General features: G+C 53.6%; 3 protein-coding genes, 1 non-coding gene and 1 pseudogene across 4 annotated transcripts; 3 read left to right on the forward strand and 2 right to left on the reverse strand.

Annotated features, from left to right (window-relative positions):
- The first annotated feature begins 8,609 nt into the window (after window positions 1-8,609).
- LOC148051791 (olfactory receptor 10AG1-like) lies at window positions 8,610-9,548 on the forward strand. Its single transcript, XM_087735279.1, has one exon. The coding sequence runs from the start codon at window positions 8,610-8,612 to the stop codon at window positions 9,546-9,548; it is 939 nt and encodes a 312-aa protein (XP_087591405.1).
- Window positions 9,549-22,112: 12,564 nt separating this feature from the next.
- LOC148051792 (olfactory receptor 5F1-like) lies at window positions 22,113-23,078 on the reverse strand. Its single transcript, XM_087735287.1, has one exon. It carries the CDS (start codon window positions 23,076-23,078, stop codon window positions 22,113-22,115), a length of 966 nt encoding a protein of 321 aa, XP_087591413.1.
- Window positions 23,079-25,699: 2,621 nt separating this feature from the next.
- On the forward strand, window positions 25,700-27,064 carry LOC148051793 (olfactory receptor 6B1-like; annotated as a pseudogene).
- A 3,065-nt stretch (window positions 27,065-30,129) lies between these two features.
- TRNAA-CGC (transfer RNA alanine (anticodon CGC)) lies at window positions 30,130-30,201 on the forward strand. The gene has a single exon. It is a non-coding gene; the product is annotated as a tRNA-Ala (tRNA).
- A 4,207-nt stretch (window positions 30,202-34,408) lies between these two features.
- LOC148051795 (scavenger receptor cysteine-rich type 1 protein M130-like) lies at window positions 34,409-51,436 on the reverse strand. Its single transcript, XM_087735266.1, has 19 exons — window positions 51,321-51,436; window positions 50,029-50,343; window positions 48,268-48,576; window positions 47,282-47,605; window positions 45,522-45,830; window positions 44,534-44,857; window positions 42,774-43,082; window positions 41,786-42,109; window positions 39,815-40,123; window positions 39,273-39,587; window positions 38,366-38,692; window positions 37,965-38,279; window positions 37,305-37,619; window positions 36,771-36,833; window positions 36,368-36,682; window positions 35,912-35,947; window positions 35,486-35,623; window positions 34,651-34,746; window positions 34,409-34,593 (listed from the first exon to the last, which is right to left on the reverse strand). Exons 1-19 carry the CDS (start codon window positions 51,412-51,414, stop codon window positions 34,409-34,411), a joined length of 4,722 nt encoding a protein of 1,573 aa, XP_087591392.1. The 5' UTR covers window positions 51,415-51,436.
- Window positions 51,437-69,520: the final 18,084 nt, after the last annotated feature.

Below are 69,520 nucleotides of genomic sequence, written 5' to 3' on the forward strand. Positions count from 1 at the left end.
AGCAGAGGCCCAGCCCAAGGCAGCACTTTCTCTGCCCCTCTGGGCTCCCTCCAGGTGTCCCTGGGGCTGCAGGGGAACCTGCTGGGAAACAGGCTGAAAGCATCACTCATGTTCCCTCCCTCAGCTGGGGAGTGATGCTGCTTTCCAACAGTGTCATTTCTCCCATCTGAAGAAGAGTTAGGTCCAAGAATCACCTTATCATTGTCCCATCTTTAGGCAGGACACCCAGGCAAGGACAGGGAATGACCTCATTTACCATTGCTGAGGGAAGGGATTCAGCCTCCATTCATGTCTGTAGTCCTCAGCTTCCCCCATGCACAGCAGAAACCCACAGGAGGTGGATTCCTCTTGCCTCAGTTCAGGTGCGCACACAGTAGGCACCTGCATGTGAGCTCCTTGGCTCAGCTCCCCTGCTCATGAATGGAGATGGAGGCCAGGACTGAGGTGTTCAGATGCAAAGACCTGGTGACCCCTGAAGTTCCAGAGGTGCTCCAAGGTACATGGAGCCAGCTGCAAGCCCTCGTGGAGCAATGCTGAGAGACAGGGCAGCATGTGGGGACATCTTCTTGGAGGCTGGTGGGGAATCTTTGGCCAAATGAAATTACATCAGATGCCCCCTTTTAGGATGATGGAACCCGTCTCTATTTGTTACATTCTGGGCAGCCTATGCAGGGATTCTTCTGCTGAAATGGAGTCGTGTACCATAGGCAGAGCTAAGTTTCCCTCTGTCTTTTCATCAGCCACGTTTACTAGATCTCCATTGACTCTAATGATGGTGGTGTCAAGAACATTCTCACATTGCCTGATCAAATTCAGGGCAGTTATTCCGTGTAATGCCAATTCCAGGCCCATAATGTCATGTGAGGTGCCAAGGCTCTGACACGCAGCCACAGGCATTTGGCAGGGACAGCGATGGTCCTGTACAGGAAAACCATCCCCATTCAGAGTGAGCATGTGTCAGACACCTGGCAGCATCGCAGGCAGATTCGGTGCCTTGGGGCAAGGAACTCATTGGCAGCTCTGCAGCAGGGCAAGGCCTGTCCCTTCTCTATCCAGTGGATGTAGGGCAGTCCATGACTAGGAGAAACATCACTTTGAGGGTCTCCGTGCATGTGCCTACCCTTTCAAACTTCTTTTTTTACTCTCCATCAACCTTTACTCACCTCCCAGGAAAACACAGTCAAGGAACAGACAAACCATTTTCACAGCCGGCCTGTCAGTAGCACCTTGTCATTCCTGGAGACCAGCTTCACCTCCACCAAAGGTCCTAAGGAGCAGCACAGACACCACTGACAAATAACCCACTTCCTGCCAGGGCTGCCCTTCCCAGCCCTGGTTCTCTCTGTCCTTGCAGTCTGCTCACTCTCTTAGCATTCAATTTCAGCTTTATGTTTCCATCTGCCAACCCCTCTGGCATGTCTCTGCTCTGAAGCCAAGCCTTTGCCCACATGGGGTCCTGGACACTTGGTGCCAGGTTTCCCTAAGACAAGTCAGAGCTTTGCCTGGTGCTACAGCCGAGTGCTACAGCCCAAACGGGCACCGATGCCCTCAGCCAGGGGCATAGGCAGGACGAGCTGGAGCCTGTGCTTTTTGACATCGATGGACTAACTGCCAAGGCATGGTGGGACAAGTCACGCAGCTTGGGGTGCTGCGATGGATGGGTACAGACTTTTCAGGACAGACAGCCTGGAAGGGTCAAGAGCTGGGTTTTCTCAAAGTGAAGAAGCTGCTTGGATGTCTGGAGCTCCTTACTGGGGCAAGTGAAAAGCTGGCTGAGCCCTGGTGAGTGAGGGTCAGAGGAGGCGCCAGTGAAGTTGTGACATCGTGGTGGGAGACAAGGAACCCTCAGTCAGGGTGAGAAAGTGGGCATAGTCATAGACTCATAGAATCATAGAAACATTTAGATTGGAAAAAGCCTGTAAGATCATTGAGTCTGACCATAAACCTAACACTGCCAAGTCCACCGCTAAACCATGTCCCTAAGCACCGCACGTCTTTTAAATATCTCCATGGATTAGGACTCAGCAGCTTCCCTGGACAGCCTGTTCCAATGCCTGACAACTCTTTTGGTGCAGAAATTTTACCTAATATGCGATCTAAATCTCCCCTGGTGCAACTTGAGGCCACTTCTTCTTGTCCTGTCGCTTGTTACTTGGGAGAATAGACTGATAGGCACCGCAAGGAAGTCTCTGGATGTAGAAGCCTGGGTCTCACTGGGGTCTTTAATGACGCTGGCATTTCCTGGAAGAGGAACACAGCAGCATGCAAACAGCCCATGCAGTTTCTGGAGTGTCTTGGGAGAACTTCTTAGCACAGCTGCTAACTCACTTGAAACTTGAAAGTCAATTCAAGACCATCGTAATAAGCTGTTACTACTTCAGGGACAGCTAAGGAAGGAGCAAAGCTAATATGGGACCACTGCTAAAGAGTAGGTAGAGACAGATCTGAGAAATTTTGTGTGTTCTTTGTCTCCATTATCACCAGCAAGATCTCCCAGGCCTTTGTGCCTCAAGGCAGGACTCTAGAGGAAAACAGCCAAGAGTGGAGAGGAATCAAATCAGGGGCTACTGGAGCAAACTCAGATGTTACCCATGAAAAGGGACTGGACGTATAAACCTGTATTTACAGAGAGGGAGAGAAAGCGTCACCAGCTTGCTGGTCCATGTCCATGGCCCATGAAACAAGAATGAGAATTTACAGACCAGTGTCAAAGTTGTGAAAATGAAGACTTCTTACACACTCATTACACCGCAGTCTTTCCTGCATATGTTTCAACTTCTGCCTAACATCTCCCTTCAGATCTGATGCAGTTGCCCACACAGAGGTGTCCACTGCCTCCAAGATCCCCAGGGGTAGCTGCGGCCCCCACCTGGGACTGGGCAATGTGACCCAGAGCTGACGGGAGCCTTTCTGGAGCAGGAGCTGGTGGACAGGCAGGGTGGGCCAGAGCATCTCAGTGAGACAACTGATTTCTCTCCCTTGAGTAGAAAGGGAAGCCTGGAGAATTGCACGCAAGCTGTCCAGCGCTGGAGGAGAATGAGAAATTAGTGGGTCTAGATGCTGCAGAGTCTACTTGAAGATGCTCCTGTGACCCAGATATGTTTCAGTTAGAGCAGATTTGACTATTCAAAAGAGAGCTTTTCATTCACTTTGTGTCTTTGCTTCCCTCTGTGAATCGATGGAGCCTGGGACTTCAGTGTGTGGCTCACTGTGAGCGAATATGGACAAACAAAGTGCAGGGCAAGGAATGCTTTGGGGGGTTTTTAGGATCTGTGCTTGACACAAAAATGTGTTTTCTGTTGACCTAAGGCCAGCCACTGCCAAAAGAGGCCTTCAGAGGAGGTAATGTGGACTTAAAGGATGGAGTAATTACATCAGTGGACTAGGGAAATGCTACGGATGTCATCTGTCTGGCCTTCTGTAAGGCCTTTGACATGGGCCCCAACAATATCCTTCTCTCTAAATTGGAAGGCTATGGATTTGATGGGTGGACTGTTCGGCGGATAAGGAATTGGCTGGATGGTCACACCCAGAGGGTAGTGGTCAATGGCTCGATGTCCAGATGGAGAACAGTGATGAGTGGTGTCCTGCAGGGGTCCGTTCTGGGGCCAGTGCTGTTCAATATCTTTATCAATGACATAGACAGCAAGATCGAGTGCACCCTCAGCAAGTTTGCAGATGACACCAAGCTGAGCAGTGCAGTCGACACGCCTGAGGGACAGGACGCCATCCAGAGGGACCTGGACAAGCTTGAGAAGTGGGCCTGTGTGAACTTCATGAGGTTCAACAAGGACAAGTGCAAGGTTCTGCACCTGGGTCGGGGCAATCCCTGGTCTCAGCACAGGCTGGAGGATGAAGGGATTGAGAGCAGCCCTGCCGAGAAGGACTTGGGGGTACCGATAGACAAAAAGCTGGACGTGAGCCGGCAATGTGCTCTCACAGCCCAGAAAGCCAACCGTCTCCTGGGCTGCATCAAAAGAACCGCGGCGAGCAGGGTGAGGGAGGTGATTCTGCCCCTCTACTCTGCTCTGGGGAGACCCCACCGGAGTACTGCGTCCAGCTCTGGGGTCCTCAGCACAGGAAGGACATGGACCTGTTGGAGCGGGTCCAGAGGAGGGCCACAAAAAAGATCAGAGGGATGGAACACCTCTGCTATGAGGAAAGGCTGAAAGAGCTGGGGTTGTTCAGCCTGGAGAAGAGAAGGCTGCGGGGAGACCTTATTGCGGCCTTTCAGTACTTAAAGGGGGCTTATAAGAAAGGTGGGGACAGACTTTTTAGCAGGGCCAATAGCGATAGGACAAGGGGTGACGGTTTTAAACTAAAGGAGGGTAGATTCAGACTAGATCTAAGGAAGACCTTTTTTACAGTGAGGGTGGTGAAACACTGGAAGGGGTTGCCCAGAGAGGTGGTAGATGCGTCATCCTTGGAAACATTCAAGACCGGGCTCCATGGGCCTCTGAGCAACCTGATCTAGTTGTAGATGTCCCTGCCAATTGCAAGGGGGATGGACTAGATGACCTTTAAAGGTCCCTTCCATCCCAAAGCATTCTAGGATTCTATGATTCTTCATAGCAGCCGTATGGGGCCATGCTTTGGATTTGTGACCAAAACAATGTTGATCACACAGGGATGTTTTAGCTGTTGCTGAACAGTGCCTGCACAATGTCAAGGCCTTTTCTGCTTCTCACCCCACCGCACCAGCGAGTAGGCTGGGGGTGCACAAGAAGTTGGGAGGGGACAGAGCTGGGACAGCTGACCCCAACTGACCAAAGGGATATCCCATACCATGTGATGTCATGTTCAGCAAAAAAAAGCTGGGGGAAGGAAGGAGGAAGGGGGAACATTCATGGTAACTTGGGAAGACAAATGCTTCCTAACCTAGCCCTGAACTAGCCCTTTTACCTTAAACCTTACTCTAACCATTACCTGAAACTAGCTCTACCACTACTCCAATCATAAACCTCAACTCTAACTCTAACCCTTACCTAACCCTAAACGAACATCAGCCACAGCCTGAAGTCTAACTCTAAACCAGGTGTAACCATAACTCTTACCCTAACCCTAACTCTAATTCTAACTCAAACCTGAACCCAACCCCTGACTAACCTAACAGGTATCCTAAAGCATCTTGCAAAGCCAACAGCACCTGTGTAACGACATCTGTAATATCGTCTCAGGCAATGATTACTATGGTATCAGCATTAGAAAAAAAAGATAATTTGGGTAGATGGGATGGACAGACGAGCATCCTGGTATCATCCTGTCAGTGCTGGTTCAAGGCCTGGCAGCATGCAGCAGCTGCCCTCTGCTTCCTCATGAACTGGAGGCTGTAGGCACCATGGCTGTAGGCACCACTGTGTGTCACCCAAATCAGACTCAGGTCAGATGAACCATTTTGTATTTCTCATATACCATGTCCATTGTTTCTCTGTTGAGCTCTAATCAGAGCTTAGTTACGTAGAGAACCAGGCTTTGGGTGGGATATTTCTTGTGCAATGACCTCCTGGAGTAGCTCTGCTGACCCCAGTCTCTCTCCAGATTTACAATCCTACAGCTCTGACAGGAGGAAAGCACCCTGCAGTGCCTGGATTTGTCCAAGCCACAGCACTTCATAGCCTTCCTGACCATTGGGTCCTTTAGTCCTGGTGGGAGATGATCCTCTTGTCTTCATCCTGACCTTGTTGGGTATCCCGAAAGGACAGACTGGAGGCTGTTAAGTCCCATGTCGGGTTTCAGAGCAAGCAATCAGGGACTACATTTACCTCACACAATGGCGGGAGATCCTTTCCTCTGGTGGGGTTATTTGTGCTATTGGCTATAAAGCCACCAAGCCTACCTAGGTCAGACTCAGTCAACCATTCTTGAGGCATTGGGGCCAAATTATTCTGTACAGATACAGAGATCTGCAGTGTAGTGCCATGACACAGTCCTTTTTTCCTTCCTAAGCAGATGTCCCAAACCCAAGCTTCCTCTCCAAGCTCTTTCTGGATGTGAACCAGCATGCAGACACCACAAGCAGTCAGAGTTCAACCTCTCAGGGCCACCTCTGTCTTGAGGATAACATGGACCACAGGCACGGGTTGGGACCCAGAAAGGTGGAGGTACAGAGAAGCCTTTTCTGCTGCTGCACAGTGAAGTTAAGCACAGACCGAAAAGGCTTATGTTCTGCTTCCCTGCTTGCCTTTTTTGTTTGGTTTGTTTTTCCTTCCAGAAGTTTGGCACTTGTCCTTTGAGCAGCTAAACCTCATGTCTCAGTTTTTCTAAAGACCGATAGTTATGCTGGAAGTTGCTTGTCAGGCTGGCGCCTGTGATTCTGACAGTCTTTCTAAAACAGTTCCTGGTGCCGTGGGTGTCCAGGGAGGAGCAGTGGCAGCACCAGCATCCCCACCTTCTCTCCTGAGGCTGCTTACTAACTGTCTTATAACCAGGTGAGAGTGACAGAGATGTGTCCGGAGAGCCATAGCCAGGTGGTTTTGAGGGGAATGATGGAGAGAAAAAGAGGTCACCACTGCCTCCTGCAGCACCGTGGACTGAGGAGGGTGTTCCTGCCCCTTGGCTCCTGGCAACGGTAAATCCCTTTTGGCATGCCCTGAAATGCTGAGATAGTGTGGCAGCACAGACACCGCCAGAAGCAGCTGCAGGCATCTGCCCAGCTTGGCTGGGCTCACTGGGATGGGCTTTTTCAGCTTTGAAAAGTGCCGCCCGTGAGATAGTCACCATCTAAGAAGTACTCTGGCAGTTTCCCATGAGCAAAGCTAGCCTGAACCGTGCTGCACCCATGATCTTGGGAAGCACTGAGACATCGGAGAGTTAAAAAGAACAGGCTGTATGTTTGAGGACATTTTGAAACAAGCAGGAGATGCTGGTATGTGGGTAATCTGCATGTAAATGGTTGCTTTGAGTGAAAGCCTTAATTTAAAATAAATGTGGGTATCTTGCAGGTTTTTTCAGAGAAGTATTTTATTTTTCTGTACATTTGTATGAAAAAGTAGGTAGATTGGAAAAACAATCATGGTGACTCTTCACTCATGCAAACCCTAATTTTATCTTGGGAATTTTGAATGGCACCTCTCTGAGATGGAAAAAAACTCACAGGAAAAAGGCAGGAATAGCTTGGGAAAAAGATCACACTGTCAGGACCATGTGTTTTTGTGAATTCGGATTTTTCTCTTGAGAAAACCGCCCTGTGTTTTTCACTTGGCTAGTCTGAATGTTTTTATCACATGTTTTCTGACCGGCTGTTCTCATCTTTAGTACATCTGAGTTGAAGAAGACTCCACAAAGGGAGACAGCGATAGCTGGAGAGACATGGCCAGCATCCTCAGTCCTCTGCCTGGAAGAGGGTATTCTTTTCCCATGTCAAACTGAGATTATAAAACATTGTTCAGCTGAGCCTCTTCTGCAGAAGAAGCAACCTGCTCTTGCAGCGCTGCTTACTTGTAGCTCCCATCTCTCAAGTGTGCCCAGCTTTATGCTCTGGGAAGGTGGGAAATGCAAAGGGAAGGCTCAGTTCCCCAGGCAGCAAGGGCATCGCTCTGCTTCTGTGAGGGCTTGCAGGGGAGTGGGAAGCATTGCAGGGTTGGGGCCAGAGCGAATGGGCCCTCGGCTGGATTTGTAAGCTGTCAGAAATCCAAGCGACAGAGCAGCAAGTTTAGGAATGCTGAATTATTCAGGACTCATTCAGAAGTTATAAAAGCCTGACCTGCTCCAGAAAATTGGGTATCGCAAGGAGGTCAGTGAATTTTAATCATTTTCTTCTCTGTATAACTGAAAAGTTCATCAAGCAGTTTGATTGCTTGCATAAAAATGTCTTTTAGCACCCTGAAAACTTGAGATTTATGCATAAACTGCGGCTTATCCGTCTTGTTCAAATGTCCCCTGGATGCATCAGTGTCACAAGAGTCATTGGCAGATAGAAGCGTGTTGTACTTCTGATGGGATTCACCCTTCACCATGTAAAAAGTAATGATTCAGGTCTAAAATAGTCTCCCAGATGTTTGTGGGCGGACACCGCATCAGGGGATGAGCTCTTACATGTGAGGAGAGCTGGGATGAATCTCTCTCGTCGAGATCTAAGAATCAAGGCAGGCCTTGCCTCGCTTTCTTTTGATTGCCTCTCCTTGCCTGGTCTTACCTTGCTTTGTCTTCCCCTTTTCATCCCTTTCCTCCTTTTCACCCTATTTCTTCTTCATGTTCTTACATTCAACGCAGCTCTTACAAGATCTGGACAAGGAACGTAAGCAAGACTGTTCTGAAAGGGGTGAGTATTTATCCTTTTTCTTCCTTTTTTTCTCATCTCTCACCAGGTATTCTGTTTAAGAAATTCAACTCTGAAAAAGAAAGTGAAGTTTCTTTTACCTATATTAAAAAAACCAGTCATTTAGGCTCAAGGACTCTGTTCTTTCCTCTTTTTAACCCTCCCCCTGCAACAAGCAAACCATGTTAGATTTCCAAACATGCAGGCAGATCTTGGTCCAGCTCATCTAATCCTGCAATCACGTGTACGCTGATGTTCCTAGTCTTTCTCTAGGCTTGAAGTGTGTGGGATGGTGGACAGGCCATTAGCATCCTCTAAGAGCCTGTTGTTTGGATTGCTCTGTCTAGGGAAAATGCCCCAAAGAAAAGGTTTGGAGAATCACACCGTTGGATCCGGATTCGTTCTTCTGGGATTTTCTGACCCCTCCGGCCTGCAGGGCCTATGCTTCACAGTATTCCTGGTCATATACCTCATGATCCTCACAGGGAACAGCCTGATTGCACTCATCACGGTGGTGGACTCAAGCCTTCACAGCCCCATGTATTTCTTCCTGAGGAACTTGTCCATCCTGGAGATCTGCTACACATCAGTCACTCTGCCAAAAATGCTGGTGGGTTTCCTGAGGGCGGATGGTAGGATCTCCTTCCTGGGCTGTGCTGCCCAGCTGTATTGCCTGGTTTTGCTGGGCAGCATTGAATGCCTTCTTCTGGCTGCCATGGCCTATGACCGCTGCATAGCCATATGTGACCCCCTGCACTACACCCTCGTCATGAGCAGGGGTCTCTGCATCAGGCTGGTGGTGGGGTCGTGGGTGGCTGTCGTACCAGTGCAAGTAGGACAGACCTACCAGGTGTTCACTTTGCCCTTCTGTGCATCCCATGACCTCCATCACTTTTTCTGTGATGTCCCCCCTCTGCTGGAACTGGCCTGTGCAGACACGTTCTGGAACCAAGTGATGCTGTACACCATCATCCTGCTCTTCGCAATCCTTCCCTTCTCCTTAATAGTTACTTCTTACGTTCAGATTATTAGGGCAATTCTGAAAATGCCTTCAGGTCTGGGCAGACACAAAGCCTATTCCACCTGCTCATCACACCTCGGGGTGGTGACGCTCTTCTATGGCTCGGCCACAGTTGTCTACTTAAAGCAACGGTCAAGGGATTCGGTAGACACCGACAAATACCTTGCCCTGTTTTACACAGTTGTGACCCCCATGTTTAACCCTGTCATCTATAGCCTGAGGAATAAGGAAGTGAGAATTGCCTTGAGGAGACTCCTATGGACAAAGTGATGCTACCGAGGATGTAAAATAGTCCCAAGCAGTACCAAAAGTCCCGCTGGGTTATGTGGTTGCCTGAACAAAGCATCCCATATTTGCTCAGACAAAACCATGTCTCCAGCCTGGCTTTCATCCTCCTCAAGAAGGGGAGAGGTCTCCTGAGGCATTCCTGTTACGCCATGCCCCACCATGATATCTTTGTACTCTAGAGCACCTTCAGTGCCCCTCAAGAGCGTGATGCCAATAGCTACTTCAAGCTGTGTCTGACCAACGTAACGTTCAAGGGAAAGAGTCCAAGCATGGTCAGTAGTCAGCAGGGCCCAGAGGGTGACACAACCGATGAAGAGATGACTACCCTCAGGCTTGAGAAATCACTTGCTAGATGCCACGGACTATCTACAGTGGCCCCGTGTGGGATCAGCTTCAAAAAGTTAAAAGACATGAAGGTCATCTTCCCCTGCTATGATGTCTTGCAGTGAGTTGTGTAATGCTTGACTAACTTGACATAAAGAACAAAAAGAAAAAAAAAATCACCAGGGGGCCAGTCCAGCACTGGAACAGGGGCCCAGAGACCTCTGGAGTTTCTGTTTGTCGTGGTTTAACCCCAGCCAGCAACTAAGCACCACACAGTCGCTCACTCACTACCCCCCAGTGGGATGGGAGAGAGAATCAGAAGGGTAAAAGTAGAGAAAATCATAGGTTGAGATACAGGCAGTTTAATAGGTAAAGCAAAAACAATGTGTGCAAGCAAAGCAAAGCAAGGAATTCATTCCCTCCTTCCCATCGGCAGGCAGGTGTTCAGCCATCTCCAGGAAAGCAGGGCTCCATCATGCATAACGGTGACTTGGGAAGACAAACGCCATCGCTCCAAACATCCCCCTGTTCCTTTTCTGCATGCAGCTTTTTAAAATCATGAGCACAATTGGGAAGAGCTGAAACTGTGGGGGATAAATGTGTTTCCTGAGACAGTATTTGATACGCAGACAATCCAAAAAGGTTGTGAAGGTGAATGGGCAGAAGAAACAGGAAAACTGCCCATCCCATGGAGCTCTGCAGAAAGAGGATGCAGCTGTAGCCAGCAGGAGGTGATACCAGGGGGATTAGCACGTAGAAAAGGCTTTTGTGGGGAAGGCTTTGCAAAGGAATACCCTGACTTCACCCAGATGAAAAATAGAGACTGGGCAGTGTATTGAAGTGATCGTGAGAAGCGTCCTGGGGTAAAAGACCTTTGATGACAGAAGGTTGGAGACATTTGGGTCGCAGAGATTTGAGGTAGTCCTTTGACGATCTGAGTAGGTTGAGCTTTGGAAATGAGAAAAATAAAGCAGCTCTCAAGGCTGTCTAAGGAATAAGCGGTACTATCACTATAATAACAGGTACAGCACAGTGCTGTCAGGGAGTTCCTTCTTATTCGTCATTATGATTAATTGAAGCACTTTAATTTCATTCCCAACATTCATTTTTACTTGAGAAAATAGCCATAAGTGCTCAGTAGTTAGCTTCTGGCATGAAGTTCTTAGAACAGTGCTTTTTCTCTCACTGCTAGCTCTTCGTTATCACTTAAATATTACTTTTAAATATTACACTTCTTAGACAGTATTGCCCTTAAATTACCCCTGCTTCCTATCTTTTCTCCCTGTTTTGTGGAGGAGAGGGTGGAAGAGGGCAGCTGCTTCTTTTTTAGCCAAAGGCAGCCAAGGGACAGATGCCAGGTTAGTGCAAAGGCACAAAGGAAGCCAACATTTTCACGTGCTGGAGACTGACACAACACCGTTACCTGTATTTCTGGTCTCTGAAGTCCTAACTGGGCAGCAGAGAACCTGGAAGCTCTGGGCTCCCTTCATCTGCCCTGCATTTCAGCATGAAAAATGAACCTAACCTGGTCAAAACTATTCTTTTGATTCTCTCCACAGCCTAAAGCACCGCATTTGCCAGGAGACTGGCCAGGACACCAAAGGAGGACTCACGCCTCTCTGCACACAAAGCTTAGGTGTCCCTGGGAATCTCAGGAGGCATGGCATACCCATTCCTGGGTTCTAGGAGCTGGTCAAATGCCTCGTCTCCATTTCCGTAATGGTGGCAGACTTTGTACAGGGGTGCTGACATTTATAGAGCAACCTGCCCAGACCTCAGAGCTGGCCCTGCTTGGAGCCAAAGGTAGAACTAGAGACCTCCTGAGTACAAGACCATTCCACCCTGAATTGTCCTATGACAATTGCAGATGACACCAACTTGGGTAGAAGTGTTGATCTCCTGGAGGGCAGGAAGGCCCTACAGAGGGACCTGGACAGGCTGGATCGATGGGCCGAGGCCAACTGTATGAGACTGAACAAGGCTCAGGGCCTGGTCCTGCACTTGGGTCACAACAACCCCATTGTCCCGATCCAATGTCGGGGCAGGTTCCGATACGATCCCAAGGACGAGATTAAGACGCTGGAATCGGTCAGATGTCATACAACCTTTCACTTTTATTTGAGGGGAGAAGAGAATGGAGGGAGGAGTGGAGGGCAAAGGAGGAGAGGAAAAGAATAGGGGAGAGAGAAAGAGAAGGAGGAGTTTATCACCACCACTTCGAGTCCGATCATCTTCCGCTGGGTCTTCGGTGGCCTCAGGCTTCGTCGGGGACCAAAGGCGGGGGCGGTGGTCCTTGAGGGTGCAGGAACAGAAGGAATGGCCTCGTGCGCTGTTGCCGCCCCCGCCGAGGGGCACGTGTGCTCCTTATATAAGGGCTCTCACGCATGCGCAGATCACAAATGCGTACGTGCGGTTTGCCACAGACGTGCTGCCCGCGCCTCTGCTCTTTTCGCGCCTTTAGTCCCTGCCTCGGCTCTTTTCGTGCCTTTAGTCCCTGCGCAGGTGCACGAGGTTGTTTTTCTCAAAACTGTGGAGAAGAGGGTTTTCTCGAAGCGCAACGCTGGATGGCGCTACAGCGGCAATGTCGAGACAAAACTGCATTTGGTACTGGTTCTCTACACCACCCCGTGACTCAACATTGCAGCTTGGTGGCATTAGGGAGAGGGAGAAAAAGAAAACAAGGGAGAAAGAAAGAAAACGCAGAGTCGAGAGAGTTGGGGATAAGGGTGGAGGAAAATTGTGGGAAGGAAAAAGGGAATAACATTGTTCCGGGTGAAGGAATGTCTTAACACAGATTAACTGAGGTATTGCTCAATGCAAGCTCGTTCTCGAACAACTTTAACAATTCTTCAACTTTGAAGGGTAAACATTGGAAATGGGGTTAACAATAACTGGTAATATGCAATTTCTTCCTTTAGAAGGAATTGGGGACAGGTTTAAATGATGAGGTTGGTTGTGGCTGATGGATGGTACAGATTTTTGTTACACCATCAGGTGGAACGTTAGGAACAAATTGCATATTTGACACAACGTGTTGAATTAATTGAATAAAACAGGGAATTATACAGGGTAGGAACAGTAAGGTGGCAGTTGCACATAGCAAATACAGTATTAGTTGTTTGACCCATGGTGCCCCTGGTAACCAGGACCACAAATCGCCGTTCCAACCGCTCCAGTTTTGACTTGGGCTATTTTGGATCAATTGGAGAACTACTCCCACGTCATCATTTCTAGACAGCAGTTAGCGATATTTAATTTTCCATACACCTCTCCTTCCTCTGCCAACAATCTAAAACCATACAGTGTTGAAGGATTACCGCACGCACCCGTTGAGACCGTCGAGTTAATAGGTCTATGGCGTCAGTGGTTTTGTTGGTGATAATTTCTAGGGCTGCTTGTAGTCTGATTATTCGATTTAGATTATAGATTGGTTCTCTTGCCCCTGCAATGGGCTCGTTAGGATTCCAGGTTGCTGGCCCATAATGTTCAATTATTTGCTCGGGGAGCCATTTGTCATTTCCTCGTTTTTGTGTCCCACCTAAATTTACCTTGGTAGATCGCGTCTTACGGGCAATACTTCTGTCCCCGAGGTTACCATACACCTTTACGCCTAGTTGGGGTCCACCAGTTTCCGGCAAGAGGAAATATAGGGCCCTTATGATCCCTATATAACAAACTCCCGACCACCCCACGGGTAAGAATTTATATGCCATATTCCCACAGATTCAATAATGCTCTTTTTTGGCTTTATTTCCTTGAGCAAATGGCCCATCTTTCCCCGGTGGAAACTGAAAATAAGTTGTGTCTTTGTCACCCAGAGGGCTGAAAAAGGTGGTTGCCCCATCCCTTATTCGGCCGGTACAATACCAAGCCCCATGAGTAATGAACATTCAATATTTACTTTTTGCAAAGAAAACTAAACAATTGCATTTTCTAAGCAAGTACATTTCATGTTACTTGGCTGTTAAGTTTTCCCATATACAGGAGTATTTAGTGATGAAAATAGAGGAAGATCAAAAAAGTAAGAATGACATACATAGTAAATCGTAGGTTGAAATCCTTGAAATGTCTAACATAAACAGGTATCATTGGAAAGTTATTGGGCATTTTTTCTTAAATAAGCACACACACATATATATGCTTAAACATGCACCAGACAATTGGATGTCTTTGTACTATTGCATAAAGACTGTAGTGCATTGAAACATCTAATATTTAGCCTGTTTGCCATAAATATTAAATCTTGAATTATTCATAGAGCTGCAATGAAGTACAAACATGTATGCACACATACGTACCACCAATTATAAAAACTGATATACACAGTGGAATATTCTAATGGGTTGGTGCCCCTGAGTTAAAATGATCCAAAGTAGCAGGTGCATCATGGTCACATCACCACCCTTAAAAAACAGAAATAGGAACAAAACTCGCTCCTGGGGTTAGAAGGAGGGAATAATCCATTTGGTATGGATTTTGTGGCTTCTCCCACAGGTATCTTTCGCTTTCCATGTATATTTGTTTAGGGGGGTATCTAACATGAGAGGCACAGCTCCCACGGTGGGAAGCTTGACCAGAACCGGCTGGCCGGGGGAGTAAGATGATGCACTGGGGGAATTAGAGTCTTGAGACACGGGTACCATGGTTGAGGCTTGTGGACAAAATGCTAGAGTTTTCAGGCACCCGTTTGTACCCCAGCGATTACTGACATTGGCCACTGCCTCCCCCACCCGCTCAGCCCATCCCGGTTGGTGGGGTTTAGTAGGTCTCCTTTATTATTGCAGGTGAGTTGTCTGATAAACATCCCCCCTCCGCCTCCCTCCTCACCCTGAGGGGGCGGAGGTTTTAGTTTCCCGCCACTCTTTTCATCCTTCTTAAACCCTTCCTCCCTGTCCAATGCTGGCACAGAAGGCGGGTTCAGTTTGGGAGGGGTCCTTGCCCGGACCACCTCCGCACCAGGAGCTTTAACTTTTTGGTGGGGAGCCCATCCATTAGGTCTCGGGGCACACCTTTTTGCAGTCCCATTTGCCACAGTCCTTGTCGGATCGAGTGTTTCTCCCGTTTTGTTAGGTCGGGGCTTCCCCCTGAAAAAGCCAGCGATTTATTTGCTGGCTTTGCTTGCCCACATGGCCCTGGTTTCTAACTTTTGGTGAGTTCTGCCTACTGGCCCATATTTCCTCCCGTAGTTTATTAGTTCCTGAGCTATCTCGCCCCAGGTCCACACCTTGCTCCCCCACTGCCGCTGTTCGGGGGTTACCATTCCCTCCAGGGCAGCTGCGATTCACTCCTCGCGAGGCACATTTTGAATTCTCCCCTGTAATTGGATCCCAATAGGTTTTAACGAGTTGGGGAGTCCTCTTATTAGCGGCATCAGCCACTCAGGGTCTACCGGTAGCAACATTGGAGAGCTTAGATTTGGTTTAAGTTCCCGGTCATATATCATTTGCAGGCATGCCGCCTTCTGTACGTTTTCAAATAGTTGATCGACTGAACCAGTTATAGCTCGGGGATCCCCCCTCTCTAATGGGTTCAGCCCCCCCGCCCAATATGCGGCCCTCTGGGTCAGAGACCATGGGGCTCGGCGATCGCCCGTTGTGAGGAAGACGCCTGGGCCCCAATACCCCTCTGCTTCCTTTTCCGATAGCATGATCCCGTCCCCCCCCGACAGGGATACCCTCCACACATATTCGGTTTCAGACTCCCTTGCTGTTGTAGCAAAATCCTTTCGGAGTTTATCAATTTGGTGGTGGTGAAAGGGATTTCTTTGGTTACAACTTGGGGACGGTTGTCGCTATCGTCCTCGTATATGTACTCTGTCTTACCAGTGGGCACATATGGGGGGGGGGTATCCACAGTATCTCTTAATCGCTTTAAATCTTTCTGGGGATAGATTTGGCGTACCCCTTTCTCCTCCAGCATTACCTCTGCCTCAGCAGGGGTGTCTGCCTCCCTCAGGAGCTGAACCCTCAGCTCCTCCTTCAAAATCATATTTTGGCACTTCTCCTCCTCTAGTGCCCGTTTGGTCTCTAGTAATTGCTCTCGCAGCGGTGCTATCGCCGCTTGTAACGAAGCAGCCACAGCCTCCGATGGGCAGGGCGCTTGTTTCTTGTCCTCCACCGCCGCCAGACACGCTCCTAACACAGCACAAACAATGGCTTTCCCTTTCCCCTTCTTCACTCTAGCTTCTTTATGCAAGACCGCTATTCGGTCCATAACACTTGGCAGTTGGAACCAGTGGTCCCGTGCCCAATCTCGTCCCAGGGGTGAGGGGCGAGAGCGGTATGTTTCTAAAAACTCATATAATTTCTCCGTCTCTTCACAAGAATCGCCTGCCTTTTGGGCGGCCATGTCCTACAAAGGGGAGTTCGTCCCGGGAGGGTCAAACCTTAGAAAAAACAAGTTTCCCCTATGCACTCCCAGGAGGCCAAAACACAAACTAATGCCAAAAAGTTCCTACAAAGGGGGGGGGGTGTCATCCCGAGAGGGTCATGCTTCAGTATCCAAGTTCCCCCTATATGCTCTCAGGAGGCCAAACCGTACACTACTACTAGACAGAGAAGAGCCTACAAAGGGGATACCGTCCTGAGGGGATCACACCGTAAAATTCAAGCTTCCCCTATACTCCCTCAGGGGACCAATCCGCACACTACTACAAGACAAAGACAAGCCTACAAAGGGGATATCATCCTGAGGGGGTCACACCCTAAAATTCAAGTTTCCCCTATAGTGCCTCAGGAGCTCAAATCACAAACTACTACAGGACAGAGGAGAGCCTACAAAGGGGATATCATCCTGAGGGGGTCACACCATAAAATTCAAGATTCCCTTATACTCCCTCAGGAGCTCAAATCACAAACTAGTACGCGCGTTTCAGTGCAAAGTCTCAACACCCACTCCTTCCTTGTGCTTCGTTCATCTCCGGCTGCTTCCCTCTCAGGAGAGCAGAACCGCGGATCGGAACTCCGCACTCGCTTTGTACTGGTTTGTACGTCTCGTTCACACACAATCGCGCAGCACACAAATAAGGTTGTATGACACTCTCATCTCAAGGGATCCTGTCCGTGATGCCAATTAAATGTCCCAATCCAATGTCGGGGGAGGTTTTGATATGATCCCAAGGACGAGATTAAGACGCTGGAATCGGTCAGATGTCATACAACCTTTTACTTTTATTTGAGGGGAGAAGAGAATGGAGGGAGGAGGGAGGGCAAGGGAGGAGAGGAAAAGAATAGGGGAGAGAGAGAGAGAGAAAGAGAAGGAGGAGTTTATCACCACCACTTCGAGTCCGATCATCTTCCGCTGGGCCTTCGGTGGCCTCAGGCTTCGTCGGGGACTGAAGTGGGGGGAGGTGTGGTCCTTGAGGGTGCAGGAACGGAAGGAATGGTCTCGTGCGCTGCCGACGCCCCCACCGAGGGTCACGTGTGCCCCTTATATAGGGGCTCTCATTCATGCGCGGATCACAAATGTGTACGTGCGGTTTGCCACGGACATGCTGCCCCCGCTTCTCCTCTTTTCGCACCTTTAGTCCTTGCCTTGGCTCTTTTTGCGCCTTTAGTCCCTGTGCAGGCGCACAAGGTTGTTTTTCTCAAAACTGTGGAGAAGAGGGTTTTCTCGAAGCGCGACGCTGGATGGCGCTACAGCGGCAATGTCGAGACAAAACCACATTTGGTACCAGTTGTCTACAGAAACGTGTCACAGGACATATGGGAGACCTTCTGCAGCATGAGCTGGTAGGCAGGCAGGGTATCTCGGGGTGGTGGAAGACATCACCTGCCTTCAAGGCTGCTGGGTAGGCTATGAAGAGGCCTGTCCAGCATAGCAGCACACTGTGTCCCCTTGGATGCTGGCTGTGAGGTCATTTCTGACCAGGCAGCTGTGGGGAGAGAGATACTCTGAGGTCTTCAAAGCCATCACAATGCTCCCCCCAACAAGGTGAAAGATGTGGGGAGGTCAGGGGCAGCTGGGACAAGATTTGGTGGAGGGAAGAGAGGTTTGGCCAACAGAGACAAAAGATTTTAAAGAGGAAAGATGTGTTTGGGTAATTTTGATGCCACCGTGATACTAAGAAAACATTCATGTTCGGCATCTACCCTATTTCTAACCAGTAAGCTTAAGCCCTAACCCTACCCCTAAATGGCACCCTTCGCCCTGACAGGAATCCACTACACTAATCCCTAACCTCAAACCTTACCCCTAAACCAAAGCCCCAAACCATAAGTGCTTTCTCTCATCCTATTACTCACCCTAATTCCTAGCCTTTATCCTGAACAGCCCTCAGTGGGGCCAATCAATGAATGCTTCAAGGTTTTGCTTCTGCCTTTGACTTCTTGAGAGGTTTGTTCAGTCTCCTCTCAGGATCTGAGGTTCACGGGCACAGGGCCAAATACAGCATGGGGCTCATTAAAACACAGAAAGCCCTAACAAGCTATTTCTCTTCCTATGATTTTCTTCAACTCTTCCAAACTTGTTCAGCTAATTGTAGAGTCATTTCATAGTGTAGTTAAGGAGGAAGATTTCCAAGTGCACCTAATAAAAATCCTTTTCTTAAAGGTTATATTTTATTCATTTCAGTTGAGAGCAGAGATGATAGCAGCATTCTCCAATTGGTATTGATGCCGAGGGTGTCCTCAGGCAGTCTGGACAGCTAGGAAAAGCAGTCCCTTGAGGTCTGGCACTGTAGTGACAACCTTGCCCCTTGCTTCCTCCCTTCCTCAACCTCACCGTTTCTCTCATTGGCCACCTGGGATTTACATCAGTTTCCTGACATCAGACTTCCCTGACCTCTGGGAGCTGAATGTTACAGCTCCATTGCACCATCTCCCACCTCATCTCCTTAGACAACTGCCTGCACACAGGCACAGAAGGATTTTTCCTGTTGGCAAGCAAAGAAAATGAAGCATGATAAAGTTTCATAAACAATAAAATACGCTCCTCGAGCATATGCTGCTTACAAGCTACCTGTAATGAGGTTGCCTTTCTACAAGGGATAATCTTATGAGAAATATTTTAGATACATAGCTACAGAAAGGTAGAGATAAACATAATTAAAGAATTGGCTAAACAGACACTTGTCCTACTGAAGGACAGGCAAGCTTTTAGTCCCTGAAGCTCAAAGCAGCAGCATAGGTGAGAAGTATCTGAATGAACAAAGAGTAAGGGCAGGAGAAAACTGGAGAAGAATGGAAAGGCCCTTTGTCTACACAGTCTACTGGTAAGATGACTTTAGAAATGGTTATTGTATCAGGACAGGTGAAAATACATGAACGATTAGAGAAATTAAATACAGCATATAACAGGCAGAATAGTGGTAATGAAGTTACAGGGGAAGATGGATATTTCTGTGGAATATCCCTTTTGAAAGGTCATGCGATTGGTAGAGGTCTCTTGTGAGTGAGGACAAAGCAATGTTGCGCCCATCACTGAAAGAAGGCAAAAGGACAACCCAGGGAACCACAGGCTGTACAAGCTCACTTTGGTGAGGAGTAAGCCATCAATATCTCTTGGGTGGTATTTCTGGGATCTTTAAAGAGAAGAATGTGTCCAAAAGCAGTCAGCATGGGCTTTCAAAGGGTAAAGCATGCCTCACCAGCCTGACTGCCTTCATGATGAAGTAACTGCATTTGTGCATGAGGGGACAATAGTGGATGTTGGTCACCTCAACTTCAGCAAGATTTGTGACGTGTTCTCCCTCACTATTCTTGTAGCCAAGTTAGGACATTACATTCTGGAAGGGTAGACAAACAGATGGGTGAAACACCAGTTGGATGATCAGGCTGAGAGAGCAGTGGTGAAGGGGTCATACCCTACCTAAAGGCCAGTGGGACATACTGGGGCAGCACAGGGAACGTTCCTGGGCCCTGTGCAATCGAAAGGCTGTATCCATGACCCAGAAGAGGCAACTCTCACCATGTTTAGCAAGAACAAATGCTGGATTCTGCACCTAGGATGAAATAATGCCGGGCACAAGGAAAGACCGGGAGAGGAGTGGCTGGAGAGCAGCCCTGCAGAGAGGGATCTGGGGGTGCTGGCTGGCAGGGGGCTCAACAGGAGTCAGCAGTGTGCCCTGGCAGCCAAGAGGGCAAACCGCACCCTGGGGTGCAGTATAACGAGGGGCTCAAAAGAGGGGATGTTGTGGTTTAACCCCAGTCAGCAACTAAGCACCACACAGCCACTCGCTCACCCTCCCCCCACAGTGGGATGGGGGAGAGAATCAGAAAAAAAAAAGTAAAACCTCTGGGTTGAGGTAAAGACAGTTTAAAGATGACCGCAGAGGAAGGAGAAATAATAAATAAATAAATAAATAAATAAAAATAATAATAATAATAATAATAATAATAATAATAATAATAGAATATACCAAACAAGTGATGCACAATCACCACCTGCTGACCGATGCCCAGAGTGTCCCCAAGCAGCAGTCACTGTCTCCCAGCCGACTTCCTCCATCTTATATACTGGGCATGACTTCATATGGTATGGAATAGCCCTTTGGCCAGTCTGGGTCAGCTGTCCTGGATGTGCTCCCTCCCAGCTTCTTGTGCACCTGGCAGAGCATGGTAAGCTGAAAAGTCCTTGACTAGTATAACCACTACTCAGCAACAACTAAAACATCAGTCTGTTATCAACATTATTGTCATCCTAATTCCAAACCACAGCACTCTACCAAGTACTAGGAAGAAAATTAATTCTATCCCAGCTGTAAACCAGGACAGGGGATTATCCCGCTGTATTTAGCACTGGTGCAGACTCACTTGGAGTACTGTCTGCAGTTCTGGGCCCCACAACTGAAGAAGGGTGTAAGGTACTTGAATGTGTCCAGAGGAGGGCAACAAAGCTGGTGAAAGGGCTGGAAGAAATGTCGTCTGAGGAGCAGCTGAGGAAACTGGGTTTGTCGAGTTTGGACAAAAGGAGGCAGAGGGATGACCTCATTGCCCTCTACAGCTTCCTGAGGAGGGGAAGTGGAGAGGGAGGTGTTGAACTCTTCTCTCTTGGATCCAGCGACAGGAAGCGGGGAAATGGTTCAAAGCTGCACCAGGGGAGGTTTAAACTGGACATTAGGAAGCATTTCTTTACCAAGAGGGTGGTCAAACACTGGAACTGGCTTCCTAGAGAGGTGGTCGATGCCCCATGCGTGTCAGTGTTTAAGAGGCATTTGGACAATGCCCTTTATAACATGATTTATCTTTTGGTCAGACCTGAAGTGGCCAGGTATTTGGACAAGATGATCATTGTAGGTCCCTTCCAACTGAACTATTCTGTTCTATTCTGTTCGATTCTATTCTATTCTGTTCTCCTCTGTTCTGTTCTGTTCTATATATATACCTTTTACAGGGTGGATCCCTCCAGCAGCTGGGCTCAGACGCTCAGTCTCCTCAGTAGCTGCCCTGGCTACCAGCCTCCCCAGTTGCATGCTCCTGGACATATGAGCCCCTGAGGCTGCAACCCCATTCCAGATGCTGCTACAGACCACCCCAGTCACACACACACACACACACACACACACACACACACACACACACAAACTTTTAAGTCCAGCCACTCCGGTCTCTCAGTTGCTGGCACAATGACATATGGGCTGTCTGACCCCCTGGTCCTTCTCCAGTTGCTGCACTCATCCCCCGTGCTCACATGGTGATGCAGAAGAGAGACAGACTGCACTGGTCAGGGTCCTCCCCTAAACTTCCCGTAACAAGTGCTGTGCAATCCAAAAATGCTCCTCCCCTGCATCCCATAATGTGTCCTACGCCCCTAGGCAACAATTCCCTTAGTCCAAATGGTGATCCAGAGAGCTGCTCGCAGTGACTCCTCTTGGTGGGTTTCACACCTGGACAATGGGGCTGACAGCTCTCCCAGGGCAACCCTGGAAGGAGCTGGGACAAGATGTTCCTTCCTCAGGAGCCTGTCATCTGGGTTCCCACCTGCCACGGTGCCTCTGTGCTCTTCTCGCTTTGTGGAGATGGGCTCTTGATGAGCTGGTGGCTCTCCTGTGATGGCTCTGGGAGCAGCTGGGGCAGGGTGTTAACTGAGTTACTCCTCCTGCCATCGATAGTGCCGTCTTTGTGTGTGCAGATGAGCTTCTTCTCACTTAACCTAACGCAACCCAAGAAGAACATGCATCTCCTGAGGCATCTGTATTTGCAGGTTACATACCTATGCACTGGTATTATTTAGCATATTTAACATAGCAGCTCATTGGAATTGCTGTCCAGAAATGCATCAGGATTAGGGGAAAAGCTGTGTTGTTGCACGGGCAATGGCTTCGTTCAGGGCCAGTAGCACAGTCTTGTTTCTAAGACTGTAGATGAATGGATTTAAGAGTGGGTACAGGACAGTGTTCAGCAAAGCTACAGTTCTGTTTGTCTCCAAGGAAACATCTCTGGAAGGATGCACATAGAGAGCAATGCAGCTCCCATATGCAATGGCCAAGGTGGTGAGGTGGGAAGAACATGTAGTAAAAGCTTTTTTCCTCCCAGCAGCTGCTGGCAGGTGCAGAATACAGAAAAGGATGCCCATGTAAAATGCCAGAATTAAACATAAGGAACCCAGTATGATAAACGATAATAAAACAGAGTCTGTTTTCCAAAGCAGGCTGGGGTCAGAGCAGGACAATTTGATTAAGGGGGAGTGGATCTTGTTTGAGCCACAGAAAGTCAGCTTGTAGAGGAGGACCAGACAGTAACTGAAGGCTGTCATGCCTATGACCCAAGCAGCAACAACCAGGTGGATGCAGAGCTGAGGCTTCATGATGGCAGCATAGTGCAAAGGCTGGCAGATGGCAACGTAGCAGTCAAAGGACATGACAACAAGTAGAACCAACTCTGTACAGCCCAGGGCAAAATGGAAACAGGACTGGGCAAAGCAGCTGCTTAGTGAGATCGTTCTCCTACCAGAACTCAGGATCACAAACAATTTGATGCTTGTGGAGGATGTGAACCAGATTTCCAGGAAGGCCAGATTGCTGATGAAAAAGTACATGGGGGTTTGCAGGCGGTGATCTACACCCAGGAGGAAAATGATGGTTGTGTTCCCCATCACTGTTGTCAGGTATATGAGCAGAAGGAGCAGAGAGAGAAATAGCTGTAGTCTTTGATCAAGCCCTGAGAAACCCTCTAGGATGAACTCAGTAACTGCAGTTTCATTTTCTGCTCCCATGCTGAATTTCAGTTCATCCTGCCGAGACAGGAACATGACCAAAACCGAGTGTCATTATTTCACACTCTGGATGACAGGAATCCTGCCTTCTCTGCTTCTTTCCTTTCTTGCAGTCTCCCTCCTAGAGAGCACAGAGAGAGAGAGTCCTTCAAGCCTTTCTTACCCCCTGATTTTTCTGGTTTACATTTCAGTTTGAGTCCTCAGAGAATTTGTTGTCGTCTTTCTACCTTTGTCTAACACTTGCAAAGGATTCTTTCTCCAGAACAGAAGATTTTAAAGAGGCTGCAAGCTATTTCACCCCATTCCTGGCAAATTCCACATTCGCTCAGACCTATTGCAAACATCTGTCACACCTATGTGCCAAACTCATCTCTTCTATTGCACAAATGCTAAACCATCAAATGAAATGAAATCAAACCAAATCAAATGTGTATGTTGAAAGCTATTCTTTCTACTTTTCAGAGGTACTTGCCTTTTTGCACTAGGAATCCCTGACAGTCTCTTCTTTTCAAAATAAGTAATATCCAGCATCTCTTTTGTAATCCCCTGCTTCCTTCCACACCTCCTTGCTCTCTGTTTCTTCAGGACAGGTAGAGGGGGTGGAATAGGGACCAAGTATAACTCATCTTCTTTCATACTCTAAATAATGACTGAAATGGATGATGACTCCACACAGTCTGTCACACAATCTCATCTGACTTCCGTCTGCACTGAAGCACGGTTGTTTCCAAAGAGTTGCTCATTGCTATTGCCATCAAATGTCCTGACCTAAACGCAGAGCAAGAGAAGAGTGTCTGGAAGAGATTTGTAAACTTTCTTTTGCATGCCAGTTATAGGTTGGGAGGAACCAGCCTCTAGCGTTTTCTCTTGTTTCCATTGACTCTAGAGGGAGCCTGGGGAAAACCAGTTCTCACAGGCACCTGCAGCCAAGTAGATGAAACTCACTATTCAAGTCTCAAATCACTGATTTATTAAGGTTTTTTGTTTGTTTGTTTGGTTTTTTTTAATATCAAAATAGACATCTAAGAGAAGGAAGCACAAGAAAAATATATGCAATGAAGACTGATGTTTTTCCCTTCATCTTTATATTTGTTTTTAGACAAGGAAAGGAACAGAGAAGATGACTCCAAAAGTAGGATGATTCCAAGTGCAAGGGGAGGAGAGGGAGGGGAGGAGATGGTGGGTTTGAAGCAGTGAAACAGATCTTCTCCACAGGCTGTGTTGTCCCCTTAGGCTCTGTCCCAGGGCAGAATGGGTAGCACTTCCACAAGGAGTAAAATGGGAAGATCAGTACAGGGCAGTGTACTGATCATACTGATGCATGTTTGCACTGACATTTTAGCTTGGGACTCAGGCTAGTCTTAGATCCCAAATGTCCGGCTTGTTCTTGGCCTCTAGTCTGGCATAGGGGAAGCTCTGCACTGGGTTCCTTTGGGAAATTTTCTGAGATTAAACCACTGGCTGTACTTGAGCAAAAGCTCAAGCTCAGTCACCTACAGCAGTATGAGTGCAGTGAATCAGTGAATCCGAGGGGACAGTCCCAGCGTCCATTTTCTGGGTCAGTTCAAACACTCAAAGGGGTTCTGTCTTTGTCCTGGTTTCAGCTGGGATAGAGTTAATTTTCGTCTTGGTAGCTGGTATGGGCCTGTGTTTTGGGTTTAGGATGAGAACAATGTGGATGATGCACTGATGCTTTGGCTCTTGCTAAGTAGTGCTAAGCTGTTGCTAAAGAGGTGCTAAGTGGCGCTCACACTGGTCAAGGATTTTTCAGCTTCCCCTGCTCTGCCGGGTGCACAAGAAGCTGCGAGGGGGCACAGCCAGGGAGGTTGACCCAAACTGGCCACAGGGCTATTCCATACCATATGATGTCATGCTCAGTATATAAGCTGGGGGGAAGAAGGAAGGGGGGGACATTGGGTGTGATGGCGTTTGTCTTCGCAAGTAACCGTTACACGTGATGGAGCCCTGCTTTCCTGGAGATGGCTGAACACCTGCCTGCCGATGGGAAGTAGTGAATGAATTCCTTGTTTGGCTTTGTTTGTGTGCACGGTTTTTGCTTTGCCTATTTAACTGTTCTAATTTATTTTACTTCAATTATTAAACTGTTCTTATCTCAACCCACGAGTTTTCTCCCTTTTTCCCTTCTGATTCTCTCCCCCATCCCACTGGTGGGGAGTGAGCGAGCGGCTGCGTGGTGCTTAGTTGCTGGCTGGGGTTAAACCACGACAGTCTTCTTACTCTCTTGGGTGACACCTCAATTCTCTAAAATTGTTCTTCTCTGAATGTACTCTCTTAGGGGAACCTGCAAATTTTCAGACAGCTTACAACAAAGCAGCCTCTCTTCAGGCCCCGCATCGTCAAGCATGCAGCCAGCATATGCCAGAGAGACTGAAGAAATATAGAGTATGCAGGTGAAGGATATCCAGGTGAAGAAGGCCTTAGTGCAGCTTTGCACAGAGGTTATCCTCAGGACATTGCATATAATGTAGGCATAAACCGCAGCAGTCAGTGTGAAGGAGCTCAGCAACACAGCGGAGAAGAGCGTAACGCTCATGTTTCATAGCAGCTGGTGCCCATGCGGGGGCTCTCAGCAAAGGGATGATGCCGCAGAAGAAGCAGTCTCTACAGTGGGCACAGAGGATCTAATGGCATACAGGATGGTGGGGCTGAGCATGGAGAGAGATGCCGTTCCCCAGCAGCTAAAGATGAGCATGGAGCACAGCCAGGAGTTGGTAAGGACGGAGTCGTGTGAGGGGCTGCAAATGGCCCTGCAGCAATCGAAACACATCTCAACACATAGGTTAAACTCAGCTGTGCTGACGGAGAAGAAGGGACTTGTAAGCAGCCACAGAGATATCTTAATCTCCAGCATGAGACTGACAAACATGTTAGGGGGAATGACCAGAGTGAACCAAATATCCAAGAAGGACAAGGTTCTGTGGAAGGGATGCCTGCAGGTGTGGCACTAGTGGTGGAGCCAAAGGATGGCAATGGTGACTGCATTCCCCATGACAGCAAGCAGAGAAATCACCAGCAGCAGTGTGAAAAGGAGGGCGTTCAACTCATAAAGGACTGAATAGGCCTTCAGGAAAAATATTCTTGCTCTGGTATGGTTGTGAGGATCCATGTTGGTACCCGGTCAGTTGAAGGTGTGGCAAGGGTAATCAATATCGTGCTTGGTGAAATTCCTCTTGTTACCTTTGTCAACCTTCCTTTCCCTTTTCTTAGGTTTCCTTGTCCTTCTTTCGTGGACCTCAGATCAGATGCTTAATTCCTCCAATGTGGAAATCTGCTCTACCTCCACTACCCTGCCCAGGCTGCTGGCCAGCTTCCTAACCAGGGACAGAACTGTTTCTGCTCAAGGCTGCATGACACAATTCTTTTTCTTTGCCTGTTGTGCAGGTACCGAGAGTCATCTGCTGGCCACCATGTCCTAGGATCGGTACTTGGCCATATGTCACCCCCTGCTCTATGCCAGCCTCATGAAGCAGAAGCTCTGTCTCCAGCTGGCGGCTGGGTCTTGGCTAGCAGGATTACTAATGTCTACCATAGTCACTGGGCTACTTTCCAACTTACACTTCTGTGGTCCCAATGCAATTGATCACTTCTTCTGAGATTTTGCCCCATTGCTGGAGCTCGCCTGCAGTGACATCATGGTGCTTAGACTGGTTACTTTCATCATCTGCTTTCTGGATGTGGTCTTCCCATTTATGTTCACCTTGGTATCCTATATCTGCATCATAGCTGCGATCCTGAGGATCCCAGCCACCACGAGGAGGCAGAAGGCCTTCTCCACCTGCTCCTCTCACCTCAGCGTGGTCACTGTTTTCTATGGTACCCTCATCATTGTCTATATGATACCCAGAATAGCCTCACTGAGGCAGCTCAGTACAGTGCTATCCTTTTTCTACACCACACCCATGGCCAATCCACTCATCTACAGCCTGCAGAACAGGCAAGTCAAGGGGGCTCTTGGAAATGCCCTCAGAAAAACTGTGGCCTGCATCAAGAGCTCCTACTAGTTGTGACCCACCAGGAATAAACAGGTTGTGGTTGTGTCAAGTGTGGACAACTCAGAAGTGCATATTTTGTGTAGCAGGTATATCTTTAGAAGTGCAGAATCTTGGGACTGTTTGGGGAATGAGAAGTGGGAAAAGAGAATTTGTGTCTTAAGGAAATACAGGTCTGGTCCTGAAGAGTGTAAAAAACTTCCCTGGCTTTCTTCTTGCTTTAAAGTAACCACAATTGTGATCCTGCAAGTGGGAGCTGTTGAAATGCCACACCTGCCCAGGAGTGGCAGAAAACTTACTCTAAACATGTTGTTTTCTCTTCCGTTACCCAGCCAAGCTGAGGGGTGGGGGTCCTGCGTGTCTGGGATTCCTCAGGACATCTTCATATTGACAGTGAGAAGGGGGAAGGTGAATCAAGCCCTTCCACTGGACATGTCTAAATCTGAGTAGATGAATCCCATCCCTCCTGTTCTCTGGGCTCTCTAGCAGAGGAGAACTGTGAAAGCTAGTGTCGTGGTTTAACCCCAGCCAGCAACTAAGCACCACGCAGCCGCTCGCTCACTCCCCACCAGTGGGACGGGGGAGAGAATTAGAAGGGTAAAACGGAGAAAACTCATGGGTTGAGATAAGAACAGTTTAATAATTGAAGTATAATAAATTAGAACAGTTAAATAAGCAAAGCAAAAACCGTGCACGCAAACAAAGCAAAACAAAGAATTCATTCACTACTTCCCATCGGCAGGCAGATGTTCAGCCATCCCCAGGAAAGCAGGGCTCCATCACGCGTAACGGTTACTTGCAAAGACAAACGCCATCACACCCAATGTCCCCCCCTTCCTTCTTCCTCCCCCAGCTTATATACTGAGCATGACGTCATATGGTATGGAATAGCCCTGGGGCCAGTCTGGGTCAGCACACCCACCCCCCCCCCCCCCCGACTGTGCCCCCTCCCAGCTTCTTGTGCCCCTGGCAGAGCAGGGGAAGCTGAAAAGTCTTTGACCAGTGTGAGCGCCACTTAGCACCTCTTTAGCAACAGCTTAGCACTACTTAGCAAGAGCCAAAGCATCAGTGCATCATCGACATTGTTCTCATCCTAAACCCAAAACACAGCCCCATACTGGCTACCAAGACGAAAATTAACTCTATCCCAGCTGAAACCAGGACAGCTAGTCTGATAGGGCCAACTCCTCTGGAAAAAAAAAAAAAAAAAGTAGATCCTTCTTCAGAAGAAAGGTACACACAAGCTGGGTCTCAGCTTCCCAAACTTTTAACACAGAAATCATTACTTCCCACTTCTTTCCTTCTCCTAATCTGACCCCCCTCCAGCCCCCCTCTCCCAATGTAATTACTTACTTGTTTCCCACTGGCTGACTTAGATATTGCAAATGGAGTCCTTCTGTTTTCTTCTTTCTTGCAAAAGAGAGCGAGGGCATGCTCATGGGGCATGACTGAGAACATCCACCCCCAGCAGCGGGCTTTCCCCATTACCTAGGCTGAGGCATGCTCACAAGATGGAAATGTCTCCATCATCCCTGATTTGTGCAAGGGCCTTCAGCCCTGACATACTCCCACAACACACTTATTCCTTCTCCACCCACAGACGTAAATCCCTTCCCACTTCCAGGCTCAAATCATGGTTGCAAGAATTTGATGCACTTCAGAAGAGGCCTTGAGCTTCTTGGATCTTCTTGGTGCTTATGGCAATGTTCCTGGCTCCCTCCAGATTTGACGGGCTTCCTGTCTATAACAAGGGCTTTCTGACAAGCTTTTACAAAATGTTTGTTTTTCTGTCATTCCTGTATGTGGAAAGAGTAGACAGAATAAAGAAAGAAAAATCCACCAAAACAGATGCTGAGTGAAGTGCCAGTAAGAACCAGGTGAGGCACCCCCATGGCTGTGGCATCCTGGCAAGAAGTCTGTCCTGAGAAGGGGATCCAGCCTCTGCCACTCTGGAGTGGGCAATCAGCAGTGCCCGTGCCACCTGGCAGAGACTGTCTGTCCAAGCACAGTTACTGTCTTGTCAGCTTTGAGTGCAAGCTTGAAACTGCTTGGCTGCAGGGGTAGTGCCTGCGGGATTATCACTGCTCCAAAAGAGCAGTCCTTCCAGGTCTTTCTTGAGCAAGAACGGGAGAGTCATTGCTGAGGATGGGCTTTGTGGCCGTGTGTGCAAAGCAGAATAGATGAATTCTATTCATCCCAGCAGCCCACCCCCTTAACTCCATTCAACCACTCCGGAAGGTCACAGTGACTGTGCTCTGGTTTTGATTCCCCTAAACCCTCTCTGCCAGGCAGGGGCTCAGCAGGGAAAAATCTATGGCACTGGGCAACACAATTGCCCCAGCTGTACCACCCTGAGGACACCACCCCTGCGTGTGATCAAACCATCAACCTTTCGGTTAACAACTGAACACACTCACCCACCCTGCCACAGGGACCCCAGCCAGGGCTGTCCCCGGGCACGGCTTTGCTGTCAGGACAGTCCTCAGTGCTGAAGGAATGGGAACGTCCCTGAGCCCAACCCCCAGCCCCAGCCCCATGGAGATGGAAGCCTGCTGTTCACCTCGCCTGCAGGGCTGCTGGGGAACAGAGGGGTGCAGGGGGAGGCCCGGTGCCTGGAGGAGGGGGTATAAGATTTCTGCCTCCATGTGCCCTCCATGGCATGCCCTGGGATGCCATCGGAGCCTGGGGGCACATCAGTCCAGGGAGGGCATTTCCCTCACCCTGTTGCACTGCTGCTGCTGCAGAGTTGGGGACAGATGTGGCACAGTCGGCTGTTGCCCTGGGTGGCAGAGGAGGCTCAGGGGAAGGGATTTTCTCCTCTCCGTTGACCCATCCCAGAGTGGGCCAGAGTGTGGGAGCAGCACCTGCAGCCAGAGCCTCCTTCTGCCCCATTGCCCTGCAGAGACCTTGAAGGGGCAGCGCTCTGCAGTGCAGCCCTGTGCCAGGGTCAGGCCTCAACTCCCCCTGTGTCAGAATGATTCAAGTGCCATTTAGTGCAGAGGGTTCGTGGGCACCCAGGGGAATACAGAACTTGTCATAGGCACATCACAGGAGGAGAGTGCCTCTCCTACCATTAAGGGGATGTAGCTCAGTGGCAGAGCACCTGCTTCGCAGGTGGGAGGTCCTGGGTTCAATCCCCAGCATCTCCAGGGCTACTTTTGCTCTCACTCCCCAGCCTCAGGCAGGCGCGGGCTGGAGCTCGGGCACTGGTCCTCTCCAGGCTCTGTGGGCCTGCCCTGCCCACCCAGGGCTTGCCTGTGAGGTGAGGAGGGCTGTGTGTGCTGCCTCTGCTGAGCCCCCTCTTGGAGAAGAAGCAGACAGCTGTGCTGGACCTGGGCTCAGGTCACTGCCCTGCACCACAGACCCACCCCACCACCCAGGGACAATGCTCGGCAGCAGAGTGTAGGGAGACCTCAGGGAGGGGAGAGGTGTCAGCAGCACACTAGGAATCATTTCTGGCTGCACTGAGAGATGTGGTGTGAGGATGCTGGTCCAGCCCAGGCGCCCTTTGGGACCAGGGCCACACTGCCCTGGTGGCTTTCCAGGGATAAGGGTCTGAGATTGTCCTCTCTCCAGGTGGAGATCCCATACCACATGGGAAGCACTCCTCTGTGCCTGCAGGGAGGGCTGTCTGAGTTGGATGAGCCTGGGCAGGGCTGTGGGACTCCCAGCTGGAGGAATGACATTTCTTATCCTGACCCTGTCTCCAGGTCCTTCTCCTTCCACCATCACCACTGGCTTAAGCAGAGCCTCAGCTCAGGGCACCTGCAACTGCTGAGGTCAGGCACAGCCCTGCAGAGGTGGGGCTGGTGGGGCCGGTGCCAACCTCTTGTTCCTGGGGTGTTTGGTGTCTCTGTCGATGCTGCGCTGGTGGGATCAGGGAGGCACAGGCCTGTGCACAGCCATGCACAGGCGGGAAGGGCCAGATGATGCCTTGGCTGGTCCCCCAGCTAAAACACCCGCAACCAAGAGTGTGACACGGCCTTTCACTGCAGGGTGCCCAGCCCCCGGGAACAGTGAGCCCAAACTAAGAGAAATAAGGCTGCTCTCCCAGGGGCTTTCCACAGCCATGCTCTGCCCAGCGTGGGGCAGCAGTGCTGAGAGTTGGGGGTCTCACTGTGACCCCCCTCAGGTAGGTCCTCGGGAGCTGCAGGAGCAAGCACAGACCTGGGGCACAGTGACAATCCTGCTTTGCTGCAGAGACCACACCCAGCCCACAGGGCCAGACTGTTCAGGTCCCAAAAATGCCATGAAATGGGCTCTTCCTGCTCAGGCCTGCTGCTCCCTCAAGCACACCAGGCCTGTAGCGTACCTCCCTGAGGAAGAGGAGGCAAACCTCTGCCAGATGCCAGAGTAAGGGAGAAACATAATACATGCGGGAGGGCAGAGCAGGTGGGGAGGTGGCATGGGACAGGCACTGGGCTCTCTCGCTGGTGCCCACTTGGGGAACCTTGAGTCTGCAGGCTAGTGTCCATACTGCCCACAGGACCCACCATCCTGTGTTCAAAAGATAACACTCCCCTCTTCTTCTTTACTTCACTTTTATACCTTATTTCTCTGAGATGCAGGGCTGGAGCTTATCCCAGTGGGAGTCTTCCAGGGGATGGAGGCTGTGTTTGCAATGCCCATGTTATATCACCCATCACCGTGGGAGTCTCACCCTGGGAACACTGCTCTCCCGTGGGGGCTGCCAGCAGGAAGGCTCCAGGGTATGGAGCAGAAGGATGTGTGAGCCTGGGCTTCCTCCAGATCCCCCAGGGTCCCCCCAGGGGTGGAGGAGCTCCCAGCAGGGAATGGGTCAATGTGGAAGTGGGAGAGGGTGTTGGCGACAGCTGCCTCCTGTCCTCTTCTCCTCTAGGGCGAGATCCTGCTGTTGGCAGCAGTACTGAGCTGCAGCAACTCCCCACAGGGAGCCAACACACCTTCCAGCCTGCAGCAGAGGAGCCTTTTCAGGGAAGAGCTGGAGGGGTGTGGACACCCACCAGTGGGAGCAGGGAGGGCAGTTTGGGCTCCAGGTCCTGACAAGTGCCAAACTCTTCTCCCCGCCTGGCTCCTGTGGGTTTTTCTGCCCATGGGCACTGGGGCTGGCGAAAGCCCCAGCCAAGGGAGAGGGACTGAGGCTCCGCTCCCAGCAGCACCTGTTTTAGGGGAGGGACACAAAATCTCCTCTGCCATGGAAACGTGCCCACATGAGCATCCTCCTGGATGGGCCCTTCTCCAGACCAGGGGCTAGGCCACAGCTTTTGGCTGCAGCACACGTCTCATGGGGATCCCTTCTCCATCCCCAGCCCTCCAACAGAGCTGAGGGAAAGGTGCCCCCATCCCCCCTGTACCTGCACACAAGTACTGCCCCGACACAAACCCAAACTGACACCCCTGGCGAGGCAGCAGGAGGGCAGGGGTGGGGGCTGGAGGGGAGCAGGAGGAGGGGGTCCCAGGGCTGCTGTGGGGCCTTACAGCCCCTGCTCAGGAAGAAGGCAGCTCTGTGGCTGTGACAAGAGTGTTCGGGGGTCTGTGAGGGCCCAAGGCTCCAGGAACAGCCCATGGAGACGGGTCCTGGCAGAGCATGAGGAGAGGGAATTCCAGCCCCGTGTGTCCCAGAAAGTGGCTCTGCACCCTGTACTGGGGCAGTGTGAGCAGAGCTGCCTCCTAACCATTGTGGGAGGTAATCCAGGGGCCATGATCCCCGCAGGGGCTGGCTGGGGTGTTCAGGGCACTGCGGCCACCTTAGGGCTCACTTCTGTCGGGCCACAGCCCAGGGCTTACCCTGACATGGCAGCTCTGTCATGGCCTCTGCACTGTGGGACCAGCGTGGCCCAGGCAGGGCCTGGGGGAAAGAGCAGCTGGAAACCCCAGGGTGAGGAAATGGGTGCTCCCTCTGGGGTGCATCACGACAATTATCAGAGAGCCATTTTGAGTAGAAACTGCCTGTGGCCAGCAGGATGGAAAAGGCTCTGTCAGCAGGATTAGTCCCCAGGCACCAGGGGCTCTCGCAGCCCCACAGCCTGACCCCGAGCCTGCTGTCCCTGAGACGCGCCCCTTCCCCACCACTGTGTCTTTGTTCTCTGCTCCCCTGATCAGCCTCAGGGAGATGACCTGACACCTGGGCAGGCAAGCAGCAGCTCTGGGTCAAAGCCCTCAGAGACTTTTAATAAGAGCCAATATGGATGCACAGTGTAAAAATGGGAATAAAAATAGAGGAAACTCCCAGCCATTTCTGCTGCCCGTGGTAAAGGGAGACGGTTCTCTGGTGCTCACAGCTCTCCCAGCTGCACAGACCTCTCCTCCCTCCTGCCTGCACCCAGCTGCACAGCAGGGATGGGCTCTCCTGGCCTGGGACTCAGGGACTGTTGTGAACCAAGCTCTGCTGTCACAGCCTTTGTGTCCTCATGGGGATGTGCCAGAGACACCTCTTCAGCATCATCATAGCCCATGCTCCCCAGGGACACGGACGAGGTGTCTCCTTCAGCTCCAGGGACCCCAGCACTTCTCCGGGAGAGCAGCCTGCCCCCTGGAAGCAGCAAGGCAGGACATTGCAGTTCACCCCACGGGGTCTGGACATCACCTTCCTCCCCACTCCTTACCACATTCAGCTCCTTCTCCCACCCCCAGTCCCTCCAAGGACAACTCCTGGGTCAGGTTCCCCTTTCCCAGGAGCTTTGGGTGTCAGTACGGTAGTGACTTGCGTGGCACCAGGGATGGTACCCCAGGAACCGGCAGCACTATCTTTCCCTCTCACCTCCAGGTGCATCCCTGGGCCCCGCTCCCTCCGCTGGTGCCCTGGGCATTTCCCAAACTCCCTGCCTGGGGGCAGCATCATCCTCAGGGTCAGAAACCTCCCTGGCATCATCATAGCCATCCACTGGGTCACCTCCAGGCAGGACAAGAACATCTGAAAGGAGAGGGCAGCTGGTGACAGCGAGGAGATACACCCTCCAGAGCAGAGGATGCACAGGGACAGAGGGCTGAGACACTGGTGTTGGCAGCACCGCAGGAGGCCCCCATGTCCTTCCCACCTCTGATGGTGACACCTCTGTCCATCACATGGCTGCAGGGAGATCAATGTCTTCCCGCCTCTGTTACCTGGTGCTGATCCCAGACCATCCTCCTCCTCGCTGTCCCCAGGATAGGGCTGCAGCTGGGTCAGGGACTCCTCGGAATAGGACCCTGGTGAGATGCACAGTGGGTGTTATGGAGCGAGCCCCATGGACTTGTCTCATAGTCAACGCTGCTGGGGAAGGGGGACCCACAGAGCTGGGGCTGCATGGGGAGGAGGGCTGGGAATTTACCCTGCTCCCCCAGGACAAACACCATCTCAAAGGTGCTCCCAGAGCTGCCCTAGCGCAGCCCCTTCCCTCACTCCTCGGGTGTCACATGGGGTGCAGGGGCAGGAAGAGAGGGGCTGTCCAGCTGGGATGGGCAAAGCTGGTTGGGAGGAAGCTCCTCTCCCGGGCCCAGGACCTGGATGCTCTCCCCACAGACCACACGGCCCCAGCACTGCAGGGACCATGGGCTGGGAGGCTTCAGGGGATCAGCCCTGTCTTGGGGCCAGGGGAAAGGGTCCTGCAGATGGGCCTGCAGGGAGGACCCACACCCACCTGAGCGACCAAACCTTGCCTGCTTCTCCCACACTGGGCTGTAACCAATCTCCTCATACACAGCCTCGGGGAAGAGCTCCTGAGCCCTCCTGGAGCCTGGGGACAGAGGCAGGGCTGGCACAGGGACAGGCAGAGAGAGAGGCAACGGGATCCCACTGTGCTCCCCCAAACCTGTTCCTTTGGCCAGCCCAGGACTGGTCCGACAGCACAGCCCCACTGCGCTGTCCAGGCACAGCTGCCACATCCCCAGAGAGGGCAACATTGCTCTGGAGATTATCTGGGGCAGCGTCACCCTCGCATCATCCTTTCGGAGACAGCGCTCATACCCCTCTGGCCCCGGGCCATTCACTGCCTTGTCTGACCTTGGAGCAGCTCCCACGTTTACTCGCCACCTGGAGCTGCCCCTTATCTGCCCCATGGGTCTATAGCAGAGCCCCTTCCCTGCTGGGGGATGGGTGAGGATGGGCAGGGCTGGGCAGAAGGACAGCTTGGGGGTCTGACAGCATGGAGATGGACTCTACTGCCCCATGCTCCTCCGGTCATCTCCCTTGCCCCAGAGCCCCCTCCAGCCCTACCCAGAGCACTGCCAGCCTTGGCCATCTCCACTCTGCCATTTCTCTCCTCGCCCCATCACTAGCTCCCCCCGCCTCTGGGCTCTCTCCATCCCTTGCTGCTGGTGACCCATGGCCAGGCAGTCAATGGGGTGGTGCATAGGACAGGTGGCAGCACACAGTCTCATCCCCCCAGCTCTGCCTGTACCCCTCAATGACACCCCGCAGCACCCCACAGCCCTTCCAGGAGGCATGGTCCCGGGGACTGCTATGGAAGGACCCACCTCTGCGCCCAGCCCTGGCGCTTAGCACTTGTCCAGCCAGGAGGGCCAGGAGCAGGCAGAGAAGGGCCCCCAGGATGATGCAGATGATGACGGGCACTGAGACTCTCCCGCTGCTGGTCAAACGACCCCGGGTAGGATCTGCATGGGCAAAAACATAGAAGGGGCAACACCAGGCCTGGGAGAGTTGAGGGCAGCACCAGTCCTGACCCCCATCACTCAAGGCAGCAGAGGGTGGAGGACCCCAGAGGTGAGTAATGGGGAAGCTTCCACCCTGCTGAGGAAATTACAGCCCTCCCCAACTCTCCCACCACCACCCCAGTGTCTCCTCCTGGGAGCTTCACACCCCAGCAAGGAGCCCCTTCCATCCAGCTGTGGGTCACAGCCTGCTGCTGGGGATACCCAGCCTCGGGCCGGAGGACAAGTTACCTGCTCGGGGTGGGGATGCTGCTGTCCTGGCTGGAGCTGCAGAGGAGGAAAAGGAGAGCGGGGCTGAGAGGACGGGTGTGTGGGTACTGGGGAGCCTCCTTCCCAACACGCCCTGTGTGTGTCTGGAGATGTCCCTGACACATCCCACCCAAATTGCCCCTCCAGTAGTGCTAGAAAGGGAGGCCGGGACAGGGCCCACAGCCTCTGCTTTGGGTGGCAGGCAGGATGGCACAGGCAGCCCAGGGGACAGCCCTGGGGCTGCAGGGCCCCACAGGTGGTGGCCTGAGGACACGCAGCTCCACTGAGGCTGCTCCCCACCTGGCACCAGGCTCCTGCACTCTGCAGGAATGGTCTCGCTCTTGGGAGGTCAGGGGCCATGCCAGGACCAAGTGGGTGAACAGCCTTCTCTAGCTCCCTGCCAACACCTGAACAAGAGGTCCCAGTCCTGCCGCTCACCTGAGCAGCGCACAGCAGCGTCTTCCTTATGCCGGCAAGCACCGCCATCCCCGGGCAAGGCCCAGCAGTGCTGCAGGGACAGCTCCGTCCCCCGGCACTCCACCTGCTCCAGCCAGATGGGGCCTTGCCCCATCCCAAATGCGGCCTCATTCAGGGCAGACACCGCAGGGCCACAGCCCAGCTGCCTGCACACCACCTCAGCATCTTGGATGTCCCAGGAGTCATCGCACACCGTCCCCCAAGAGCCACGGTGCCAGACCTCCACTCTGCCCGAGCACCCGTCCTCGCCTCCCACGGCACGAATCTTCTCCCTGTCTGGAGAAGGCAAAGACCTCCCGTGGCACCCAGACAGCAGGCAGAGCCCTGCCAGACAAGAAGGGTACACAGAGGAGCAGCTCAATACCTGTGCAGCTCGTGGAGTTGGGGCATGGGGCCAACGGGGCCAGGGACATTTCTGGGTGTCGCCCTGAAGAAAGAAACCCTGTAGTGAAGGGGCTGGTTCAGGGGATCGTGCAGAACACAGCAAGGCTGAGCTCTACTTGTGCCTCCCTGTACCATCTTGGTCATGGCAGCATCTGAACCCCAGTCATTCAGGGGACACGCGCAGGTCTAGGGGGACCCTGACTGCTCAGCCCCTAAAGGTCCCTGGTTCGCAGAGCAGCGGTAGTGTGTCTATGGAGGGGAGACTCTTCTGAACCCTGTCTGGTCTCTTCTGAGACCTCACCTGGACATGGCTCTGCCTCTTCCAGGTGCTAGTGGCAACCTGGGTGGCAACTGCTGCTGGACGTGTGTGGCTGTGGTCACATTTGTGCCACCGGCAAGAGTAGGGTCTGACACGGGAAGGAAAAGCCCCTCCAAGCTCTTTCTCTGCCTTTGGCTGTGCCCAGCGGGGAGCAGGAGCTGGGGTGACACTGGTGCCCGAGTGGCTCAGAGTTACCGTTGCAGGTGATGTGGATCTCGTCTTGCAGGTCTTCACATGACTGTGCATCCCAGGGAGTGGAGGGACACTGCCAGAAGGAGCTGGTTTTCTCCCCACACTGCACGTTATCCAGCCACGCAGGGCCAGACAGCCTGCCATAGGGCAGCTGTGTTTCCAGGGATCCTCCATCCCCGCAGCCTAGCTCCTTGCATGCCAGCGACACCGTGTCGAGAGTCATCGAGTTGGAGCAAATGCTCCCCCATGTCCCGTTGTAGAAAACCTGCAGGCGCCCGGAGCAGCCATCGCTGTTCTCCAGCCTCAGGGCCACGAACTCTGGAAGGAAAGGCACCAAGGGGGAACAGGCTGGTCTGGGGCTGTGGGAGAGGGGACGCCTCTGCACTCGCCAGGCCCTCAGCCAGGCAGGGGCATGGCCAGCACATCCCTCTTGCACCCAGGAGCAGAGAAAAGTCCCTGATGCACTGACACCCCTGCCCTTCCCGATAACACTTGGGAACTGCTGAGCTCCCCAGGGACCCCCAGTGGGACTGAGGGTGCCCGTGCACGGGTGCCTGCAGCATGGGCTCAGGCAGGAGTTCAGAGGCAGCCAGGGACAGCCTTTGCCGTGCCAGGCTCTCCCCGCGTCCTGGCCTCCCCACGAACCAGGGTCCCACCACAGACCTGAGCAGACGATTCCTGCGTCCTCTTTGTGCCCGCAGTCGTGCTGCCCCCAGGGCCTGGCAGGGCAGTCCCAGAGGGCAGCTTCATACCCGGAGCAGTTCATGCCATCCAGCCAGATCTGTCCGGAGCCTTCCCCGAACCAAGCGGAGCCAGTCGCCTCCACTGCCCCTCCACAGCCCAGCTGGTGGCAAACGACAGCAGCATCAGACAGGTCCCAGCCATCGTCGCAGACAGTCCCCCAGCTGCCCTGGTAGTAGATCTCCACTCTCCCGGCGCAGCGTCCAGACCCATTCACCAGCCGGACCTGCCGGCTCCCTGCAGTGGGGAGAAACCCCAGTTGCTGTCAGGGGCTGGCTGCCCACCCACCTCATCATCTGGGGGGCCTGTGCAGTGCCGCTCACCCCAGCAAATGACTCCCACGTCCTCCGCAACCCCTGCCGCCAGTGCACTCTTGGGCAGGGAGGTGTTGCATTGGGTCAGGTTGGTCTCATGCCCTGCGCACCGGACCCCTCGCAGCCCTACGGGGCCCGTCCCTCGCTCAGGTTTTGGGGGGTTGTAGGCTTTCTCTGCCTGTCCGCACTGCAGCTGCCGGCACACCACGTTGGCCTCCTGCATGTCCCACTGGTCATCCAGGACTCTGCCCCACGTCCCACGCTGGAAGATCTCCACTCGCCCGTCGCACCGGCTCCCTCCACCCACCAGCCGCAGGGACGCAAAGCTGGCCGAGCCTGGGGAGAGCAGAGATGCCACAGCCATTGGCGGCACAAGGGAGCATGGCACCCTTCAGGGAGGACGGCAAGGGGGAGTTTTCAAAAAAAACAGGGCAAGATTGAGCCTTGTGCTGACAAGAAGCAAGGGCAGAGCCCAGGCCCGCTCTGCAGCTCACACCCAGGTCTGCTGCTGCTGGGGGCACCCAGGCAGCTCCAGCATGGGTGGTGGGAGGAAGCTCTGCAGGGCTCTCTGTGGGGATGGGATGTGGTTGTCTGCAGCTAGAGGGATGGAGCAGAGCCCTGCAGCCCTGTCCTGGGCTCATCCCACAGCAGAAAAACACAGGAGCCCAGGCCTGCCAGTGGCACCAGGGCCTAAGCCGCTGCCCTGGGGGCAGATGGCTGCCTCCATTCAGTCCCCTGCTCTCCCACAGCAGAGCAGTCACTCTGAGCAGGCAAAGCCCTCCAGAAGGCTCCTGGGGAAGCAAGGGTTTCTCCAGGGAGAAATTCAGCCTGGTACTGCCATGGGACCCCTGCTTTGGGTGGCCATGTCGCACACAAAGGGCAAATGGACTTAATGCAGCACTTTCCCAGCACTCACCTGAGCAAATGACAGCGGCGTTGCTCCCATGGGGGCACGGTGAGGCCCCCAGGGTGATCACTGGGCACTGTCCCAGGTGGGCTTCAGTCCCGTCACAGTGGAATGAGTCTCTCCAGACAGGGCCAGTCTCTCTCCCAAAATGTTCTCCTCCAGGAATGGACTCGGCAAACCCGCAGTTGAGTTGACGACAGAGAACGTGGGCATCCGAGAGATCCCAGCGGGAGGCACAGAGGGTCCCCCAGGTCCCCAGCACCTGGGCCTCCACCCTCCCTGCACACGCCGTGCTGCCGTTCACCAGCCTGAACCCTGTGTACTCTGGGGACAGAGAAGGAGGACTGAGGGTGGATTGGTGCTCCTGTACCCTCAGTAGCTGGCGCAGAGGCCAGGGGGACAGCATGCCTTTCTTCTCCTTCTGCACTATTTTCATGCTGCAGACAACCCATCACCCCTCCTGTCCTCACACCCAGCCCATCATGGTCCTTGCTCTGTTCCCCAACCCCTGGCACAGCTCAGGTGTTCAACACCCCACCCTGAGTCCTTACGTGTGCAGGTGACAATAGTGCTGTTCGCATAGGTGCAAGGCTGGTCCCTCGCAGACCCCCTGGGGCAGGAGGTGAGGAGGGATTCATTCCCCACACACTGCAGCTCTCCATCCCACATGGGACCCATCCCTTCTCCAAAGTGAGCTGCCCCAGCCACAGGCAGGGCCACACCGCACTGCAACTCCCTGCAGACCACGTCAGCAGCTTTGGGACCAAAGCTGGAATCACAGACAGTTTTCCACTGGTGCCCATCATGGATCTCCACACGTCCTGAGCAGTGGCTCTTCCCTTCCACCAGCCGGACAAATCCTGGAAAAAAAAGAAAACAACTGAGAGCTCTCTGGCAGTTCCCACATCACCTCCAAGCAGGCTGTGACCAAATGGCCCATTGCACATCCCAGGGGAAGCTGTTGGGAGAGTGTTGGAGACACAAACACATCCAGGCCCCCCTGCACCTCTTCTCTACACCATCACAGCACTCAAGGGTATGTGTCTATCCCAGACCCACAGCAGACCCTGACAACCACATTGCCACCTTTGGGACCAAAGCGTGAGTCACATGCAATTTTCCAAGGGTCACGGTCACAGCTCACTATATGTCCTTAGCAGGGGCTATTCCCTCTGACCAGCCAGCAAGATCGCAGAGCAACCAAAGACCCCTGAAAGTTCCCACAGCCCTCTGACAATCCCCTGACCATGTCCCACCTGATCTCCAAGGTGGCCAAAGGCAAAAAGCCCCACGACCACCCCAGCTGCTCTCAGGGGATGCTGATGGCACAAACAAAGCAGGACCCACCTGCCGCTCCTCAGAAATAAGCCCAGCACATGTGAGCTTGCTTCTGTCCCAAACCCACTGCCACAGGCACTGCTCAGACAATCTGCTGCTGCCCCACAGACCTTGGGCTGCCTGGCACTGGTCCCTGGGCACTGCAGCACTCAGAGCACTTGGGGTCCAGGGAAATGAGCCCAGACACTCTTGGCTGCTGCAGCTCTCTCTGCCCCACTGAGCTCAGGGCCAGGCATGAGGAACCTCTTGGTGCCACCAGAAACAGGCCATGCTCCCAGGGGGGTCTTGGGCAGTTGGGGCACTGCTGGGAGATGGGACATGTCACAGGGCACAAGCATAGTGAGGCTGTACCTGTGGTTGGCATCTGTGGCAGCCCTCTGCTACGGCACCTGCCCAGGCAAAAGGTCCTCAGTCCTGGCCAGAGCGCACTGCTGGATGCTCATGTCCCTGGCCAACAGCCGGGCAGAGGGCAGGAGAGTGGACAGAAGAGCAGCCCTGGGCTTACACAAGCTCCCAGTGCAAGGGCAGGCACAGAGGAGAGCCAGTCAATGCTGGCAAATCCAGAAGTGCAAGGCGGCCAGGGGCTGGGACAGACATAAGAGGCTGGGCAGCAGGTCAGCGCTCCTGGATGGGACCGTGTCCCCACGGGCAGGCTCTCATGGGGTGACCCTGGGAGATGAATGAGGTGCCACATGACACCTTGCTCCACAGACCAGGCCAAGCGCTCCTCCTCTCCGAGCAACCCCTTTGCTTCAGCCAAGGCACTTGTGCCTGCCAGGGAGCACAACCCCAAAGCAGCTACCATCCCATGCCCTTCCCTGGTGCTGTGGGTGGCCATGTGAGTCACTCTTGGTGCCTCTGGCATGGGGGGACCTGGCCCTTGGCACGGCCAGGCAGGTCCTGGGTGAATACAAGGAGAAAGATGGGAATCAACAGACAATGCAGGGCAGGGTGGGGGATTCATCTGAGCCAGCTCAGAGGCCAGGCAGAGTATGGGCACCTTAGGTTAGGCTCCCTCTGCACTTTTCCCAGGGACTGGGAACACCAGCAATGACAGCCTCAGCTCGGCAGTGCGACTGGCCACATTGGGCGATGCTCTGGTGCCCACTTGTTGCTCCCTGAGGGCACAGCCAGGTCTCTATTCCATCCCAGCCCCAGAGGTGAGGAATAGGCTGTCCCCTTACCTGAACACATCACTCCAGCGTCCTCAGCATGAACACAGTCATGTTCACCCCATCCTCCGTGTGGGCAGTCAGAGAGGGCAGATTCGGTGCCATTACAGCCAACATCATCCATCCAAATGGGGCCAGATCCTGGCCCAAAGTGTCCATACTGAGGAGCTCCAACAGCAGACCCACAGTCCAGCTGCTTGCAAACCACTGCTGCATCGTTCATGTCCCAGTAGTCACCACACACTGTCCCCCACTTGCCCTGTTGTTTCACCTCCACTCTCCCAGCACAGTGCCTGCTGCCGTTCACCAGCCTCACCTCCACAGCACCTTCAAACACTGACACAGGACCAGTCAGGACAGCACTCAGCCCCAGCACTGTGGGTCTGAGGGAACCCCTGCCCGGGTGGAGTCAGAGGTGCCAGGGTGGGAGCCCACTCCCCTCCAGGATGTCCCTGGGGCACTGCAGGGGCCCCTTCTATCCCCACGAGCTGCGCAAGCCTGAGGATGCCCAGCCCCACTCCTGCTGGGTCATTTGTGGCCCCACAGACTTTGGCACCTCCTTCCACCACAACGGCCCCCTGCAACCTACCCTTGGCCCACACCCACCCAGGGCACTCATCCCTCCCCAGACAGCACCCTGAGAAGAGACCTGCCCCCACCCGGGCTCCCCCAAGCACACACTGCTGCTTCTCCCCAGAGCCCCAAGATCCCCTGCACCACAGCCTGCCCTGGGCATCTCCCAGCTCATCCTGCACCCTCAGATCTTTCCGTGTCCCCTCTGGTGCAACAGGATGATCCCAGTGAGCCCTCCCAACCCATGCCCCCTCCCTGTCCTTGGGCATCAGCCCAGCCCTGCCCTTGTCTAGGATCCCCCAGGAAGGTCACCTTTCTGCCAGCCTGTGGGAACAGACACCCCAGGTCCCTTGTCTCCACAAGCACAACCTGCCCCCCCTCAGGCTGGAGCTACCCCAGTGCTCAACACCCCACCCTGAGTCCTTACGTGTGCAGGTGACAATAGTGCTGTTCGCATAGGTGCAAGGCTGGTCCCTCGCAGACCCCCTGGGGCAGGAGGTGAGGAGGGATTCATTCCCCACACACTGCAGCTCTCCATCCCACATGGGACCCATCCCTTCTCCAAAGTGAGCTGCCCCAGCCACAGGCAGGGCCACACCGCACTGCAACTCCCTGCAGACCACGTCAGCAGCTTTGGGACCAAAGCTGGAATCACAGACAGTTTTCCACTGGTGCCCATCATGGATCTCCACACGTCCTGAGCAGCGGCTCTTCCCTTCCACCAGCTGGACAAATCCTGGAAAAAAACAAAATAACTGGGAGTTCCCAGAGACCTCTGGCAGATACATGACCACATCCTGCATCACCTCCAAGGAAGCCGTGACCAAATGGCCCATTGCACATCCCAGCAGAAGCTGTTGGGGGAGTGTTGGTGACACAAACACATCCAGGCCCCCTGCACCCCTTCTCTACACCATCGCAGTACTAGAGGTTATGTGTCTGTCGCAGCACCAGGCACCGCTCAGACAACCTGCTGCTGCACAAGGCACCCTGTGCTGCCCGGCATGGTCCCCCCAGTACTGCAGTGGTGTGTGCAGTTTGGGTCCGGGAGAACTGGCTTACATGATAATGACTGCTGCAGCCTGCTCAGCCCCTGCAGACCTTGGGACCAGGCAGGACCATCACCTTGATGCAGCCGGAAACGTACCCCTCTCCCAGGGGTGTGCTGGGGTGTTGGGAGGTTCCTGTTAGGGGCAGATGTCACGGAGCACAGCAATGGTGCGGCTGTTACCATGGCTGCTGCCTGTCCAGACCCCTCCGATGCCTGCTCAGATAGGGTGTCCTCAGCCAGGCACACAGTGCTCTGCCCAGAGGTGCACAGGTCCCAAGCCAACAGCCAAGCAGAGGGACAGGAGACCCGCATGCCGCCCTGGGCTCATGCTGGCTCAGAGGGTAACAGTAGGCACAGATGAGAGTCAGTAAATGATGCCAAAGCCTCTGTTTCTTGGGGCAGTGTGGGGAATCATGGGCAGGCAGGAGAGGCTGGGCAGCAGGTCAGCGCTGCCTGCATGGGGCCGTGCCCCTGTGGGGCTGTCACAGCCCCAGTGACCTCCCAGTATGAGCCTGGGCATGCCGTGATGCAGAAGGGAGCAGCCAGACTCAAGCATCTGCCAAGCTCCTGAGCCTCGCAGTGCTGGACCACACAGCCGAGCCCCAGGGACAGGCAGCGAAGGGCTGTGCGCCACCCTGCTCCTCTCCCAGGGCCCAGCACTCATGCTCTCCAAAAAGCCCTTTTGATTCAGTTGAGGTACTCATGCCTGTCAAGGGGAATGACCTGGGGGACCAGCCATCTCATGCCATTCCTCCAAGGTGTGGAGTGCCAAGCAAGTCCCCCCTGGTTTCTCCAGCTCAGGGACCCTCAGCATTGTTGGCTGGGAACTGGCAGAATGGGTGGAGACCAGTGGAGATCAGTGGACACCCTGGGGTAGGGATGGAGGATTCATCTGCAGCCCAAGACACTGACTGAAGAGGGGCTGAGACACCGTGGCAGGGTCAGTTCACCCTGCGGTAGGCTCCCTCTGGGCTTTTCCCAGGGACTGGCAACACCAGCAATGACAGCCTCAGCTCGGCAGCGCGACTGGCCCCATTGGGCAGTGCTCCCGTGCCCATTTGTTGCTCCCTGAGGGCGCACCCAACATCCCTTCCCCTGTCACATCCCCAAAGGTGAAGAACAGGCTGTCCCCTTACCTGAACACACCACTCCAGCATCCTCAGCATGAACACAGTCATGTTCACCCCATCCTCCGTGTGGGCAGTCAGACAGGGCAGATTCGGTGCCATTACAGCCAACAGCATCCATCCAAATGGGGCCAGATCCTGGCCCAAAGTGTCCATACTGAGGAGCTCCAACAGCAGACCCACAGTCCAGCTGCTTGCAAACCACTGCTGCATCGTTCATGTCCCAGTAGTCACCACACACTGTCCCCCACTTGCCCTGTTGTTTCACCTCCACTCTCCCAGCACAGTGCCTGCTGCCGTTCACCAGCCTCACCTCCACAGCACCTTCAAACACTGACACAGGACCAGTCAGGACAGCACTCAGCCCCAGCACTGTGGGTCTGAGGGAACCCCTGCCCGGGTGGAGTCAGAGGTGCCAGGGTGGGGAGCCCACTCCCCTCCAGGATGTCCCTGGGGCACTGCAGGGGCCCCTTCTATCCCCACGAGCTGCGCAAGCCTGAGGATGCCCAGCCCCACTCCTGCTGGGTCATTTGTGGCCCCACAGACTTTGGCACCTCCTTCCACCACAACGGCCCCCTGCAACCTACCCTTGGCCCACACCCACCCAGGGCACTCATCCCTCCCCAGACAGCACCCTGAGAAGAGACCTGCCCCCACCCGGGCTCCCCCAAGCACACACTGCTGCTTCTCCCCAGGGCCCCAAGTTCCCCTGCACCACAGCCTGCCCTGGGCATCTCCCAGCTCATCCTCCACCCTCAGATCTTTCCGTGTCCCCTCTGGTGCAACAGGATGATCCCAGTGAGCCCTCCCAACCCATGCCCCCTCCCTGTCCTTGGGCATCAGCCCAGCCCTGCCCTTGTCTAGGATCCCCCAGGAAGGTCACCTTTCTGCCAGCCTGTGGGAACAGACACCCCAGGTCCATGTCTCCACAAGCACAACCTGCCCCCCCTCAGGCTGGAGCTACCCCAGTGCTCAACACCCCACCCTGAGTCCTTACGTGTGCAGGTGACAATAGTGCTGTTCGCATAGGTGCAAGGCTGGTCCCTCGCAGACCCCCTGGGGCAGGAGGTGAGGAGGGATTCATTCCCCACACACTGCAGCTCTCCATCCCACATGGGACTCATCCCTTCTCCAAAGTGAGCTGCCCCAGCCACAGGCAGGGCCACACCGCACTGCAACTCCCTGCAGACCACGTCAGCAGCTTTGGGACCAAAGCTGGAATCACAGACAGTTTTCCACTGGTGCCCATCATGGATCTCCACACGTCCTGAGCAGCGGCTCTTCCCTTCCACCAGCTGGACAAATCCTGGAAAAAAACAAAATAACTGGGAGTTCCCAGAGACCTCTGGCAGATACATGACCACATCCTGCATCACCTCCAAGGAAGCCGTGACCAAATGGCCCATTGCACATCCCAGCAGAAGCTGTTGGGGGAGTGTTGGTGACACAAACACATCCAGGCCCCCCTGCACCCCTTCTCTACACCATCGCAGTACTAGAGGTTATGTGTCTGTCGCAGCACCAGGCACCGCTCAGACAACCTGCTGCTGCACAAGGCACCCTGTGCTGCCCGGCATGGTCCCCCCAGTACTGCAGTGGTGTGTGCAGTTTGGGTCCGGGAGAACTGGCTTACATGATAATGACTGCTGCAGCCTGCTCAGCCCCTGCAGACCTTGGGACCAGGCAGGACCATCACCTTGATGCAGCCGGAAACGTACCCCTCTCCCAGGGGTGTGCTGGGGTGTTGGGAGGTTCCTGTTAGGGGCAGATGTCACGGAGCACAGCAATGGTGCGGCTGTTACCATGGCTGCTGCCTGTCCAGACCCCTCCGATGCCTGCTCAGATAGGGTGTCCTCAGCCAGGCACACAGTGCTCTGCCCAGAGGTGCACAGGTCCCAAGCCAACAGCCAAGCAGAGGGACAGGAGACCCGCATGCCGCCCTGGGCTCATGCTGGCTCAGAGGGTAACAGTAGGCACAGATGAGAGTCAGTAAATGATGCCAAAGCCTCTGTTTCTTGGGGCAGTGTGGGGAATCATGGGCAGGCAGGAGAGGCTGGGCAGCAGGTCAGCGCTGCCTGCATGGGGCCGGGCCCTGTGGGGCTGTCACAGCCCCAGTGACCTCCCAGTATGAGCCTGGGCATGCCGTGATGCAGAAGGGAGCAGCCAGACTCAAGCATCTGCCAAGCTCCTGAGCCTCGCAGTGCTGGACCACACAGCCGAGCCCCAGGGACAGGCAGCGAAGGGCTGTGCGCCACCCTGCTCCTCTCCCAGGGCCCAGCACTCATGCTCTCCAAAAAGCCCTTTTGATTCAGTTGAGGTACTCATGCCTGTCAAGGGGAATGACCTGGGGGACCAGCCATCTCATGCCATTCCTCCAAGGTGTGGAGTGCCAAGCAAGTCCCCCCTGGTTTCTCCAGCTCAGGGACCCTCAGCATTGTTGGCTGGGAACTGGCAGAATGGGTGGAGACCAGTGGAGATCAGTGGACACCCTGGGGTAGGGATGGAGGATTCATCTGCAGCCCAAGACACTGACTGAAGAGGGGCTGAGACACCGTGGCAGGGTCAGTTCACCCTGCGGTAGGCTCCCTCTGGGCTTTTCCCAGGGACTGGCAACACCAGCAATGACAGCCTCAGCTCGGCAGCGCGACTGGCCCCATTGGGCAGTGCTCCCGTGCCCATTTGTTGCTCCCTGAGGGCGCACCCAACATCCCTTCCCCTGTCACATCCCCAAAGGTGAAGAACAGGCTGTCCCCTTACCTGAACACACCACTCCAGCATCCTCAGCATGAACACAGTCATGTTCACCCCATCCTCCGTGTGGGCAGTCAGACAGGGCAGATTCGGTGCCATTACAGCCAACAGCATCCATCCAAATGGGGCCAGATCCTGGCCCAAAGTGTCCATACTGAGGAGCTCCAACAGCAGACCCACAGTCCAGCTGCTTGCAAACCACTGCTGCATCGTTCATGTCCCAGTAGTCACCACACACTGTCCCCCACTTGCCCTGTTGTTTCACCTCCACTCTCCCAGCACAGTGCCTGCTGCCGTTCACCAGCCTCACCTCCACAGCACCTTCAAACACTGACACAGGACCAGTCAGGACAGCACTCAGCCCCAGCACTGTGGGTCTGAGGGAACCCCTGCCCGGGTGGAGTCAGAGGTGCCAGGGTGGGAGCCCACTCCCCTCCAGGATGTCCCTGGGGCACTGCAGGGGCCCCTTCTATCCCCACGAGCTGCGCAAGCCTGAGGATGCCCAGCCCCACTCCTGCTGGGTCATTTGTGGCCCCACAGACTTTGGCACCTCCTTCCACCACAACGGCCCCCTGCAACCTACCCTTGGCCCACACCCACCCAGGGCACTCATCCCTCCCCAGACAGCACCCTGAGAAGAGACCTGCCCCCACCCGGGCTCCCCAAGCACACACTGCTGCTTCTCCCCAGGGCCCCAAGTTCCCCTGCACCACAGCCTGCCCTGGGCATCTCCCAGCTCATCCTCCACCCTCAGATCTTTCCGTGTCCCCTCTGGTGCAACAGGATGATCCCAGTGAGCCCTCCCAACCCATGCCCCCTCCCTGTCCTTGGGCATCAGCCCAGCCCTGCCCTTGTCTAGGATCCCCCAGGAAGGTCACCTTTCTGCCAGCCTGTGGGAACAGACACCCCAGGTCCATGTCTCCACAAGCACAACCTGCCCCCCCTCAGGCTGGAGCTACCCCAGTGCTCAACACCCCACCCTGAGTCCTTACGTGTGCAGGTGACAATAGTGCTGTTCGCATAGGTGCAAGGCTGGTCCCTCGCAGACCCCCTGGGGCAGGAGGTGAGGAGGGATTCATTCCCCACACACTGCAGCTCTCCATCCCACATGGGACTCATCCCTTCTCCAAAGTGAGCTGCCCCAGCCACAGGCAGGGCCACACCGCACTGCAACTCCCTGCAGACCACGTCAGCAGCTTTGGGACCAAAGCTGGAATCACAGACAGTTTTCCACTGGTGCCCATCATGGATCTCCACACGTCCTGAGCAGCGGCTCTTCCCTTCCACCAGCTGGACAAATCCTGGAAAAAAACAAAATAACTGGGAGTTCCCAGAGACCTCTGGCAGATACATGACCACATCCTGCATCACCTCCAAGGAAGCCGTGACCAAATGGCCCATTGCACATCCCAGCAGAAGCTGTTGGGGGAGTGTTGGTGACACAAACACATCCAGGCCCCCCTGCACCCCTTCTCTACACCATCGCAGTACTAGAGGTTATGTGTCTGTCGCAGCACCAGGCACCGCTCAGACAACCTGCTGCTGCACAAGGCACCCTGTGCTGCCCGGCATGGTCCCCCCAGTACTGCAGTGGTGTGTGCAGTTTGGGTCCGGGAGAACTGGCTTACATGATAATGACTGCTGCAGCCTGCACAGCCCCTGCAGACCTTGGGACCAGGCAGGACCATCACCTTGATGCAGCCGGAAACGTACCCCTCTCCCAGGGGTGTGCTGGGGTGTTGGGAGGTTCCTGTTAGGGGCAGATGTCAGGGAGCACAGCAATGGTGCGGCTGTTACCATGGCTGCTGCCTGTCCAGACCCCTCCGATGCCTGCTCAGATAGGGTGTCCTCAGCCAGGCACACAGTGCTCTGCCCAGAGGTGCACAGGTCCCAAGCCAACAGCCAAGCAGAGGGACAGGAGACCCGCATGCCGCCCTGGGCTCATGCTGGCTCAGAGGGTAACAGCAGGCACAGGTGAGAGTCAGTAAATGATGCCAAAGCCTCTGTTTCTTGGGGCAGTGTGGGGAATCATGGGCAGGCAGGAGAGGCTGGGCAGCAGGTCAGCGCTGCCTGCATGGGGCCGTGCCCCTGTGGGGCTGTCACAGCCCCAGGCACCTTCCAGTACGAGCCTGGGCATGCCGTGATGCAGAAGGGAGCAGCCAGAGTCAAGCAGCTGCCAAGCTCCTGAGCCTCGCAGTGCTGGACCACACAGCCGAGCCCCGGGGACAGACAGCGAAGGGCTGTGCGCCACCCTGCTCCTCTCCCAGGGCCCAGCACTCATGCTCTCCAAAAAGCCCTTTTGATTCAGTTGAGGTACTCATGCCTGTCAAGGGGAATGACCTGGGGGACCAGCCATCTCATGCCATTCCTCCGAGGTGTGGAGTGCCAAGCAAGTCCCCCCTGGTTTCTCCAGCTCAGGGACCCTCAGCATTGTTGGCTGGGAACTGGCAGAATGGGTGGAGACCAGTGGAGATCAGTGGACACCCTGGGGTAGGGATGGAGGATTCATCTGCAGCCCAAGACACTGACTGAAGAGGGGCTGAGACACTGTGGCAGGGTCAGTTCACCCTGCGGTAGGCTCCCTCTGGGCTTTTCCCAGGGACTGGCAACACCAGCAATGACAGCCTCAGCTCGGCAGCGCGACTGGCCCCATTGGGCAGTGCTCCCGTGCCCATTTGTTGCTCCCTGATGGTGCACCCAACGTCCCTTCCCCTGTCATATCCCCAAAGGTGAAGAACAGGCTGTCCCCTTACCTGAACACACCACTCCAGCATCCTCAGCATGAACACAGTCATGTTTACCCCATCCTCTGTGTGGGCAGTCAGAGAGGGCAGATTCGGTGCCATTACAGCCAACAGCATCCATCCAAATGGGGCCAGATCCTGGCCCAAAGTGTCCATACTGAGGAGCTCCAACAGCAGACCCACAGTCCAGCTGCTTGCAAACCACTGCTGCATCGTTCATGCTCCAGTAGTCATCACACACAGTCCCCCACTGGCCCTCGTGTCTCACCTCCACTCTCCCAGCACAGTGCCTGCTGCCGTTCAGCAGCCTCACCTCCGCAGCACCTTCAAACACAAACATGGGACCAGTCAGGCACAGCACCAAGCCCCAGCACTGCAGGTCTGGGGGAAGCCCCTGCCCATACCATGTCAGAGGTGCCAGGGTGGGAGCCCTCTCCCCTCCAGGCTGTCCCCAGTGCAGTGTGGGAGTCCATTCTATCCCCATGGGCTGCACAAGGCTGGTTGTGTGCAGTTCTGGCCCTGCTGGGTCATTCGCCATCCCGCTGCACAAGGCACCTTTTCCCACCCCAACGGCCACTTGCCCCCTGCCCACACACACCTGCACACTGTGCCCAGCCCTGCACAGGGCACCCTCTCTTCCCCAGCCCAGCACCCCCTGGACAGCCCCGTGTACCCAGGCCTGCAGCTTCCCATGCAAATCACCTGCCCCGGCACCATCCATACCCACCCCCACCCCCAGGGCTTTCCAGGTTCCCACCAAGACGATTCCAATGATCCCCCCCCCATACCCTCCTTGCCCCTGGTGTCAGCCCGGCCTCTGCACTGGGCCAGGCCTCCCAGGAAGGATGTCTCTCTACGTAGATTCCCCCGTCCCCTTCTCTCTGCGGGGCACAAACTGCCCTCATGGGGTCAGGGCTCCCCTGGAACAAGGGGGCAGTCAGCAGCACACAAACTCTCCGCGGTACCCCAGAGGCTGGCAGTGCCCTGGGGATCTCTGGGTGCTGCTGTCACCAGCTAGGCCGCCACGGGCTCCAGAGGCACAGTGCTGGGCAACAGGGGGTCCCAAAAGGGTACCCCAGGACAGGCTGTCTATGAATCCAGCCAGGCTGCCTTCAACACCGGAGCCCTGGAAAAGGAGGTACTCTCCCACCCAGACAGGCAGGCACAGGACCATGGACTTGAGCACCTTCTGACCCTCACCTCAGTAGCACCTGCAAAGCAACCCCATTCCCAGACTGATCCCAATGACCATGTGGGTGCCCGCTGGCCCTGGGCTGTGGGACAATGGAACTGGCACTTACCTCTGCACAGCTGTACCCAGAGGAGCAGCCACAAGATCTGAGGGGACAGGAGTCCCTCTGTGCCCATCCGGAGCCTCCTGCCCTGCCAGCACATCCCTGCTACGCCACACTCCCTGCCACAGCTCCTGGGGACTCATGGGGACAGTGACGACGGGAGGGCAATATATCTCTGCAGATCCCAGCCCAGCTACAGGACGAGCCAATCAAAGCAGCAGGACCTTTTTAGACATTATCGGGAGCTATCTCCCCTCCGACACAGCCCAACCCTCCAATGAACTTCTCCAGTGCCATTCATGACCATATATGAGAGACGGCTCTGCTGCAGGTGTCACGTCACTGTGGTGGGGGGCTGTCACAGGACAGGGACGGTTGTGGGGGGGAAAAATGGGTTTTTCACTCCTTGAACCCTGCTGTGTTGACCAGGAGCACTGAGCATCTCCTATGCCAGGCACATCCAAGAGCCCAAGGTGAGAGTGTCCAGCCGCCCCCGTGCCATGGGAACCACAGGGCTGGGACTGCACCAGAGGCTGTGTCAGGAAGGGAAGGAAGGAGCCCCTAACCCTGCTACAGACCCTGCTGTGCTGGGAGCAGCAGCTGGGAAAGGGCCTTAGCCCAGGCCAGGGCCCCATCCCAGGAGTGCTGGCTCACCCATCCTTCCCTGGAGAGCCCCATGGAAGGTCCCTCGTGTCCCTGCCCTGGCAGCAGACCCACAGCCCAGAGGCTCAGACATGTCCTTGACTCTCAGCCTGTCACCAAGGGGCCGTTATTCCCCACAGGCGGATCAGGAGCTCCAGCCTGCAGGTGCACAAACCACAGCCCCCGTGGCCTCGCAGCGCTCCCCGCGCTCCCCCCCGCAGCGCCCAGGCAGGAAGTTTCCTGTGGTTTCCTCCTGGCACCGTGCCCAGGCACATCCCGGCGGTGCCCCAGAGCCACCCCCACCCCGACTGCTCCAGCCAGGGCTGCAGGGACTGCTCCTTCGGCCTCGCAGACACAGGGCTGGGCAGCTCCCGTCCCCCGTGATGCCCTTGGGACAGCACACGGCCGCTCTGCACCGAGCCCCACAGCCATGGGGTGCCATTGGTGATGTGACCACTGCCACCCTCCTACTGCCACCTCTGTGTGCTTATGGGTTATACTGACGGTGACCTCACACCCTCCTACTGCCAACGCTGCGTGTGCATGAGTTACACTGTCACACGTGTGTGCTGTGCATGGACTTCTGCTGATGATCATTCTTCCAAAAAGTCATATTTGGGCGTGGTCTAAATATTATTTTGGTGACATCAGAAGCACCTACATGAGCTACGTGCCAGCTCCTGGCCTATCAGCTACTCAGGCACCAGCAACATTGCAAGCTCATACACAGTCCCTGGCCTATCTGCTACTCAGCCACAGATGATGTCATAGCATCTACCTCTGATGTTGGCCTGCTCCTGGCCTATCGGCTACTCAGGCACCAATGACCTCAGAACCACCTACAGAAACTGTGGGCCTGCTCCTGCCCTATCAGCTACTCAGGCAGCAGTGACCTCAAAACAACGTACACATACCTGTTGTCATTTAACCCCAGCCAGCAGCTAAGTCCCACACAGTCGCTCACTATTTCACTAAATAGAAATGTAATTCTACCTCAGCCAAAGCCAGTACAATGCCAGATGCCTGCTCCTGCCCTATCAGCTACTCAGGCACCCGTGACCTCACAAGAACATCTACATCCATTTGCCATGTACTCGCTGTTGAGGTACTCAGCCTCCGGCGACCTCACAAGCACCTATAAGGGCCATGCTATTCAGCTAAGAGTGACATCACAAGTACATAACCAAACCATGTGTCTCCCTCTTGCTTATCAGCTACTCAGGCACCAGTGACCTGACCACCACATATCTACCTACTTGCTATCCACTCGCCTAAGAGATACGAAGGCACAAGTGACCTCACAAGTGACCTCACAAGCCTCTGGCACAAGCCACATCCATGCTTTTGGCCTATCAGCTACTCAGGCATCAGTAATCTCACAACCACTTACACAAGCCATGTGCCAGCTCTCAGCCTATCATCTACTCCAGCACATACCAACCTATTTGCTATGTGCTGACGTGTTGGAGAGACCCCATGTGGCAGCTCCCACGCAGTCACTTGCTCACTCCCCATCAACGGGATGGGAGGGAACCAGAAGGGCAAAAGTGAGAAAACAAATCTCATGGGTCAAGATAAAGACAGTTTAATAAGTGGAGGAGTGGATCTCACAGCAGGAGATCGATGCCCGGCCTGTCTCTGAGCAAAGGATACTTTGGAGAACACACCCTCCTCCCCAGTTTTATTGCTGACCATGACATCATATGGCATGGAATATCGATTTGGTCAGCTGGGGTCAGCTATCCTGGCTTTTCTCCGCATTGCCAGGGCAGAGCGAGAGACAGTGGCTTTCCTTGATGCTGTGCAAGCACTGCTCAGCAATAGTTACAATGTTGGTGTGCTGTGAAAGCTGTTTTGGCCACCAAGGCAAAGCACAGCACCACAGGGGCTGCTAAGAAGAAAATTAACTTCATCCCAGCTGGACCCAGTACAATCTCCACCCCTCATTCCATACTGTGTGCATCCTGCTCAGGTCCTACAGTATTCAATACATTTCCATCCACCACCACCACTCCCTTCCCCATCCTTTGACATGACATAAACACAGCATACTGGGTTTGGCTGGTGTGGCTCAGGTGGACCTGGACAAGTCCCAGTGCACTTCTGACTTCTCCCCTCACTCAGTCAGCCAGAGCATTTTGAAGCATTCAACCAGGTTATCAACCTCAGGACAAGGAATCACATGTATCACCAGCCCACACCCCACACTGGTCTTACAGGTAGCTGTCAGATCCCCCACAACCCTGGGGAAAGGGAGTTCCCCACCAGCACCCTTCCCCTCTCTTTGGCACCTCAAAATCCAGTTTGCTGTTCATGGGCTCATTGGCTAGTTCCTCTCGTTCACATGGTCTTTGCTCAGATCCTCTGTGGATCTTTTCCATATGGTCCCCATGCACATATTCTTCTGAAGCTGGCATTTTGTCCTGTTTTTTTTTTTTTGTGTTCGCGGACAGCGTTGCCTGTGTCTTGCAGCAGAGAAAATCTGAGAGTCTTCCCCAGTTCACCCTGAATGGCCATCCTGCTGGGCTGGGCTGGGATGCGGGAGCCTCCTAGGCTGGTTCACAGGATTGGGCTCTTCTTTGTATGCTGGCAGGATTTGTGCCAAGGGCCCCTTGGTGACCTCTTGGGCCACCCCTCCTGGGAGGGGGCCGTAGCCCTCGGGCATGTTCCAGCTTGTCTGTGTCTTCCCCACCCTCTTGAAGTTGCCCCCACCCCAGACATGTCTGGGCTTCTTCTGCAGCCTGGTAAAGTGGGGGACCTCAACCCACCCTTGTCCTTTGCTTTCTATTCACATTTAAACTCTGATTATTCATTCCAGTAGCTCTTATTAAAGAAGGTTTTATCCATTTTATACCTATGTTGTAATGGCTATATAGATTCAATTTCTCTTCCTTTATAAATGTTTACACATATATATATATAAAAATGCATACACATGTTTATGTTTATAGAGGTATATGTATTTAAAATATTGTATCTAATCATAAATAAATAAAAATATAGTTATACTTATTTGTACACTCAGTTTTAGATATCTTTCTAAAAATGTTTCTATTGTACATCAATCTGCATATTTTTCTATCTGAGCACTTCCTTGTCCAAAGGAGGCAGGCACCAATCAAAGGGCTGCATGGGAACACATGGGTCTGATGGTGTCAGAGAAATGGCTGCCAGCCAACCACAGTGCAGTATGAGAACCTGTGGGGAATGAGGCTGTCACAAGTGGCGGCCTCCCTGTACGTAATGACAGGGGGCTTCCCTTGCTGACTGCTTCTGGGCGCAGCGGGAGGGGAGGCTCCTCTTGCCAGTCAATCACAGGATTTCCTGAGAAGACGTGGGTTCGATGCTCTCAAGCAATTGCTGTCAGCCAACCACAGAGCAGTGTGATGTTTAAGATCATGGCAGCTCACTGTCGTCAAATGGTGGCCCCACGTCATAAAATGGCACCACCACTCCCCAGATGGCAGACCAAACAAAATGGTGGCCTAAACAAAATGGCAGCCCCGGCGTAAGCAGGGGAAGGGCCTTCTGGGTCAGATGTACTTCCGGGTCAACCAGAAGGGGTGGTTGCTCCTTCCAGCCAATCACAACCAAGCACGTGACCAGTAGAGGGGTGTGCCTTCCAGGGCAAATGGCCCCTGAGGCAGCTGGAAGGGGCGGGACTTCTGCTGGCAGCTGGTGGGCGGGGCATGGAGCGTGTCTGCCCTCCAGTGGCGGTGGTGCCTCTGCTCCTGGCGTGTTCCAGGGCCGTGACCCAAATGAGCACAAGGAAGGCTCGTGGTGAGGTAAAAATGCTCCTTTGAACCGCTGTCAGAGAATGGGTCACTGTGGTGTCAGAGCTTCAGTGTCTGTGCCTGACGTGAGGACTTTCCCGCCTCCCTGTGCTTCCAGGCTGCAGAACCCTTCTCCAAAAAACCGCTGCGGGACCCTCCTGGGTCTCGTGGGAAAATGTGCACGACTGTGCTGAGGATCCCCTGGGAGCAGGGACAGCACAAAGCCTTTTCCGCGTGCCTCCTCCCCTGGACGTGGTCTCCCTCTTTATCAGCACCTGAAGCCCCCCTCCATCTCCTCCCCATCCCTGGGTCTGGTGATGGCAGCCCTGTACTCAGTGGTGCCTCCAGCAGTGACACCCCTCATCTACAGCATGAGGAACCAGGAGCTCAAGGGTGGAATTAGGATTACATGAAAGTTTCTGCAATAGTGATCAACTCTCCATCTCTCCCCGCAAATGACTCCCAGGATATCCCATCCAAAAGTGGTGCTTTGGTGTATTGTCATTATTGTTACCAATACCCTTATCATTACCTTTGCCATTATTGTTACTTGTGGTTGTAATGTTCCTAGAGAAATGTTTGGATTTGTCTCACTTCTCCAGAGGCATGAACCTGCTCTGTCTCACCTGGAGCCTGGGTAAGCGTGTGTCTAACACCGGGGCGGAGCTGACTCCCCCATAGCCTCTCTGTAATAAAACGGGATCTCCCCCGTGCAGTGGGGAGATGAGCAGCAGCCATCCCCATCCAGCTGGAGCTGCTCCACACCCAGAGCAGCAAGGCCAGTGTGGAGTCGCCCTGTGACCCCAGGCACCACAGCCAAATCACTCTGCAGAGCAGCATCACCAGCTCGGGGCCCTGCAGGGGTGGTGGGGAGGGGGTGAGGAATGGCCAGGTAGATGAGAGGAGGGCTAGGGAGAGATCAGAACAGAGGTGACCTGGGCTGGAAATTGCCTCAGAGACAAAAACACCAGCTGTCCTGGTTTCAGCTAGGAAAGAGTTAAATTTTTTCCTAGTAGCTGGTATAGTGCTGCGTTTTGGATTTAGTAGGAGAGTAATGTTGATAACAGACTGATGTTTTAGTTGTTGCTAAGTACTGTTGCTAAATTGTTGCTAAGTCCCTGCATCCTCCTTCTTGCTGCGCTTCAAGACAAGACATTTGCTTTCTTCCAGTCATCAGGAACCTCACCAAATCCCCTTGACCTTTCAAACATGATTTCAAGTGGCCTTACAAGGACATCAGCCATCTTCCTCAGCACTCATGAGTGCATCCCCTCAGGTCCCACGGACTTATGCACGTGCCGTTTGTTTCAATGTTCCCTAACCTGAGACTCCTGCACCAAGGGTAAGTCTTCCTTGCTCCTTGCCTCTGGTCTTGGGGGCCTGGGATTCCTGAAGGGTGGTCTTACCAGTAAACGCAGAGAGGAAGAAGGCGTGGAGTACCTTGGCCTCTTCTGTGTTCTCTGTCACCAGGGTCCCACACCATCTAGCAGCAGACGTACATTTTCCTGAGCCTTCCTTTTGCTGCTGGCATCATTGTTAAATCCTTTCTTGATGCCCTTCATGTCCAGATGGAATTACCAGATTGAGATTGAGATGGGCTTTGGCTTTCCTAACACCCTCTCTGAATGCTCGGGAGGTTCTTGGTGCCCTCCAGAAACCTCCTGAGTGTCTTGTGCCCTGCTGTGCTGCCCCTCTGGCAGATGTCCAGCTGGATAATGTCTGCCACGAGGACCAGGGCCTGCAAATAAGAAGCTGCTTCTGCTTGTCAGAAGAAGGCCTCATCTGTTGCTTCTTCCTAATACAGTTGGTCCACAGCAGGCACCAACTACAACATTACCCGTGCTAATGTTACTCTGCCCACTAATCCTGATCCATCGGCTCTCATCTGGCTCCTCACCTGTCACTAGCAGAGCTCCATGCTTTCCTTCTGCTCGCCCACAGACAGGGCACCTTCCCCTCCTCACTGACCTGCCCCATCCTTCCTAAAGAGGCAGCTTCCATCCATGGCCACGCTCCAGTGGTGTGAGCTATCTGACCATGTTCTGATACCCAGCTGAGATTACAGCTCAAGAACTGCCCACAGACTCCTAATTCCTCCCGTTTGCTCCCCAAGCCGGCTGCATTCCTGTGCACGCCCATCAGAGGTGTGCCCAGCCATGCTGATTCCCTGCTGAGACTGAGGGCCACTTGACAGGTGCCCACAAACAGCCCTGGTTGTACCCTTTGCTTCACCTCCAACTTTCTTATTCCCTGTTTCCCTTCTCCTAGGTTCTTCCCTTTGGTCATCCTCAATCCCTCTCATTCAAGAAGCCCACCTCTGATTTCCCGCTGGCCCTGGCTTTGCTTGCCTGTTGCCCTCCTTTGGTGTTTCTGGGCTGGCAGCATTGGGAATTCTTACTTTGGTCAACAAGGCCATTGAACTACTACCTCCTTTTATTATCCATCATGGCCTTCAATTCCTCATGCTGTCATCTTGTTAGAGGCACCACAGGACAGGGTGAGCCACCTACACGCACACATGAACAGCTGACACAAGGAAGATTCAGTTCATGGGGACCCTGGGAAACTCTGGGATTTGGCCAACAGAAAGCTCATCAAGTTTGACAAGGAGAAGTGGCCAGTCCTGCACCCAGGGCAGAATAACCCCATGTATCAGGGCAAGCTTGGAGCTGACCAGCTGAGGGGTGACCCTGAGGAGAAGGCCGTGGTCGCTACAAGGGATGCAATAGGAGCCAGTGGAGCATGCTGACCATGAATAAGGCCAGCTGCACACGGGGCTGAATTAGGATGAGGGTGACCACCCAGACAAGGGGAGTTACCTTGACTCAGTGCTGTCGTGGCCACATCTGAAGTAATCTGTCCTGGTGTGGGGCTCCATGTTCTGCAGGAGTGAGGAGGAACTGGAGAAGGTCCAGAGGTGGCCTGCCAAGCGGGGGTGAAGGGGCTGAATCACGTGGCTTGTGTGGAGAGACCGAGGGACCTGGGCTGCTTTCGCCTCATGGCATAGAGGCCAAGGGCACGGTTGTAGTAGCCTGCAATCGCTTGAAAGGTGGTTTCAGGGAGGATGAAGATTTCTTTTGTAGAGGAAACAGCATGAGAAACGAAAAGCTTTGGAATCTGAGCCTGGGCATGAGGAAGATGAAATGTCACTTGAAGGGTGGTGGCGTGGTGCAACCGGTCACTGGTGGTGGTGGTGTTTGTCTGTGATCAGCCCGTGGCTTTCTGTTTCAGAGAGAGATACTGGTACAGGCAGGGACATGGGAGGATGAGAGCAAGGTGGGGAAGTGGATTGTGTGTCTACAGCCTGCAGGGAAACAGGCACAGGCATGGGACAGCGTAGGACATCCTGGGCTCGAGATGGCCAACGACAATAGACATACAAGAACTGTTTTTGACGGAGAGATAGGAAGGGATAGATATAAATGCAAGGAAGGAGCTGATTAAAGAGTGAATTTGACTTCTGAAAGATGGGGCAAGTTTCTAAGTCCCTGAAGCTCAAAGCATCAAGGAGATAATTGGGAGGTATCTGAATGAACAAAAAGCAGGGGGAGGGGGGAGTCTGGAGAGCAATGGGAAGGGCAAATGTCCTGATACCTCTGCTGAGAAGATGCCTTTAGACATGGTCATTTAACCAAGAGAGGTGAGAAGACCTGAAAGATAAGGGAGATTGAATAGGCAGCGTAATATAACAGATAGAGCAGCCATAATGCAAGTACAGGAGATCAATATTTTTTCTCCTATGATTAATGCACTCCCTGCAAATTCCCATTCTGGCATGATGGGAAAACCCTGCCGTTATATTAAAAGTACTCAATTGCTTCATCTGGTGAAAATGGGCTCCTATTTTTTTCTCAGTGTTGCAGATTTCTTCACCTTCCAGGCAGACCTTGTTTGTCTGACCATAAAACATCCAGGGCGGCGTTTAGAGGCCTCGGTGTACCTGAGGTGTTTGCCTGGGGCTGGCAGCTATCAGGCAGGACGTGTGGGAGAGCAAAGCCCCTCGGGATCTGCAGGCAGAGGCTGGGCAGGGGGTTCCCAGGGCGTCTGTACTGGCAGGAGGTGTCTGTGTCCCTGTAGCTGAAGGCATTTGGGTCCTACATCCAACCACAATAAAATGTAAAAGCTGAAAAGTGTTTTCAAACATTTTCTTTGCTTTGCAGCTTTGTGTTTAATTCTTTGTTTTATGTTTATTGACATTTTCTAAACATTTTTTTTTTTTCAAGCTAGCAGCATTTAAAAAAAAGGTCGTTTTGTGTCTTGCCCAGAGCCCCGTACCCCCAAGACAGTTCTTGCCCAGGACTGTCAGCGATCCCCCTCAGTCTTTGCCGAGAGAGAGTCACACTGGGGTATCGACCTCTTTTCGCTGGCTGAGATGTTAGTTTAGGTGGTCACATACAGCACAGGAAGATTCTTGCCCCATAAACATTTGCTCTGTGGTTATCAGAGAAGGGGCCTGACACCATAGGATCAGTTCAAGTTGGAGGGGACCTCGGGAGTTCTGCAGTCCAACCTGCCAGAAAGAAAAGGGTCAGACCAGGTTGTTCATGGCTTGAACCGGTCTGAGTTTGGAAACCTCCAAGGACGGAGTCTGCACAGCATCTCTGGGTGACCTGCTCCAACGCTTGGCTCAGCTCACACTGAAACAGACTTTCCTTATCTGCAGGCTTAATCTCTCCTCTTTCACCTTCCACCCCCTGTCTCTTGTCCTCCCGCCATGCTGCATGGTGAAAAGCCTGTCTCTCTATTCTCCATCAAGTCCTTGTAGGTACTGGCAGGCCACAGTGAGGTCCTCTCAGCCTTCATTTCTCCAGGCTGGAGTAGCTCATCTCCCTCAGCCTCTTCTCAGGGGAAAGGTGCTCCAGTCCCTGACCATCTTGGAGGTCTGCTTCAAGCAGAGGGATTCAAGCACTGAGCCCAGCAGGAGGATGGAAATGGCCAAAGAGGACAATTCACCCATAAACTTGGGGTGTGCTGCCAGTGCTGGAAATGGCCAGGGAGAAAGGCTGGGGGGTTACAAATGCCCTGGGGCACCTGCCCCAACTCTCCATGGCACCAAAGGCACAGAGCAGCCTCCTCTCTCCTGTGTCTGCAAGTCTCAGCTCCCTTCCACGAGCCCTGGCTCTGCAGCACCAACCCCTGGTGCGAGTCCTCACCCTGCAAGGTCAGACACCTCAGCTAACTTCAGTGCGTTCCTCTCCTAAGCACTTTCCAGCCCAGCCCAGTCCCTCTCTGGCTCTCTCCATCACTTCCCACCCCCTACCCATCTCACCCCTGTCCAGCCCAGAAAAGCAGCCCATTCTGGGCTGACCCCATGGCAGTGCCCATTGATGGGTACTGCAGAGCTCTGCACACTCAACCCCACAGCCCCAGTCCCTCTGAAGGTCACAGTAGCTCCTGGGAGGTGTCTCAGCCTCCCCATCAGCCCCAGGGCTGAGGGCCAGCCATGGCATGAGGAGATGGAAGCCAGTGGCTGCTCCTGTCTCCAAGACATCCTTATTGTCCACTGCCAGAAAGCCCCTGTGTGCCAGCCCCTCTCCCAGGAAAAGACTCCTGGCCCAGAGAACCCTCAGGCTGCTCCGGCTGCCCAAGCAATAGAAATCTTGTCTTCAAGGACAGCATAATCCAAGCACTGCCAGGGTTCATCTCAAAACTTAATTGAAACTCCAAAGGGAATCCAAGGGCATTAAGATGAGCTGTTGCTACTTCAGGAACAGCTAAGGAAGAGTCAGAAATACTGTCAGACCACTGCTAAATTTAGTAAGAGTAGGTGTAGATAGATCTGAGACACTCTACATTCTCTTTGCCTCCGCTACCACCAGCGAGGTCTCCCAGGCCTCGGTGCTTTGAGGCAGGACGCTGGAGGAGGGCAACCAGCAGTGGATGGCGTTCAAGCCAGGGGTTCCTTGAGCAAACTGCACCCTTACCAGTCCATGGGACTGGAGGGGCTGCATGCAAGGGTGCTGAGAGAGTGTTTTTCACCACTGGTTCATTGTAATTCGAGTAAGAAAGGCAGTCAGACTCTGCGAGGTATCGTTTAACATGCTGTTCATAAGCACTAACACTATGAAGAGAGAATCATGCAGATAATCTTAGGTCCCTTTTAGATGGTGGGAACCCCAGGTGGTGTAGCATTGAACAGGCCTCTGACCCACACACAGGATGCCATGCAGACCCACGCATAGAAACCATTCCCCTGTTTTGATCATTCAAGCTACTGGAGGCATTTATTACAAAAGAAGAACTCTTTCAATCATCTCTACAGTCTAACAGAAGCGATGTTCTCATGAGAACTCCTTGCTGTATTGTTAGATACAGGCAAGGCCACGCAGGAGGTGTAAGGGCAGTACTGAGTGGGAGCTGCCTGCAGGCTCCTCTGTGACAATGAGTTGCTGAAGTTGTCCTGCGGCCAAAGGCTCCGTTCTGCATGGCACAGGCGTGAAGGCCAGGCTGTACGTGCAGCGCAGCACAGCTCGCTGTCCAATGGTCTTCTGGTCAGGGTCACTGCTCAGGTTTCCCTGTTACAAGTCTGCACTCCACCCTGGTGCCACAGCTGAGCTGTGGAGGAGGAGGTGGATCAGAGCCAGGAGGAGGTGGATCAGAGGCCGGAGGAGCTGGAGCCCCGTGGCTTGTCACACAACTGTGACGGTTTTGGATGAAATGAGATGTGGTGGGACAGCTTGCTCACATGGGGTTCTGCAGTGGAGGAATACAGGCTCTGCTGGAGAGACTGGCAAGGAGGATGAGTATGGGGGATGCCCCCTGTGTTCTCTTCCTGTGGAGGAAGACAACCAGCAGTGGATGGGAATCAACTCAAGGGTTACTTGAGCAAACTCAAGCGTAAAGGAGATGGGTGTTTTGACCAGGTCCCTGAACACAAGTATTGGTATGCCATGACACCTGAGATTCCACTTTTGGGTCCAGAGGAGCATGATGTCCCTTGAGGTGTCCTGGAATATCTCCTGACCCAGGTGATGCTTTAGGCTGAGAAGAGAATCAAAACACCACCTCTGACCGCAGCGATTTCACCTTCAGTGCTGACATCCAGGACAGGTGGAGGGACTTCAGACCTTCGAGGCATGCTGCTGAAGGATGAGGTCTTCAGAGATCCAAAAGGAAGATAATGGTGTTGTATCAGTGTCCATCTCATAAATCTTTGGCCTGCTTTGTGCTTTTCACCAGTTTGGGATCTGTCCCTTGACATTGTTTTGATAAAAAAATAAACTCCTCTCGCACACACTTGAAATAAGGATGGAAGAGAGCAGAAATGAATTAGGGGCAATATTGTCTAAGAGGTGTTACCATGAAATGATAACAGAGAGCTAGGAATGAGAGAAAAACCACTGTTCTTAAAAACTTCATGCCAAGGGCTAAATTCTGTTAAGTTATAGCTGTCTTGTCAAGTAAGAATGAAGGAGAGGAATAAAAGTAAAGAAATTAAGTATATCATCATCAAGAAGGAGAAAAGAAATTTTAGAGCATGGTACTGTTACTGTTTTTAGTGAAAACAGAAGTAAGTCCATAATGTAGCCGCTAAGCCCCCAGCCAGCTGCTCACTTGCTCCCCTCTCCTGAGGGATGTCCTGGTTTCAGCTGGGATAGCGTTAATTTTCTTCCTAGTAGCTGGTACAGTGCTGTGTTTTGGATTTAGGATGAGAATAATGTTGATAACACACTGATGTTTTGGTTGTTACTGAGTAGTTTTTACACGAGTGAAGGACTTTTCAGCTTCCCATGCTCTGCCAGGTGCACAAGAAGCTGGGAGGGAGCACAGCCAGGACAGCTGACCCAGACTGGCCCAAGGGCTATTCCATACCATGTGACGTCATGCTCAGTATAGAAACTGGAGGGAGTTGTCTGGGGGGCAACGATCGTTGCTCAGGGCATCGGTCGGTGGGTGGTAAGCAATTGTATAGTGTATCACTTCCTTTGTTTATTATTATTGTATTGTTATTATGATATTATTATTGCTACTAATACTACTATTCTATTTTCTTTTCCCTCAACTATTAAACTGTTCTTATCTCAACCCACGAGTTTTCTCCCTTTTACCCTTCCAAGTCTCTGCCCCATCCCCCCAAGGTGGGGCGAGTGAGCGAGCAGCTGTGTGGTACCTGACAGTACTTTGTGGTGCTTAAACAAGGGGATCAAAGGGTTCAAGACAATGACAGACATGCTTTGAATGTGCTAGACTGAATCGGAAGGTGTTATTGGGTTTAGCTATTGCTTGGCAGGCTCCTGTCCTTGCAATAGGCCTTGCTTCCCTTCCTGTATATTACAGTCTCGTGCTCGTTAGTGGCTACTTTTCGCTTTCACTATTCCTTCTTTGGCATCCTTTTACCTCTTCCTTCTTCATCCTGTTGCCTCCTGGTGCCTCCTGCTCTTCCTGCTCCTGTTGCCTCCCGTTGCCCCACGATGCTTTCTCCTGTTCTTCCTCCACACCCTCCTGCAGCCTTCTCTTCCCTCCTCTTCCTCCTGCCTTTTCCTACTCATCCCCCTATACTTCCTCCTCTTTTCTCCTCTTTTAGCCTGCTCTCTTTTCCTCCTCCTCCTCCTCTTGCCTCCCATTCCCTCCTATTGCCTTGTCGTGGTTTCACCCCTGCTAGCAACTAAGGACCACAGAGCCGCTCACACACTCCCCCCGCAGTGGAATGAGGGAGAGAATCGGAAGGGTAAAAGGGAGAAAACTCGTGCGTTGAGATAAGAACAGTTTAATAATTGAAGAAGAATAAAATAGAACTGTTAAATAGGTAAAGCAAAAGCTGCGCACGCAGACAAAGGAGAAAAAGGAATTCATTCACTACTTCCCATCAGCAGGCAGGTCTTCAGAGGCATCCCCAGGAAAGCAGGGCTCCATCAAGCAAAACAGTTACTTGGGAAGACAAATGCCATCATGCCGAACAACCCCCCTTTCCTTCTTCTTCCCCCAGTTTCTATACTGAGCAGGACGTCATGTGGAATGGAATAGCCCATGGGTCAGGCTGGGTCAGCTGTCCTGGCTGTGCTCCCTCCCAGTTTCTTGTGCACCTGGCAGAGCATGGGAAGATGAAAATTCCTTGACCAGTGTGAGCACTACTGAGCAACTATTTAGCAACAGCATAGCACTACTTAGCAAGAAACAAAACATCAGTCTCTCAACATTATTCTCACCCTAAACCCAAAACACAGCACTGCACCAGCTACTAGGAAGAAACTTAACTCTATCCAAGCTGAAACCAGGAAACACCTCGTCCTCCACTTGCATCTTCTTTACTCCACTTGCCACCACTTCCCTCCTCCTTTGTCTTTTTCTTGCCTCCTCTTCCCTACTCCTTCTTTTGCCTTGTATCCTACTCTAAACTCCTCTTGGCTCCCGTTGCCTCCTCTTGCCTCCTTCTTCTCTCTCTCCTACTCCTCATCTCCCTTCTTGTTGCTCTCTATGGCCTCCTCCTATTCCTCCTCCTGTTAGTACCCGTTGCCTCATGAAGATGATTTCCTTCTCTTCCTCCACAGCCTCCTGCAGCCTCCTCTTCCCTCCTCTTCCCTTCTAGGGGCTACTTCTCCTCTTCCTCTTGCCTTTTCCTACTCAGCCTCCCTTTCCTCTTCCTCCTCTGTGCTCCTCTTTTAGCCTGCTCTCTTCTCCTCCTCCTCCGCCGCCTCCTCCTCCTCCACCTCGCGCCTCCCATCGCCTCCTATGGCCTCCTATTGCCTCCTCCTCCTCGCGCCTCTTCTGCCCTCCTCTTGCCTCCTCCTTTGGCGCTTTTGCTTGCCTCCTCCTTCTTTTGCCTTCTGCCCTGCTCTGACCTCCTCTTGCCTCCTCTTTTGCCCTCCTCCTGCTCTCCACCATTGCCTCCTCCTCCTTCTCCTATTGCCTCCTGCTACCTCAGCTCGCATCCTCGCCTCTCCTCCTTTTGCGCTTTGCCTTCCCTCCTCCTCCTTTACCTTCTGCCTCCTGCTCTCGCCTCCTCTTGCCTCTCCTTTTGCCCTCCTCCTCGCGCCTCCTCGCGCCTCTTGGGCCATCCTGCTGCCTCCTCCTCTTCCTCCTCCTGCAGCCTCACCTTGCCTCCTCTTGCCTCATGCTCCTCCTCCTCCTCTTTTCTTCACCTCCCATCCTTTTGCCTTCTCCTTTGCCTCCTTCTCTTCCTCTGCCTCCTATTCCTTCCTCTTTGCTCCTCTTGCCTTTTCCTCCTCCTGCTTTCTCCCATTGCCTCCTCTTCCATACTCCTCCTCCTCCTGCCTCCTAGGGCGCCTTCCTGCCTCTACCTCTTTGGCTCCCTCTTGCCTCCTCCTCCTTTACCTCCTCTCTCCTCCTCTGCCCTCCTCGCGCCTCTACTTTTGCCCTGCCCTCTTGCCTCCTCTTCCCTCCTCCTCCTCCTCCTCCTCCTCCTCTTGCCACCCTTGGCCTCCTGCTACCTCTGCCTTCTAAGACCCCTCTGCCTTCCTCTTCCCTCCTCTTGGCACGCTCTTCTTCTCCACCTCACACGCCTCCTCTCCTCAACTCTTCCCGCCTCTTGCCTCCTCTTGCCTCCACTTCCTCAGCCTCCTCTTCTTTCCTCTGCCTTCCTCCTCCTCCTCCTGATCCTCCTTTGCCTGCTTTCTCCTCACTCTTCCTCTCTACTCCTCTTCCTCTTGCCTCCTCTTACCTCCTCTAACTCCGTCCTTTAGACTCTTGCCTCCTCCTCCTCCTCTTCACTTCTCCTCCAGGAGGAAAGCGGAGGGAAGAGGAGAAGGAGGCAAGAGCAGGCAAGGAAAAGCAAGCGAAGGCAAGAGGAGGCACGAGGAGCAAGACGCCATTGCCTTTTGCCTAATGGTGCCTGCTCTTGCCTGCACTCGCCTCCTCCCTCCTCAGCTTCTTTCCCGGGGCTCCCGTTGACTCCACCACCTCCTCCCTCCTTCTCCTACCGCTTCTCTTCCTCTTACATCTTCTTCCCTCCTCTTGCGCCTTACGGCGTCCTGTAGCCTCCTTCTCTTCTTCTGCCTTTTGCCTCAGCCTCCTTTCCCGCCGCGATCCTGCTCTCTCCTCCTCGCGCCTCCTCTTTTGCCTACTCCTCGCGCCTCCTCTTCCCTCCTCTGCCCTCTGCTTGCCTCCTCCTCCTGCTTTTCTTCTTGCCTCTTCTTGTCTCCTCCTCCTTCACCTCCTCTCTCCGCCTCTCGCCTCCTCGCACCTCCTCTTCTTCGTCTGCCTCTTGCCTCCCGATGCCTCCTCTTGTCTCCTTCTCCTGCTTCAGCTCCTACTCCTCTTCTGCTGCCGCCTTGCTCTCTCTCGCCTCCTCCTCCTCTTGCCTCTCCTTGCCTCAACGGCCTTTTGCCTTCTCTTCCTCCACAGCCTCCTGCAGCCTCCTCTTCCCTCCTCTTCCCTCCTAGGGCCTACTTCTCCTCTTCCTCTTGCCTTTTCCTACTCAGCCTCCCTTTCCTCTTCCTCCTCTTTGCTCCTCTTTTAGCCTGCTCTCTTCTCCTCCTCCGCCGCCGCCTCCTCCTCCTCCTCGCGCCTCCCATTGCCTCCTATTGCCTCCTATTGCCTCCTCCTCCTCGCGCCTCTTCGGCCCTCCTCTTGCCTCCTCCTTTGGCGCTTTTGCCTGCCTCCTCCTTCTTTTGCCTTCTGCCCTGCTCTGACCTCCTCTTGCCTCCTCTTTTGCCCTCCTCCTGCTCTCCACCATTGCCTCCTCCTCCTTCTCCTATTGCCTCCTGCTACCTCAGCTCGCATCCTCGCCTCTCCTCCTTTTGCGCTTTGCCTTCCCTCCTCCTCCTTTACCTTCTGCCTCCTGCTCTCGCCTCCTCTTGCCTCTCCTTTTGCCCTCCTCTTCTTGCCTCCTCTTGCCTCCTCCTCCTCTTGCCTCCTCTTGCCTCTTGGGCCATCCTGCTGCCTCCTCCTCTTCCTCCTCCTGCAGCCTCACCTTGCCTCCTCTTGCCCTTCCCTTCTCTTCTTCTGCAGACTCCTATCGCCTCCTCTTCCTACACTTTGCCTCCTCTTGCCTCATTCTCCTCTTCCTCCTCTTTTCTTTACCTGACAGCCTTTTGCCTTCTCCTTTGCCTCCTTCTCTTCCTCTTCCTCCTATTCCTTCCTCTTACGGCCTCTTGCCTTTTCCTCCTCCTGCTTTCTCCCATTGCCTCCTCTTCCATTCTCCTCCTCCTACGGCACCTTCGGGCCTCCACCTCTTTGGCCTCCTCTTGCCTCCTCCTCCTTCTTCTCCTCTTGCCTCCTCCTCCTTCTTCTCCTCTTGCCGTCTCCTCCTCCTTCTCCTCTCTCCTGCTCTGCCCTCGTCGCGCCTCTACTTTTGCCCAGACCCGTTGCCTCCTCTTGCCTCCATTGCCTCCTCTTGCCTCCTCCTCCTCCTCCTCCTCTTGCCACCCTTGGCCTCCTGCTACCTCTGCCTTCTAAGACCCCTCTGCCTTCCTCTTCCCTCCTCTTGGCACGCTCTTCTTCTCCACCTCACACGCCTCCTCTCCTCAACTCTTCCCTTCTCTTGCCTCCTCTTGCTTCCACTTCCTCAGCCTCCTCTTCTTTCCTCTGCCTTCCTCCTCCTCCTCCTGATCCTCCTTTGCCTGCTTTCTCCTCACTCTTCCTCTCTACTCCTCATCCTCCCCCTCTTCTTCTTGCATCCTCTTACCTCCTCTAACTCCGTCGTTTAGACTCTTGCCTCTTCCTCCTCCTCTTCCCTTCTCCTCCAGGAGGAAAGCGGAGGGAAGAGGAGAAGGAGGCAAGAGCAGGAGAGGAAAAGCAAGCAAAGGCAAGAGGAGGAGGAGAGAGGAGGCAAGAGGAGGAGGATGCACGCAGAGGCAAGAGGAGGCAACCTGAGGAGGAAGAAGAGGAGGAGGCAAGAGCAGGAGGAAGTGGAGGAGGGAGCGGGAGGCAAGAGGAAGCAAGGGCAGGAGGTGGAGGAGGAGGCAAGAGTAGGCCAAAAGAAGCAGGAGGCGGTACGAGGAAGACAGAGAGGAAGAGGAGGAGCAGGAAGCGTGAGAATTAGGCAAGAGGAGGGAAGCTGAGCAGGACTGATGAGGAGGAGGCGAGGAGAGACAAGTGGAGGAGGAAGAAGAGGCAAGAGGAGGGAAGAGGAGGCAAGAGGATGATGCAGCAAAAGGAGGTGAAAGGAGGAGGAAGAGGCAGAGGCGGAGGCCAAAAGAGGCAAGAGGAGGCAAGAGGAAGAGGCTGAGGTGGCAGAGGAGGAGGAGGAAGAGGAGGAGGAGGAGGCAAGAGGAGGCCAGAGGAGGCCAGAGGAGGCAGAGGAGGAGGAGGCAAAAAGGGGCAAGACTAGGCGAGAGGAAGAGGAGGAAGAAAAGCAAGGTAGAGGAGAGAGGAGAAGGCAACGGGAGGAGGAGGAGGAGGCCGGAGGAGGAGGAGGAAGCAAGAGGAGGCAAGGGAAGGAGGAGGCGCGATGAGGCAAGAGGAGTCAGAGGCGCGAGGAGTGAGAAGGAAAAAGAGGCAAGAGAAGCAAGAGGCAGAAGGAGGAGGAGGAGCAGGAGGCAAGAGGAGGAGGAGGAGGCAAGAGGAGGAGGAGGAGGCAAGTGGTGGGAAGAGGAGGAGGAGAAGGAAGCAAAAGGAGGCAAGTGGAGGAGGAGAGAAAAGTAGGCAAGGGAAAGCAAGAGGAGGAGGACGAGGAGGAGGAGAAGGCAAGAGGAAGCAGCAGGAGGCAAGAGCAGAAGAGGGGAGCAGGAGGCAATCAAAGGCAAGAGGAGGCGCGAGGAGGAAGACGCCATTGCCTTTTGCCTAATGGTGCCTGCTCTTGCCTGCACTCGCCTCCTCCCTCCTCAGCTTCTTTCCCGGGGCTCCCGTTGACTCCACCACCTCCTCCCTCCTTCTCCTACCGCTTCTCTTCCT

This window comes from Nipponia nippon, unplaced genomic scaffold (genome assembly GCF_047370975.1).
Source record: "Nipponia nippon isolate SJK-2023a ecotype South Korea unplaced genomic scaffold, ASM4737097v1 scaffold_54, whole genome shotgun sequence".
Lineage (NCBI taxonomy): Eukaryota > Metazoa > Chordata > Aves > Pelecaniformes > Threskiornithidae > Nipponia > Nipponia nippon.

Coding starts and splice junctions, on each gene's coding strand:
- LOC148051795 (XM_087735266.1), bottom strand. CDS start 51,414: ATGTGCTGGCAGGGCAGGAGGCTCCGGATGGGCACAGAGGGACTCCTG. Junction 48,577..50,028: donor TGCTGGAGTGGTGTGTTCAG/GTAAGGGGACAG, acceptor GTTTTTTTCCAG/GATTTGTCCAGCTGGTGGAA. Junction 44,858..45,521: donor CACTATTGTCACCTGCACAC/GTAAGGACTCAG, acceptor GTCCTGTGTCAG/TGTTTGAAGGTGCTGTGGAG.
- LOC148051792 (XM_087735287.1), bottom strand. CDS start 23,078: ATGTTCCTGTCTCGGCAGGATGAACTGAAATTCAGCATGGGAGCAGAA.
- LOC148051791 (XM_087735279.1), top strand. CDS start 8,610: ATGCCCCAAAGAAAAGGTTTGGAGAATCACACCGTTGGATCCGGATTC.